At 43.5% G+C, this 72089-nt stretch overlaps 1 protein-coding gene and 1 long non-coding RNA gene across 3 annotated transcripts; both read right to left on the bottom strand.

The window, feature by feature from the left end:
* Positions 1-16507: 16507 nt before the first annotated feature.
* Positions 16508-25440, bottom strand: LOC115636865 (chondroitin proteoglycan 3-like). 2 transcript variants are annotated; one of them, XM_030537524.1, is made up of 6 exons: positions 25074-25440; positions 19401-19488; positions 18843-18866; positions 18094-18213; positions 17440-17487; positions 16508-17157 (listed from the first exon to the last, which is right to left on the bottom strand). In XM_030537524.1, the coding sequence occupies exons 2-6, from the start codon at positions 19465-19467 to the stop codon at positions 17141-17143; spliced, it is 276 nt and encodes a 91-aa protein (XP_030393384.1). In that variant the 5' UTR covers positions 19468-19488; positions 25074-25440; the 3' UTR covers positions 16508-17140. The 2 variants fall into 2 exon arrangements, with proteins under 2 accessions (XP_030393384.1, XP_030393394.1); XM_030537534.1 differs by lacking the exon at positions 25074-25440 and adding an exon at positions 21843-22226.
* Positions 25441-25586: 146 nt separating this feature from the next.
* Positions 25587-44561, bottom strand: LOC115636874. The gene is made up of 3 exons (XR_003997097.1): positions 44485-44561; positions 34859-34930; positions 25587-25744 (listed from the first exon to the last, which is right to left on the bottom strand). It is a non-coding gene; the product is annotated as an uncharacterized LOC115636874 (long non-coding RNA).
* Between the last annotated feature and the right edge of the window lie 27528 nt (positions 44562-72089).

Genomic DNA, 72089 nt, shown 5'->3' with positions numbered 1-72089 from the left:
TTAAAGGAATGGACTCACCCTTTGGCTCTGCCGTTGTCTCCTCAATGTAAGAAGTGGTGAAGTCTACAGAAACCAACAGCAGATGATAAAAATTTTGAGGCACATGTGAGGGAAATGAATCTGTTTTTTTCTGTTTTTTTCTCAATGGACGTAGTTTGGGAGCACAGAAGTGCAAGAAGATTTCAAATGGTCCTTTTCCTCATGGGGGGATTGGGAATATTCACTAGTTAATGTTTGTACAGGACTTGTAGTGCTGAATATCGTTAATAGTGGAGTGGTTTAGGGACCATAAGATACTTCCACAGGACTCAATGACTTTCTGAGGTCTCTAGGAAACTAAATCATCTTGTTTTTCAAAAGGAGACTCACCAACTGTTTCTGCTGTTGCCTCTTCAGTAGAAAATCTGGTGAAATCTAGTGAGATAAAACAAGAGAGATAGAAAAATGTTAGAAGCATGAGGGAAATGACTTGATTACTTTTGATTACACTGCCTTAATCAAACTGTCTTATATCCTAATGGCATATTAGCAGGGATGAAATTGGAAAAAGGGGAAATGCTGTCTTTGAAAATATTTCCAAACACTGAATTTCTATTGGACTATGGATCAGTGTGCTCAAGGAAAGCTGTGGGAGTTCCATTACTTGAGTCACTTGGACATGAAAAATCCATGGATAAGGCTGTGAGTTTGCCACGGAGGTTCATGGAAGTCATGGATTCCATGACTTTCTGGGACCTCCGTGACTCCTGTAGTGGCCGGTGCAGTTGGCCCTGGGAGCCGCCTGATCAGCTTGGGTAGCCCCCAGGCCAGCTGCTGCTGCAGCAGCCTCAGGTCACCGTGCCCCCCTCACCAGCAGGAGTTTGGGTGTGAGAGGGAGCTCAGGGCTGGGATGCGGGAGGGGGTGAGGGCTCTGGGCGGTGCTTACCTAGAGGGGTTCCCCAGAAGCAGCAACATCCCTCTCTCTCAGCTCCTAGGTGGAGGCGTGGCCAGGCAGCTCTGCACGCTGCCTTTGCCTGCAGGCATCGACTCCGTAGCTCCCATTGGCTGCAGTTACCGGCCAATGGGAGCTGCAGAGCTGGCGCTCTGGGAGGAGGCAGTGCAGAGAGCTGCCTGGCTACGCCTCCGCCTAAATGGTGAGGGAGAAGGTTGTTGCCACTTCCGGGGAGGCACAGAGCAAGGTAGGGAGCTTGCCAGCCCCATCCCCCTCCTCCAGTGGCGGTCTCAGGCCATGCGCGGCCACTCCACTTCCCCCAGTGCCAGCAAGGGGTCCGGGGATGCCTACTCCAGCACCTGCAGCACCCCCAGGCAACCTCTTGCCCAAGATTTCATCAGGGATATATAGTACAAGTTACAGACACGTCACGGGCTGTGAATTTTTGTTTACTGCCCCTGACCCATCCATGACTTTTATTAAAAATGCCCATTACTAAAACATAGCCTTAGCCATGGATAATACAGCGTATGGAATAATCCTGCATTAGCCATGCTGGGAATTGAGAAGATGTGATCCAATACAATACATTTTTTCCTTATCTAATTTTTAAGATATTGTATTGCACCTCATGGTTGTTTGTGAAAGGCTTAGGAATAAGATGGAAATCAATCTGAGCAATTTAGAGGATAAATCAAAGAAAAACAAGGCTCACCATTTGTCTGTGATGTTTCCAATATGTAGGAAGTGGTGAAATCTGGGGACATCAATCATAAGACATGAGGAAACTCTCAGACATGAATGAAACTGTAGGTCAGCTTAGAGCTGGGATCCCACTGAATATCACGATGAAGTCAAAAAAGCCTGAGTAATATTTGGATAGGAGACCTCTGAGGGAACTCATGAGCAAAGGTTGTAGAATTGGGCTTTCTGTGTTTCAGCACTTACCCTCCCCAAAGGCAGGTTGCCAGGATTCTTTCATTAATGTTTATACAGTGCTTTGAGGACTTTTAGGTGAACATTTTCCAAAGTGGCTGCTGGTTTTGGATACTGGGTTTTAGAAGCCCTGCAGGAGATACCCAAAAATAGAGGCTCCCAAGACAAGTGGCCACTTTTGAGAATTTGGCTGCAATTGCTGTCTGTTGTTCTGTCCAGTGTCTAAAGCTCTTTGGGAGGAAAAGTGCTATATATAAAATATGTTCTGAAAGTGTGATTTTACTCTGAAAAGTGACTGTGTAAAAATGGCTGTTCCTTATGTATATTCTGAGTTCTACCTGCTGACTTTAGTGACTAACAGCCAGCCAGGTGGTTTTGCTTCTTCTTTTAACTCCTGTTAGCCTTGAAACGTGAACAGGGGTCAGAGAGAGGGAGCTGGATTCCACTCCTTTGTGTGCATCATCAGTAGAATCAATTATCAAGTTTCATTCAGTTGCACCTGGGCAAGCCCACTGAAGATAAAGAAGTTGGCTTACTTGTCATTCAGGACAATAACTGGCCTGCAGAACCTGTATCAACAGGTGATGGTGCATGATCAAGAAAAAGTCCAGCTTGACTGCAAGGCTAGGCTGAGTCTGTGGGACTGGCAGTTAGAGAAAAGGACTTTTTAACCTGTAAATGGAGACCATTTGATCTGGAGTAACTAAGGCCATGGCTACACTGGCGCTTTACAGCGCTGCAACTTTCGCGCTCAGGGGTTTTAAAAAAAAACACCCTGAGCTCTGCAAGATACAGCGCTGTAAAGCCTCAGTGTAAACAGTGCTGCAGCACTGGGAGCACGGCTCCCAGCGCTGCAAGCTACACTCGTAGAGGATGTGGTTTACATGCAGCGCTGGGAGAGCTCTCTCCCAGGCTGGCACTGCAACCACACTCGCACTTCAAGTTTCAAGTGTAGCCATACCCTCAGACACTGACCTTGGGGCTCCATTTATATACAGCCACTTTTCAGAGTAGAAATGCATTTTCAGCATGTTAATTACACAAGATTTAAAAAGAGCTCAGAGCCACATTAGTGGTAGGCATGGGAGGAGGTGCACTGCAAGAGTGAAGGCTGGAGATATTATGCTAACACTGGACAGGAGCAGCCACAATGCCTCCTTGAACACCCTTACCAGTCACACTTCCTAGATCTTGAAAGAGGCTATGGCTAGCCCTTCCTTTAGTGCTATTGTCCCTTTGCACATGAGCACAGAGCTGTGCCTCATCCTACACACTCCTCTGAGTCTATCACGTGTACATAAGGAGTTCTGGGTCTGTGCACCCTCCTTGTCCCATTCCAGATCCACTATACCTTATAATGGATTATTAAGGTATTAGAAGGGAGAATCATCAGTAGGACTTGCTGTTGTGTCATCACTGTAAGAAGTGACCATATCTAGGGACAACAGCCATACATAATAATTAAACATATTTCATTAAACAATTTGAGGTAATGAATTAATTCCTGTCAATTCTAATCCACACAGCAAGTGGCCTGGCTCTGAAAGACCCCAGTGGCCTGGCTCTGAAGGACCCACAGTCTGAGAAGTCCTCTGTCCAGAGAGCCATTGATCACTTGAGGGCTTTTTCCTTGTCCCCACAAACAGCTACATGCCCCCATGTTCAGGAGATGTTGAAATCTGCAGAATATTTCTGTATTTGCACCCTGACAGCCTGTGGATTCCCTGCAACAGTGGGAGAAATAATCAGTTTCTATCCATAGTCTTCCTCACTCAGAAAAGAAAGAAGACTCAGCTACTGATGATGAGTAATTCAAAGAGCTTCCTTCCCCCACTGGCTGGGTTACAGGTGATTTGGATTTGAGACAGTGGCTGGGAAAATGGAGATTGAAACTGTTTTTTTGGTGGGGGTGGGGGGGAGAGGCTGTGCTACTGCCAAGGGCTCTGCCTGCATTGTTTGTTGGATATGTAATCATTAGAGAATATTGGGATGTAAGCCATATCCAGATATCACAAATTCTTAGATATTATTGCCAAGTGGTCCTTTAGTAAGCTTCCTAGGACTTCCTAGCAGAAACAGTCACACAAGAAGAAACAAAAAAAATTTTCATCTGCTAGTAGCTGCTTGGCTATTGGTAGCCTCTCACCAGAAAAAAAATAAGCCAACCATAGAGGAATGGTTCAAAAAAATATGGGAGGATGTGGTAATGGAAACATTAACATACCAATTACATATCAGCAAAATAGAGAGAGGGCAGATAGATATTTAAATATTTGGTTACTTTTTATTCAATACTCAAAGCCCATTCACTTGCAAAAAAAACCCCAGCAGATTCTTTCTTTCTTTTTAATATCTACATGGTTAGGATTTGTAAACTTGTTAAAGCTTCCAAAAAAAATGTGTTGGATTTTTAACCATGGGGCCTCACCTCATTTCTTCAGATATCCCTGATGTCTCTTTGAAGGCCACCCTGCTTCCCTCCTTGCTCTCACTGTGACCCCCACAATAGAGTTGTAGGAGCAGTTCATATGAATAGGGCTGCAGATTCAGGCCAACAAGCTTGATTTCTCTTCTGCCATGGCAGAACTCAGTCTTAGATGGCACCAACTGACAACCTCCCTCAACAAACACACACTCTCAGCAGCAGAGAATCCATCTCACTTTTAGGAAATGTAATACACGTCAGTCAACATAGGTAGGTTGTTATGATTAAACAGTATGCATATTTCTGAAAATGTATGTGATAGAGAATTTAGAGATCATTTTAAAAATGAAGGTAATAAGGGGAAAATTGGAATTAGTTATAGCTAAACTACTGTGTCCCTCCTAGGGAACAGCAAATGGGGCCCTTAAAATAAGAGTTGATGTGGTCTATTGGCTGAGGCACTAGAATAGCAGTCAGAACACCTGGATTCTATTCCTGAGTTGATCACAAATTGACTATGCATTAATCCCATTAAACCTCAGTTTACCTCTCTGTATAATAGGGACAATTACTTCCCTACCTTTGTAAATTGCTTTGAGAGCTAGGTTTATTAAGTGCTAGGTATTGTTGCTAAGTACTAGTGACTGGCACTTTAAATTAGTTGTTTTGTTACTAAATTTCTTAGTCTCCAGAGTATGCATTACAAAGAGGGATCTTTCCCTATATGATCACAGTCTCAGTCAAGGTCATATATCATTTAATTTGGCCAAGCAGGTGTTAACAGATTCCCTAGATATGCAAAAATAATAAAAATGTCCACGGTTCATACCAAATTATGAGTCAGCAGGAAAGATACAGTGAAAAGGAGCCTATTACATTGAGCAATACAGTAGTTGGGAAACAATATACAAACTGTACACCTTTTTCTGATTCTCTCCATGCCTGTTTCTCCCATTCATTTTCTTTTTGTGTCCTTTCTCTTTTTGTCTGTCTTTCATGTGTCTCTCCTCCCATCTCTCTGTGTGTGTGTGTGTCTTTATGCCTTTTATATATTTACACAAACACTTCTTCTCTCTGGATCTCTGTCTTTCCCTATGAATCGTGTGTGTGCGCGTGTGTCTGTGTGTGTGTATACAAGTGCATTTTATATCACTGTCCATTTCTGATTTGGTAGTAGGCTGACGCCTATTGAATAGCCAAACATCTGCCTGGGTGAGTGTCTCTATCTGTCTCTCCCTCTGTGTGTCCATCTCTCTACCCCTCTCTGTTTATAAAGCATAAAAGTTACCTGGTATTTCTCTTGGGAAAGCCAGCACCAAAGCTAAGGTCGAGGTGAACAGGAACGTCTTCAGCATGGTTAGCAACTTGTGGGAAGTAAAAGCAACAGCAATGGATCAGAGCAAAGACTGCAGCCAGTATGCAGTTGAGGAGATGTTCTGTCTCTACTTAAAACCTCTGGCCTTGGCAGGTAGCATCATTCCTGTTGGTCAGGGCCCCTCCCCACCCAATATCAGGAAAAAACCTTATATGGAATTGAGGGTGTGGGGTCAGCAGGGTATGATATTTGCATCTTGATGGCAGTAGCATATGGAAGGGTAACAAAGGATGAGTCAAGGTAGTTCAAGGGAGCCATGCTGTTAAGCACCTTACTCAGTTTGCCTGTGGCAGAAGTGGCTCCCGAAACCACATTCCCACATTTTATGTGCACAGCAGGCAGTGGAAATTCCTGTTTTTCTCCTCAGTCACTGATTTGCAAAGGAAAGTGGATCCAAGTTAAGTTGGGGGGAGGGTCACTCACTGAGCAACTTGCCTACATCTCCTGCATTATTATCCCCCTAAGAATTTGCATTCCACCTCTGGGAAAAGGAATGAGGGCACTTTCTGAAATGGAGGATTCTTTAGCTTACACAGGAAAAAACAGAACTGAAGCCCATTAAGGACAGGAATTGGGATACCCCAGGCTGTAGGCTCTTCTGACACTAAGGTCAAAATTTTCAGAAGTGACCATTCATCTTCTATACTTCAATTTTGGGGCACCCCAAAATGACATGCCTCAAGTGAGATGCCACTTCTGAAAATTTTGACCAAATAATTTTAGGCCTGGAACCTGCACTCATTGAATTCAATAGTAAAACTCCTCTTGATTCCACTGGGAACAGGTCCTTAAAGTAAAATTCTACTCTTTAAAATTGGCCCCATTTTACTCAGCAGACCTACTCCCTTTTCATATTCAGGGCTTGTCTACACTACAGTGCTGCAGTTGCACTGCTGTAGCGCTTAGTGAAGATGCTGCTATGCCGATGCGAAAGCTTCTCCCTCTCGTACTATCATTGGCAGTAGCTAGGTCCACAGGAGAAGCCCCCCATTGACATAGTGCTGTCTACACTGGGAGTTAGGTCAGTATAACTGCGGGCTGGTCTACACTACGGGGAAAATCGATCTTAGATACTCAACTTTAGCTGAAGTCAAAGTATCTAAGATCGAATTACTCACCGTCCTCACGGCACGGGATCGATGTCCGCGGCTCCCCCTGTCAATTCCGCAACTCCATTTGGGTTGATGGAGTTACGGAATCGATATAAGCGCATTCGGGGATCGATATATCGTGTCTAGATGAGATGCGATATATCGATCCCCGAGCAATCGATTGCTACCCGCCGTGAAGACATACCCTGCATCTCTCAATGTTATACCGACATAAGTTTACTGACTTTAGTAAAAAGAATAAGATTTTTCAGTTAATTGCTCCTGTTCACTCTGCAGAACCATTCAACACTCTTACCTGACCAGAAAGTGTTCACCACGCTCCTTGGGAGATTAGAGTACAGTATAAAAGATCCACACTATTTGGAAATGTTTTCTGATTATCTAGACTTACAAGTTCCCCTTTTTTCACATTCAATCCATTCATTCCTATTTATACCCCCTTTCTGGCACCCTAAATAGTTCCACACCCTCCTTCATGTTTAAACCAGTCCAATATTTTGTAAGTGCTTTGGACACAATAAGTATTGACTTATGCCCCCTTCCCTCCTAGTTTTGGCCTGACAACCCCAAACAAACAGAACTTTTTCAAAGTTTGAAGGAGGATTGTGGGACTTTTGTACCTGTGATTAATAAATTCTGTGTTTCCACTCTGCTTCCTGCAAAATAGATACAAACTGCCCTGCAGTGTCTACACATTGGTTACCCACCAGATATGAGATGCATGGTTTATCCCGAGAACAGGCATACAAGAAATACAAGTTTTGTCAAAGCTAGAAACAATATTAGCAAGAATAATAACCATAGTAAAATTCCCTGCGGTAGACACAGCCTATGACTTTGCACAGGAACTTAGCAAACTACAGTGTAGATGATGCACAGGAAGGAATAGGCTCCAGGACTCAGATTCTCAAAGTTATATAGACTCCTAATTCCCATGGAAATCAATGGGATTGAGACACCTAATTACTGGGCATCTGGGCCCAGCTCCCTTCTTTGAGTTGAGTTGACAGGCTGTAATGAATAAAAGTTGCCCATGTGTATTATAAAGATGTTATGTTGCAGTGAATAATTTTGAAGAAACAAAAGCTTAATTAACTAAAGATTTATAGTTATAATGATCCACTTTATAGGTGTGCTCATTTCATTATTAGAATTTCTTTTATTTAAACTGAGAGAGTTACAAAAAAGGCATGTAGAGACACTGACAACAAGAACATCGAGTAGGACCATTCTCATTTAAGTTCACAATATAGAACAAAGTATGATACTGCTATGAAATGATCTGTCCAGTCCAAGCCCAATTCCATGTTTGAAGCTCACCAAAGGTGGATCCCAGCAGTCCTGGATTTACCTCGTTTCAGAAGAGGACAGTAACCAATTCCAGATCTTGGTGACTGTAACCAAGGAGTAACAACCAGTAGCTGCAGGGGAGGGAGACAAAGAGAGAGACACAGCAAGGGGGGAGGGGGGTCCTCATAAAATATTTCCATTTTCACTTTGCTTTCACTCAGCTATGTGTTTTGTTATGGCATCCTAGATGTTCTCTGATCACATGGATGCTATGTCCAGTGCACTCTTGCATATACTTGAAGTTTTGTCATCATATTTGGTTTCAGTGCTCTATGCATGTATAGGGGGTGATATTTTTACTTCTTGCCCTTGGTTATAGTGGACCGAGGAAAATAGTTTTTCCTGTCTAGAACAATATGAAAGATTTGTTCATCATTGCATTGTCACTCCAGTCTCAGTTCCTCTTGGAGAATCTTCTTAAGCAGTGAATTAGTGGCCTGATCCACTAGCCCTTATTAATATGAGTAGCCCTATTGAAATCAATGCAATTACTCATATGGTTAAGAATTGCAGGATTGGGTTCTATGGTTGCAATCATTTTTAGATCCATCTTAAGTATAAACTCAAAAGGTGGCAAATCAGGGTTTCAATACAGATAGGAAGCCACCATCTCCCTGCTCAAATTACACTTAGACACAGGAAATGGTTTGTATCAGTTGTTTATTCCATGAAATGATTGTTGATAATAACACTTTGCATCTCTCTAGTGTCTTTCTTCAGAGGATGCAAGAACATTACAAACATTTATTATGTTTCTCGACACCCTTTATGATGTCACTGTAATATAGTCATTCTGCAGATGGGCTGAACTGAGACATGGTGCAGTATTGCCAACCCCAAATGTTCAACAATCATGAGTCAGACTCACTACAAGCCATGAGATAGGCTTTAAAATCATGGGATTTTGTAAAAATAATAGATGTGGTGTACTTTTTATCTGCCTTCGGCTTTTTGAGTCTGTAGGGTGCACTGGAGTCATACTTTGACGCTTTCTCCACAGCCACTAGAAACTTACTCAACAGCGCTAGAAACTTACTTTTTCTTTAAGAATGAAGGCTGAAATCATCACACATCCACTTGACTCCAGGAACTGGGACTTTAAGGACAGTAAGAATTATCATGAGACTCATGACAAAGCCATGAGAGTTGGCAACACTGATACCCAACAATTCAGAGGCAAAGCTGGGAATAGGAAAATATGTTGGATTTGATTGTGTTTTGCTCTGTGGTGTTTATGGTGTCCTGGGAAGATCCTTTCTGTATTCCTGGGCAGGTCTTTGAGGCAATTGAAAACAAGCCTGCCTCCACATAATTTACACAGGTTTTGCAATGAGCCCAGAGTATACCTGTACAGGACTCTAGGGCCAAGATTTCTGGTCCAGTCCAGTTGTGCTCAGCATAGGGGCAGGACGGCTGGGGAGCAGGAGTTTCAGCAGCAAAGCTGCCTTAATGCCATTTGTTCATTCCTCTGACCCTGGCACCAGCCTCAGCATGAATAAGACTTGATCTACTGGGAAAATTAGTTGTGTTAGAAAAACCTTTAACTGACACATTGTAATTAATAAGCTAGCGTGCTAAGTGGTAATTAAAACTATGCTAATTAAAACATGTAAGAGCTAACAGATATTAAGCAAACATTTTTGTCTTAAACAGTTTAAACAGTGCCATAGTGAGGAAGCAAGCCTGCATCAGGCCTGGTCTACACCTAAAAATTGGAACAACCTAGCTACAGTCACTCTGGGCTGTGAAAAATTTCACTCAAATTCTCAGCCAAGCCAGTTATCTGGGAGGATCTTTCTTTATTCAAACCAATTTGCCCAACCCTTCTGAAAACATGCATATGGATGAACCACAAACAACTAACAAAGAGCTCCAGCAGGATTTGATACTCCTGGAGGGTAACAGATACCATTCTCACAGAGCATAACATCACAGCTGCAGAGGCCTGAGATAAAAGGAGCCACCTGAAGAGTAAACAGTTGAGATGGGGAATTAATGGTTACTTTGTGGGCACTTTACATCAGCTGAAAATAAACCCAACACAAGGGGCCTCCCCCACACATGGATTGCCACTCCCTCATTCCAGTCCTAGACAGTCCCCACCCATCCTCCTGCAAGGGACAGTGCTGGGGCAGGCTACAGGAGAGGCATTTTACAGTCTGGCTAATAATCAGTAATGTATTTATCCTCACAATACCACCCCTGCAAGGTGGGAAAGTGCTATGTTTTTTTACAGATGGGGAACTGAGACCCAGACCCTCAAAGGAATTTAGACTTCCATTTCACTGGCCATTAGGAGCCTAAATACCTTTGGGTGGGTCTGGGCCTCAGTGACTTGCCCAAAGTCACACAGCAAGTTTGTGGCAACCTGGGTCTGCCAAGTCCCAAGCTAACACCCTAACCACTGGGCCATGCTTCCTGTCTTTAGCCTTAGTCCTGCTCTAACCAGTGCCAGGAGGCAATACAACCCCCACAGCAGTCCCAGGACATGAGGGAAGCAAGCTGCCCCTTTAGCTGTCTTGCCAGGCTCATCAGCACAGAGATGAATTGAAAGGAGTGGGGGGGGGGGTTAGGTGAGGAGTGCCTATGTGCCAGGCCTAGTGACAATGTGAGCATTGCAAATAACCCTACTACGTGGTAGTCCAGAATAGGAAGATCCTAGTGGTCTCAGCAGAATTAAGAAGACAGTATAATACATGACAACTGAACTGGGGAGGGGGGAATAGGAGCACAGGAGTAGAGTGAATCTGTGGACAAGAAGTGAAAATGGAGAGTGGAGAAAAAACGGAATCAACCTTCATTGCCTCTTTCTACTAATTTATTCAGAATCAGTATCACTGGAATTCTCTGTAACAACAATGCAGAAGAGTTAAACCCCTGGGATTTATTTTCCCAGCTACAGTTGCACCTATAAATAAGGCTATGCCAACACTACCACTTATGTCAGTATAATTTATGTCATTCAAAGGTGTGACTATTCTACCCCCGAGTGACCTATGTTCCACTGACATAAGCACTAGTGTGCATAGCGCTATATCAGTGCAGCTTATGCCACTCACGGGGGTAGAATTTTAAGCTGACGGGAGAGCTCTCTTCTGTCAGCATAGAGCATCTTCACCAGACTCAAGGCAGCAGCGCAGCTGTATTGGTACAGCTACACCTCTGCAGCGCTGTATGTGTAGACATGCCCAATAGGAAACATCTGGGATATCATGCAAGAGACATGCACAGCGGAGACATTTGTTATACCTAACCACCTAATATCCTGCTTCGCATGTAATCAATGGGAATCTTGCCATTGACTTCAATGAATGCAGAATCAGACCCACATAATATAAATCCATAACAAGGAGTCAGTTAGATTTTCGGGCTGATCACATGCAGTACAGTGAACATTAGGCTATCACTAAATTAAATCTGAAAAGCTTTTCTTGTCCTGTTTGTTCCTGACAGTTGAACTGCTCAAGCTGTGGGAAGCAGGTCTCTTGGAGCACTGTGGAGCATTCCTTGAGGCTAGTCTAGAGACTACTTTATGCATGTCAGGCCTCTGCCTTTGCATGAAAAACTACAAATGTTCTCTCCACAATAATGGAGCTATAGTAAAGTCCAGACATCTGTTTCTGGACGACAATCGCCAATGGCTAAAACCAGAAGCGGAAAAGAGTTTGGGTCCTTCTCATTGATGTATATTGTGCATAGCTATTACAGTGAAGGAAGCAGTAAAAGCATATGCAGTTTGCTGTGTAATCTAATTTAACATTGAACCAGATTTTCACAAGTGGAGACCTTAGTGAAACCAAATTACACTGCACAAGAGTCCTATTTTTGAATTAGAAACCTATCATTTTAGAAGAAACAATGACATCAGCTCCAAAGAAGGGGCACAAAGTGATCCTACCAGTGTCCATCCATTTGCAAGGAACGCGAATCTGAACAGAATCTTCCTTGATCTGTTTTCTGTATCTGACCAAGACAGGCTTGGAGAGAAATGGGCTCTGGGGGGATTTGTTTAGAACTAGAAATTATAGATATAATGTATATGTGCATGCGTGCAGGCATACATCTTTGCCCTCCACTTGATGGAATCAGAACAATACAACTGCATGCCATTGGCCTTATTCTTCAGATAACACAAAACTTGGGGCTGTAGTAAATAATGAAGAGGACAGGTCACTAAGACGGAATTATCTGGATCACTTGATAAGCTGGGCTGAAGCAAACAATATGTGTTTTAACATGGCTAAATGTAAACGTATACACTTATAAAAAGAAGGTAGGCAATATCATCCCCCTTGAGCATTCCTGGAGGCTGGACTACAGACTACTTTATGCATGTCTTTACTTTATCCCTGTCTTTGCATGAATGAATGTCCTGAGCCCTGATTTTCCCCATCCCTTTCTATTTCCAGTTCTTACTGTCCCTTGAGGATTGCCATTTCTACTGGAGGTTAGGTGTTTCAGTGATTTGGAACAATATTCATTAGGGATAAATCCACCCAAAGGGAGAATTGGAACCTAGATCTTCAGAATTATTGTGTGAATCTACTGCTATTAAATCTCATGCTGGGCAGCTGGAAATGTGTCTTTCAGATCAGCATCACCATAGGTAACATCACTGTTATACCCACTATGCTCAAGTGAAAAGGTGAATAAATTCACCTGCAGGATGACACCTAATCTATAGGCGTGATGGCATTGGGCTACCTTCTGTTGGAGCAGCCAGAAGCACAGCCAGCAAAGTGAGAGGATCAGCACCTTCTTTGGCATGGTTGGTAGCGAAAGGTGTCAGGAGAGGAAGAGAAGCAAGGACTGCAGTGTCTGAATGAGTGAAGCTTGAACCATAGTTAAATAAACTCGCATACAGCACAGATGCTCAGCAGAGGGATAAGTATTGTGGCACTTTGAAGTTTTGCATAAGGAGACACACCTGACACTAGGTAGTAACTGCTGTGCCTGATCCATGATGTTACTGATGGTCAAAGTTACCTGAGATTGTTCTGTCTCAACTGCCTCCTGAATCCTTTATGAGACTGAGGCCCCGTCTACTAAACATTTATGTCATCATTGATATAGTGCTGAGGAAAGTGAAAAATCCTCACACCTGAGCACCGTAGTTATGCTGACCTAAACCCTAGCATAGATGCAGCTAGGTCAATGGATGAGTGTTCAAGGAGGTGGTGTTTCTACAGTGGCCATGTCTGCACATACAGCACTGCAGTGGCACTGCTATACCGATACAGATGCACCACTACTGCACGTGTGGTGTAACTTATGTTGCTCACGGGGGTGGAATATTCACACCCCGAGCAACATAAATTTTGCCGACATAAGTGGAGGTGTAGACATAGCCAGTGATGGAAAAATTCCTCTTGTTGCTGTAGGCTGAGGCTATGTCTACACTACCATGTATGGGGATATAACTTACGTCACTCAAGGATATGATTATTCCACCCTCTTGAGTAACATAAATTACACCGACATAAGCACCGGTGTGAAGTTATTCTAGATTTACCTTAGTGTAAATGAGTACAGAATTTGGCCCAAAGTTCTCTTGCTCATGCAGCCCAGATCTTAAACATTAGGACTGGTGATGAGAAGTTATGGGGATGAGGGGCAGTGGTGCCAGTTCAGATATTTCTTGAGGGGTGGGGCAAATTATAGTCCTTGCCCCAAGCAGGGACCCCATTCCTATTCCTCCCACTAAAAAAAAAATAAAAAATTGAATGGCATTGTAACCCTGTGCCATTGGTGAGGGACATTTTTTCAGTCAGTGTGGGACCTTGGAACCATGAATTAAAAAGTGAGCAAACCAGAGTTTCCAGCTGTCATGAGAAACTGACAAGCTGATCTCATCCTGCTTGACTGGTTCTGTTACATAGTTGTTAATGACCCCAGGGATAAGACACTGGGAGAAAGGAGAGGCAATTTTGTTCCTCTTGCAGTGAAAAGGGATGGGAATGGAGAATTGTGCCAGCACTACAGGGTAGATTCTCACTAAACTAGTGTATGTCTGCCCAGTGTGGCTATGGCTGAGTTACCTGAGATAACTTGAATCCAGCTAGTGCAGGTACAAATAGCAGTGAAGATAGTGCAGTGTAGGCTTCAGAGTGGGCTAGCGAGCTCAGTATGTACCCAGGGTGTAGCATGCTTATGCTATCTGTGCTGAAGCCTGCACTGCACTGTCTTCATAGCTATTGGTCCCTGCACTAGCTGGATTCAAGAAGGCTTAGGTAGGCTATCTTATGTGCAGCTTTTGCTGTGTAGATTTTTTTTTTTTTTTTACATTTGTAGTGTTTTAATGAGATCTTCATAACTCACTCAATCTCAAACTTTGAGAGTCTCCAATGAGTTCAAAATAAAAAACAAGTTATGACTTCTGTTCTCTGGATTAGAAGAAAAATACATTGTCTTTAGAAGATATGTCTTTAGAAGATATGTCTTTAGAAGATATGTCCTAATCACTCTCCTGAACTTGCACTCCAGCTGCCCTCTCTGCCTGCTGAATGCCTCGCTTCAATCCTCCCATTGCCCTTGCTGGTGCCCTGGGGTCACCCTCTTTGTATTGCTCTGTCTTCCTGCTAATGGCTCCATATTAACACATGTTGCCGTGTCCCACTGCTGACTGGCGGTGTTATACTCCAGTTGCCCTCTCCCATTTGCTGACTGCCTGGTGTTGTGTGCTTCTCTCATTGTGTAACATTTTCTCATTGGGTATATCCCATTTTTCATGGCTACATCCTCTTTTTGAAGTGAGCAGGAATGCTACAAGGCTGAAATAAAAGGAGGGTAAATAACAGAATCCATGAGCCTTGTGACATACTTCCTTCTCCACAAACCCAGAAAGATCGAGCAAACTGAGGTTGCTTCTCTTAGCCCCACAAACTATTACTTCTATTTATATAGACTTGGTAATTGTAACATATGGATGGATTCCTCACCCAATCCTTTTCTTATCCCCTGTCTGCCTGCAGGTCTGGAGAGAAAAGCACCCCATTGCCTCATTTCTCCCCCAATCACAAGTTCTTGCCCTGCAAATCGTAAGGTTGGTCATGTTTCTGGGGGTATGGCTACACTTGAAATTTCACAGCGCTTTGAAGTGTGAGTGTGGTCGGAGCGCCAGCGCTGGGAGAGAGCTCTCCCAGCGCTGCACGTAAACCACATCCCTTACGGGTGTAGCCTGCAGCGCTGAGAACCGCGCTCCCAGTGCTGCGGCATTGATTACACTGAGGCTTTACAGCGCTGTATCTTGCAGCGCTCAGGGAGGTGTTTTTTCACACCCCTGAGCGCGAAAGTTGCAGCGCTGTAAAGTGCCAGTGTAACCAAGCCCTGGGTTAGAAAGAAGTGCCATCTCTAAGAATGAAAGAACTAAAAGGTACTTCTGTTTGCTGCTGGTGCCACTCTGTGGGCCTTACCTGCATCACATTTCAAGCAGCTTCACAAAACTTGTTCACTTCCTGTGTTGCTGTTTGAATGTCTTATCCTCCAATAATCACGAATTAAAACAGGCAAGGCAATGGTGAGAGGAGTTTGGAAAGGGATCTTACTGACAGAAAATAGCTTCAGTGCTTGAATCCCAGTGCACATGTGGTGCCCAGCACATGGCTTTTCCTTGTGTTATCCTTTGGACATTTTTCCAGTGTTATTTACTGAGGCAAAAGCATTTGCTGAAGAGTGAAACGGTGGCAAAGGAGAGAAAGTTCAAAGGAGAGACTGTGGAGCTAGATATCTGGGGGTTAGATTAGATGACCCCTGTAGTTCCTTCTAATACTTTGATCTTCTGAGTCTGGAGCCGAAATCTACCAGTTATCAGGGGCTGCTCCAGGCCCCAGAATGCCAAGAGTGTGCTTGGGGCAGCATGCCGTGGGGGGTCCACCGGAGCCACGGGACCGGCGACCAGCAGAATGCCCCCCACTGCATGCCCCCGTGCTTGAGGCAGCAAAATGGCTAGAGCCGCCCCTGCCAGTTATTCAGGGTTTGTCTGATCTACAGCTCATCAGAGCAGTGAGAGATGTTGCCTCTTGTTCCCTAACAATCGTGCAGTACATTTATAAGGGACACTGAGTTTTTAATATTCATAGATATACAATTTTGTTAAGATTGCATTAAAATTAATGCATTTTCCCCACAGATATAAACAGATACTGTCCATCACCATGACTTGAAAATGAAAAATGAAAGAACAAAAGTAAAGCCTTCCTGAGAGAACCCTGTGAGTGTGAGAGAGACAGAGACAGAACTGCTGCCTCTCTCTATAGACAGCAGAGTTCTTAGAAATTTAAAGGCACGTTACACAGAAAACAAAGGTATAACAGTCACATAGCCAAATGAACCACAGTTGTAAATACATCTCAATTAATTTAAATCAGTATTATTGGAAAGTTGCCATTATCAAACATTGTAGAAGAAGAGAAAAAGAAATAGATAATTTACATTGAAATTGGACTAATTTGAATTTTAGTATTTTTTCAAGCTGCTGACTCTGCAAACTCAGCCTGAGCTTCAAGAATCAAGCAGGATTCTTTTTTTCCCATACATCTCCATCAATAATAAAAGCACTCCAGGACAAATTCTGCCCTCAGTAACACTTGTGCAGTCCCATTCCCATCAATGGCTTTGCACAGGTGTAACCAGACTTCAGTCAATAATTCTGTGGATGATGCAGAAGAAGGCATAGATTCCAGCTTCTGAAATGTGATGGCTCTTCAGGATGAACACACATGAAAACCATATTTTAATCATTAAAGTCAGTCACTCTGAGTTTGATACATGCACACAGCAGAGCTACTGAATGAAAAGTCACCATTTTACAATCACTTTTTAGAATATAATGCACCCTAAATACTTTATTAAAAGAATAATCACAAATATTAGAAATGTAACAAACTCATCAGCACTCTTTCTCTACACACTCATTTCTCAAGGGTGAAGTTGTGTTTCTCATTTTGAGGCTTGAATTTTCCTTCAATGCAGCTGATGATGTGAAGGGAGTCGGGGGGGACGTTTCATCCACTTCAATCTATTTCATATGCTAAAAGAAGAGAAAGGGTATGATGCATGGGTAAAAATTGAATTGAATTCTTTGGTCTGGAGCCAGCATGCCTTCACCATCCAAAACAGTGATAGATTGGATAGAGACCTACAATATGGAACACCTCAGTGACAATTCATCCTGGATTCTTTAGCCTTCAAGGCCATCTCTGATTAAGACAGACGAGAGGAGTCAAATGGTGCATGCAGAAATGGCAGGACTGTAATCTTTTTGAAGGAGAAGAGGAATGACAACAGAATAGACAGAGCAAAATCCACTTACAGGGGTCAGATCCACTTCCACTGCTTTCTTCAGGGAGGCTAGATTGACCTACAATGAACAAAAATCAGAGGCTTAATCCTGGAAACTCTACATAGTTAGAATAATTAAGTGCATTGAGATCTACTGATGGAAAGTGCCACATCAGAGCTAGGCATTATCATTATTATGTTAGTAAGAACTAAACCTGCAGTGGTGTAACCCACTGGTCAGTGAGTGTTATATGTCTCTTTCTCAGCCCAACCCACAGAGGATGTGAGTCTGCTTGCGCTCTGAGCTAGAGATCCTGTCTTTTTAGTTAAATCTGTAATGACTCATGTTTAGCTGTGGAGATCCCTGGTTCAATCCCTGGTGTTGGCCCAGATGACACTCATTACAGTGGGGAGTCCCTTTAATCCAGGGATATCAAGATAGATCATATATAGCTGAGGAGAGCATTTATATGGCACTGGACCCAGCCTATCCTTTCCTGAGGGCCAAATCAGGGAGCTGCTTAGGTCGTGGGTGAGTAGGAGGCTAAAATTCAGTGCATTGTGGAGGATTCAGGTGCAAGGAGTGGACTAGAGGCCTCTTTCACCTTGTCAGTCTCTCTTGGCAGATAAGTAGAGAAATGTAACAGCAGTAACAAAGTAACAGAAAGAAACAGAATTAACTTACCCATAGGTTGCCCACTGGGCTCCCAGCCTAACTCTCCACTGACTTGTCCACTAGGTTCCCCACTTGCTTCTCCACTAAACTCCTCACTTGCTTGCCCAGATTCAAAGGCACCAGATTCCTCTTAGAGAGACAAAAGAGAATAATATATAAATATGTATCACAATTAGGTAACAACTCTCCCTCAGCAATGTTATCCTTATGCGTTGGTCTCTAGTCCCATGGGATCAGGGAACAAAATGTACACAGTGTATGATGCTCTCATTTGCTTCTATTTTTTGCCTCCCTTCCAACCCCAGCCCATCCTTGGATTCAGAGGGGAGTGATAGTTTTTCTCACTAGGATGTGGAGAAACCCTTCGGAAAACTGAAAGGTAAGGATATTAGGGAGCCATGAGAGTAAGTATTAGTGACATCCATCAGGGGCCAAGCTCTTGTGTGATAAATAGGGATCGTCCCGAACCTGCACTCCAGCTGCTACAGGGCTCGGGAGCTATATTATACACCTCTACCTTGACATAACTCTGTCCTTGAGAGCCAAAAAATCTTACCGCATTATGGGTGAAACCGCTTTATATCGAACTTGCTTTGATCTGACGAAGTGCTCAGCCCCGCCCCCCCAGAGCATTGCTTTACCATGTTATATCAGAATTCGCATTATATCAGGTTGCTTTATATTGGGGTAAAGGTGTATTTTGATTGATTGCTTAGGAGGTAAATCAAATGAATATAGTAAAGGATGGATACACTCACCAGATTTGTCCCCAATTAGATCCTCTGTAAAAATAAAAGAGACGTTCATCAGAATAGACAAGAACTTGTCCAGCTCAGAAACATTCCCACATATTCAGAGCTCATTTCCCATCTTGATCACATGCATCTGAGAGTGTGTACAGGTCAAACACACGGAGAAGGTTACTGAGGTTAACCAGAATATGCAGGAAACAGAACAGACCTAGACATGTTTGGAGACTTGCCAAAGAGGAGGTTTAAATGCCAGTAATTTAAACCAGCAGCTCATTCCAAAAGAAATCAAAACAAAAATTGTCCTACGCCAAAATCTTGATCTGCAAGTAGCCTATATTTAGGGGAACAGGGACTAACTGTGCCTTTTTCTCTGATTCTTGTACAGCAGAGAGCACGTTGTCAGAAGGGTAACAAATAATAAAAATATTGAAATAACTGGATTTATTGGGTAAGAAGCACAGAAGAGAGGAAGGATTGTGAGAGCCTTAAACTGGCAAAAGAAAGAGAATGGATCAAATCCATCCCTGTGTGATGACAGGGATGTTCATAATATGTTCAGGTTACCTTGGGCTTGTCTGAGAGGAGGCATAAGCAAAACAAGCAGCGCTGGGAGGATCAAGATGTTCGGCATAGTGGGTATCTTGTGTGAAGCCTGAGTGGCAGGTGAAGAAATAAAATGAAAGTTTCAGTGTCCAGCTGAAAGGAGCTAGGTGTGTATGTAAAGCAAATCCCCAGTCCTGCCCTCTCCACAATCTACCTAAGAACAAGAGGTTCAGGTTACGCACATGTAGGATAATAAAAATAAGTTTAGTTAAGGAAATATATATGTGTGTTGTAAATAAAGGCCTTGAAAATAATGAGTTATAAGGTCAAAAGGAATGAAGTAGAGAAGATTTCCAGACATGCGAATATCATAGAATCATAGAAGTATAGGACTGGAAGGGACCTCAACAGGTCATCTAGTCCAGTCCCATGCAATCAAGACAGGAGTAATAGACATTTCCCACATTTAACTTCTGTGATCTGGTTCCAGGAATATTATCAGGAACACTGTTCTGTATCTTTCCCAATAAGCAGATTTTGTTACAGTTTATCCCAGGAATTGCCTTCCCAGGAAATGCTGAAGATTGCTAGGGATCTTGAATACTGAGTTTTCTGCTAATTGACAGAATTCATTCTCATAGGGCAAGACGTGAAATGTCACAAACTCCTATCTCTGCAGAATTAACCCTGCCCTATATTAGACAACTTTACCCTGTTCCCTGATAACCTGTCTGTAAAGGAGGCTGTAGGAACAATGCACCCAATTCCCCCAAAAAAGGGTTTAAAATTTTCCATATTAAGAGATTTCAGATACTTGTCTAACATTTTACTAGTTACCTTTCTTAAGTCACTAAAATGTCTGTTTTAGGCTGTGTCTGCTGAACAAGGTCACTCCATCCTGCTTGCAATCTTTTAATTATCTTGTTCAACCCTCACAGAGCTAATACTATGTGGATAATATGTCAAGGGAGGAAGCACTTATCAGGAAAGGCTAAGGGAGTGGGTAAAAGGGCAGAGAGAAACCCTGAGACAGAACCATCAGGAATCAAAGAGCCACTGAACTGAGACCAAGGAAAAAGCAAGGACAATCTAAGCAGTCAGAGGATTCCAGACAAAAGGAGACGTATGAGAAGCAAAAGAGAGAGTTCCTAGAATGCTGCAACACCAGTTTGACCAGCCTATTTAATTTTAATAACTATTTATTTTGATTTCTAATATACAAAGTCTTTTTAGAGAATCTCTCTTCTCTTTGGAGACAATTCCACAGTCTCAACAGATTTGACTCAATACTGTGAATTTCTAAAGCATCTTCCATCCAAAGTTCTGCAGATTTTACAAACATTGATGAAATAATCTTAACACCCAGGTGAGCAATATTATTTGCATTTTACAGATGGGAAAACTGAGACAAACAACATAGGTGAAGTGACTTGCCACATTCAACTAGGAAGCCTATGGCAAAGCCAAGAACAGAGCCCAAGTTTCCTGATGCCGAGGTCTGTGATTTAACCATATGGCCATTTCCCCTTCTCAAATGTTTCTCAAATAGGCAACCTATTTTTCCTTTGCTAAGTTTTTTTCCTATTTTCTTCTTTTTATACCCTCATTGATCACTTACAAAGTTCCTCCCCTCCTTGGCATTTCAACCCTTATTATTCAAACTTTTTCAGAAAGGTGACTTCCAAGTCTTCTCTAAAGTTTTATAATTAAGAAAGCCTGGACAGCCTAGCTTTAACACTTCAGAAAAAGAGATTGCCATATATCTCATCAGAGAGGAAAATATCCTGAGTCAAAGGCTTTATTGTTTGTGTGTATGTGTGCGTGCGTGCATGTATGGGTGAGAGAGAAAGATTTTGTTGCCAACTGCTGAAGGGCCAGAGATTCCATTATCCTGACGTGGAGCCTAAGAAGCCGTGGTCTGCGAAGCAAGCTGTACCTGAGAATCACCAGACTGATGAATTAAAGACCTGATCAGCTGATCTTGCCACAACATCCAAAATGAAACCAGAGCTGAGCAGGTAACTGAAAGAACCCGCTAAACACCTGTCCATCTGTCATCCATTGATTTTTGTCTGCCAGCAACTATCAACATCCAGATATTTCTGGACAGAACCTAAGAAACACTAAGTAGAAACCAAACACTAACAACTGAAAACCACAAACTCAGCTAACAGTCTCACACATACAGCAATATCTTCCCTCTGCTGAGAATGAGGGAGAGATTAAACTTCTCAGCTGAAGAGGTCTAAAACATTGTAATGGGCTGAGTGCCAAAGCCATATGCCAGCAGACAGGATATGGGAGCTCTGTATGCCAGTTTTACAGTAACAAACCAAGATGACACCTTAAATCTTTTTAATTCACAATTCCTTATTTTAGTCAAAAGATTATCCCCCCTTCAGTTTTAGTGAGCTACAGAGAGAGAGAGAGAGAGAGAGAGAGAGAGAGAGAGCTCTCAGTTACCTTTCGGAAGACTGACCTCTCCACTGAAGATCCTTCTGCAGCAACCTGATACCTGGTTATCTGCTTACATGTCTGTCTGGCTTACAGTCAGCAATGATTTCTAATTGGTTTGAAAATTGTTTCTCATCTCCGTATTTGCATATATGCAATTTACTCTAGAGCTGCCCATTTCTGAACTGGTGACTTACTGTAAGGGCTAGGAGTTTATGTGGCTGGTACTGCAGGAGCTAGCAATGAGATTTCCCAGTACATAGTTGTCCTACTGATTTTTACTTCTGGTTTCTGCTGTTTTATTGGACAAATGACATAAAACCCCATATAGTTTTAGAATCGATCGATTCATGGCCTTCTCCTGTTTTTAATGAAAGGACTAATTAATTTAGATTGGAGATTTAATTTGTTAGTGTAAGGTATTTGAGATCCATAGGTTAAAGACAGGTATTACTAAAGAGACAACCTCAATTTGAAATCTAGTCAATTTATTATGTATATTGTCAGTAGTCATTTCAGGTTCTTTAGCTGTCTGTGAGGCCTCCTGCCAATTCTTATGGTTGTACAACTACATTTCCCTAATTAAAAAAAAAGCAACACTTCTCTCCTCTGTTGCTGTGTCAACTTATACCAAGCATGATTTTGGCCCAGTGCATGTATCTGCGGTGTGCAAAATGAAGCAGTGAGCATGCTATGCTCAGTACAAAAAATTAATATCTTTGCCTTATCAGTACTTTTTCCAGTCTCACTTCTATTTCCCTTAAGGGCAGCTACCAGCATGACAACCTCAAGCTGTTTTTTAATAAAACTCTTCATTTTTTACAATAGGCTCATCAGAAATCAATACAGTGCGTTGAAAACAATAACATAAATGCAAATAGAGATAAATGCCCAAATACAGGGGCCCAATCCTGCATGTGCTTTTCTTGCCAAACTTGCACTCTAGGAGTGGGGCCGGTAAATTTTAGCCTACACAGAGGAGGTGGAAGCCCCACACTTCAGAACTGGTAGAACATAGGAAATCTTTTATTGGACCAACTTCTGTTGGTAAGAGAGACAAGCTTTCTTGTAATTTAATTAGGATGTAATTTAAGAACAAACACTAACATAATAATAAGTAAAATTAAATACATCAGAGTCTGAGCCTGATGGAGCTCAGTTCATGCTGAGGACAGTGATTTCATTGAAGCTGCAGAGGTTGGATGATTAACACAAAGTAAAGCGTTGCAGTAACCAGGATGAGAGACTTACCTGGACAAGTAGTAAGGAACAATTCAGGTTGAACTACGGGTAGCCTAAACAATGAGATGAACCTGAATAAGTCCCCACCCCACCCTAACCCCTCCCATCAGAGCCACCTAACCCTTTCCAAAGTTTGGAGAGGGGTGAGAAATTCAGAACCAGATCAGAAGTTGGCAGCTGGTTTTCATCTATAATTGTGGCAACTGGAATAGCTATTGCGGAATAGCTTATTCCACAATAGCTTTTGTGACAAAATCAGGCTGGACAGCTGTAAGAGAGTGGTGGAAGGTGGTATAGCCTTTGGAATAATAAAGGCCTTTTTCCGTATAAGCTGAGAAGGGTCAACTAGGGTCATGTGAGTCCAGTTAGGGGATGCCTGAGACATTTAAAAATCCCTCCTCTGGTGAGAGTGGAGGAGGAGAGAGAAGCTGCTGCAGAGCTAATGGCAGCAGAGCAAGAAAGGCTTCTCCAGGCTGAGTGAGAGGCTGATCTCCTCCCTAAAGGGGAAACAACCACACTCACTGCCTGTTTAGGGGAAGGATTGGCATCGCAGGGCCAATAACAGGACAATACCACTCAGACAGGGGGCATGAATAGGTATCTCCCTTTATTTTGTGTTAGTGAATTTGTTTCTTTCGTTTAGTTAAGGAGCACTCCTTGGGCCTGCCCAGAGGCCTACTTTGAAAATAGTGCTAAATAAACAGAGTGGGAAGATAAATTCTGTCCAGTGTGAGGCTGATTTACCCCAAATCCCACCACTGCCAGAAGGGGAAGCACTAGGCCATGTGAGAGGGAGGCGGTGTCTTTCCGCACTATGTCAGTCCAGTTCTCTGTGTAGACAAGCTCTAACTCCAGGTTTGAATTTTGCATCTTATCATTTGATAATTGCTGGCATTATGGAAATAAGCAATACATTCAAATGGTTCAGTTTTCAAAGAAACTACATGGATGAGACGCAACTGCAGTGTGATTGTAATGTTCCCCTGGTGTTATCTGGACTGTTGATCTGCTAGGTCACTCCAATCTCTGTTCTGCTGTGAGAACCCCCACTCCTGGGCTGTTCACGCACAGCCTCTAGCATGTAAGCTGCCCCTAGCTACTTGAGTGAGCATTTTTGGCCAGCTGCTGCTTGGATTGTGCAACCAAATGACACTAGCCAATATCTGCGGTCCCAGACACAATCCTGGGAACCTCCATCTTGCAGTGTCCAGTTATGCCCTCTGGATGCTGCAAGCTTATATGAGTTTGTCAATTTAACAAAGAAATTGATATGCATCAGGCTTGTTATCCCAAGAGGAGGATGTGACAAAGTGGGAATATTCTTAATATTTTCTCAGAGTGCTGTGTGGGTGCGTCAGTTTCCCCTATGAATTTCTCGAGTGTCTAGGGGTGTGTGATTGTTGCAGAGCCCTAGGGAGGCAGTGTGAACCTGTCTGCACAGAGAATGGCCAACACTCTGTCTCCTGGCAACTGATGGCCTGGGCCCCTCCTCTGTGAAGGGGACAAAGAGATCAGGTGATCTCCTGGCCCGGGAAAGAGACAAAGGTGAGAGTTTTCAGTTTGGAGCTGGCTGGGAAGAGGGAGGGGAGCCCAGGCAGGGCTCTGGCCTCCCTGCCCCCCTCCCCCCACCACAAGATGGACCTAACTGAGGAGGTCCTGTTGTCTGTACCTGCAAGACCTGTCTTGGACTGTGTTTCCGTCGTCTAAATAAACCTTCTGTTTTACTGGCTGGCTGAGAGTCATGGTGAATCCCAGGAAGGTGGGGGTGCAGGGCCTTGTCTCCTCCAACTCCGTGACAGAATCTCTGACAGGCTTCAAACCAAATGCACTGCTTCAGGCAGAATAAATGAACAAATTAATTAACTACAAAAGATAGATTTTAAGTGATTATAAGTCAAAACACAAGAAGTCAGAGTTGGTCAAATTAAATAAAAGCAAAACCCATTCTGAGCAGATCGGAACACTTTCAGTGCCCTTACAAACTTAGATGCTTCTCACCACAGGCTGGCTGGTTGCCCTTCATCAAGGCTCTCTCCTTTGATCAGTGCTCCAGTTGCTTGGTGGTGGTTTCTGTAGCTGGAGTTAGAAGAGAGATCACATTGCAAACTTCTCTCCTTTTTATCATGTTCTTTCTTCCCTCTAGGCTTTGCATCCCACTCCTTGAGAGTCAGGTGAGCATTACCTCATCGTAGTCCCAAACTGACCAAGGAAAGGGGAATGACTCATTCGAGAGTCCAACAGATCCTTTGTTGCTGCCTATGCCAGTGTATTTTGTACCTGTGAGTCTGGGCTGGGTTTGTTCCATACATGCCCTGATGAAGTGTGAACTGCCCCTCTGTTCTTGGAGAGTTTTGCCTGTGCTTGTTTTAAGCCATGAGGACACATTTTCAGGCTCACAACTATATACATGAAATTACAACCTATAATATTACTATAACAACAGTGCTCAGTGCATCATGAGCCTTCTGAAGACACTCAACATGACAAATGTTGCATTGGATACCACACAATCATATTATAAGGATGAACATGGAGGTGCAAGGTGTTCCCCCAAGGTACAGAGTGTCTATCTTTTATCAAAGTCATTTAAAAGAAAGAGCAATTTATGAGCACTTTCAACCGGCATTTGATGATCTTTCATTGAAGAGAGACTTGCTGAGTTGAGTTATCTGGAAAATATTGAGACAAAAGGTATTAATTACAGACTTTTCTTTTCAATGCATAACCAGACTAGAATGAGTGCCCTCTCTTGGGGAGTAGGAGAGGAGTTGTGTCATTTTGGGCTTTGTCATAAATTTAAGCATGGCCAAGAACTGGTGATCGGGAATATGAAGGGGGAGACTATGCCACAACATGCCCTCTTTAGGCTTATTGCTTGTACCAGGTTCCTCCACCTTTCCCCATTCCCATGATAACCACACCACAACTGCCACAGGAGCTGCTGTTTTGTCTTCACTCTAACAATTTCCTGGGAGAACAGTCATGAGAGAGAATAAACACATTCTGTGGGTCTGTGAGAAATTATTCAGTTCCTGTCAGTAGTAGGGCTGCTTTCTATGCTCCATTCTTTGCAACAGCCCAGTGTTTCAATGTCACTCCCATGCCCAGCATGATGTGCCCTCTGTCTGGACAGACACTGATCCCCACAAGACTTTTTTCTTATCTCCACAACTGACTAAATGTCCCCATATGCCTGATATTGACAGCTGCAGTCCTTTCCTGAAATTGCACCCTGCAATCCACTGGGGCCCTGCTGTCATTACTATGAGGATTTTTAATTTGAAGCTCCTGGCAGAGTCTATTGTTCTTTTGGGTACACTAGATCCAAGATTAACACACCTGGTGCTGCCTGCTGGCAGCACACAGGGTCTCCTTTAGTCCTGGCCTTGGCTCAGCAGTTATGGAAGCAACTACAGGTTACACTAACAGTATTATGGTTAAGGTATATGGTGTATTTGTGGGGTTATCTCCCATCCAACTTGCAAAATCTAAAATTAAGTTACCACTTCTAAAAAGTGGCCTCAAATAAAAGGAGCAGAATCCTGGTAGTTAGCCTGATTGGTAATTCCACCAAAACATGGATTGTGTCAGAACTTGCTTAGTAAAGTATAAAATGGTCCATTATATACAAAACCAGGAGGGGCAGCTAGATATTATCTGAGTGCAGCTGTGAAGTGGCTGGACAAGAGAATTGTAATGGGGATGTAGCTGAAGGGGGTCCTTCCACATCCTGGTCTGATGCCTGAGCATATTTTCATTAAAACAAATTCTTGGATAAAAGTGACTTAATCTGTGTCAATTGGTTTGCAGCACTTACCATCACACGTTTACACAGCGCAGAGCTAAGAGGATCACAGTAACTAGCAGAATCAGTGTAACAATCCCAAGGACTGCAATAATATACAACCAGCCCGAGCACTGAGAGGTGGGACCTGCCCATAAGAAAAGGAAGAGGTGGTTTGCAATGGAATGAAGCTGCTGACGTTTAGCACTGTGTTGCTTGTTTTGCCTCCCAGAGAAATACCTTTTCCATCACTGGAGAAAACTCATACCCATAGTCTGACCAGCTCTAATTTCTAGCCTGAAAATGTGAACTTCAAAGGCTGAAAACCCAGACAGCAAATAAAAAGAACCCCAAATGTACTATCTTTAAGGTCTCCAAATTGTTAAGCCAATCTCTAGATTTTAGAGGCCTGACCCATAACGTTGAATGCTTGTGGTTCTACTTTATAGAAGTGGTAAATAACCTGAACCTTATGAAGAGATGGAAAGCAGGTAGGGCTTGAGAGTGAATCTCCAACACAATGGGAGAGAAGCAAAGGGCAGGACAAGGAAATGGTTTGATACAAAGAAGACAAAGAGCTGCTTATTGCTATTCCTTAGTGCTTATGCATAGCTCTGCCAACGCCCCTCAGTCCTGCCCTGCAGCCCCTGCTATTCCAGTCCTGGGCTCCCTCCACAGCTCTGCCAATGCCCCTCAGTCCTGCCCTGCAGCCCCGGCTATTCCAGTCCTGGGCTCCTCACACAGCCCTGCCAATGCCCCTCAGTCCTGCCCTGCAGCCCCCCTGGCTATTCCAGTCCTGGGCTCCCTACACAGCTCTGCCAATGCCCTTTAGTCTTGCCCTGCAGCCCCCCTGCTATTCCTGTGCTGTAGTCTTCCTTGAGGAGAAACCTGCCATTTATGCCAACCTATGCTATTCTGGGTGGACCGTACCAAGATTTACAAGAGGACCACCAAACTCCTCTTAAGTTTTGAAGTAATCGGGATTTTAACACAAGCTTTCAGAGGTAAAAGGCAGTTTCTCTAATCTATTCTTCTGGATAGACCATCTATTGTATTTACATTTATGATGTGGGGGAAAAAAGTTTAATCCATTAATCCCCACCTCCATCATTTCTGCTCCCACTCATAATGTTTGTTTCTTCTTCCCAGACCCATTCCTCCACACTTACCTTGTTTTCTCTAAGTGAAATTCCCTGTCTGTTGCTGGAGCTAGGCTGCTGCCCTCCTGTGGTTTTTTAAAGGTATTTAAATAAGTAGAGGGAACTGGTTGAGATCCTTTATGAGGCATTTCAGCCTGGAGGGTATTAGAACAAAACGTTGAAAACCTGAAACAGCTAGGTGTTTACAATGGAAAAGGCAACAAACACTTAGCAGGGCTAAGAAGGACACAGCCCTAGTAATATGTCAACACACCAGAGTCACAAACAAGATTTGTTAGGCCAGAGGCTAATCCCAGTTACACTGGTGTAAAATTAGGAGGAACTTCACTGAAGTCAACCAAGTTTTTTCTATATTTACACCGTTGTAATTGAGATCAGATTCTGACCCACTCTGTCTTCAGGTTGTCCACTATGCTTTACCAAGAAACACATACTGAGACGTTTGGTCTGTCTTTTATTTGTGGAAGAAAGGCAGATTAACCTAACAATGGAAAAATATCATGTGTGCTCGTTTAGCATTTTTCTGTGGTTAGCATTGCCTCTAAAAATATCTTAAAGGCTCCTGTTGTTTTCCGTTCATTCATGAAGTGTTATTTAGAACATGCTTTATATTATCAGTAATGATGAAAATTAAAAGGCACAGAGTATTTACAGGGTGAATAAATAGCTCAGATTCATCCCTGGTACACTTCCTCTGGCTTCTGTGGAGTAACACAAGGGATTAATTTGCGTTCTGGCTTACTCTCTAGTTGCTCTATAATAACTTTTCTTTCAGTGTCTCAATCTCATCTTTATTAGTCTTATTCTTCCTCTTCCTTGGTTTTCATTTAACATAGGTAAGTAAGATTTAAAATGAACATCTTCACTACAATCATATTCACTTTTAAAAACTGTGTTAACTTTCAGAGCTTTTTTCAAAAATGGAAAAAAAAACATATATTTTAAGATAATTTCCCCTCAAAATAACTTTTAAAAAAATTATTAGAATTTACTAAAAATGTAATCAAATTTTATTACCCTTTTTTGTTTATCATTTATCATTTCCACAATAGGAAATTTTCTAAAATGTTTCTAAATTTTGAAAGTTTTTAAAATCTCACCTTGTGAGTAAGCTGACCAAGACATTTTAAAATCATTTAGAAAATCCCCAATAAATGAAGGATTTTGATAAAAATATCAATTATATTTAAAAATCTATACCCCCCAATGAAATATAATTTATTTGTAAAATGCTTTGCATTTTTAAATTGTTAGACTAGCTATGCTTACTTTCTATTTTCCCCTAAATAACAAAAACAATCTACAACTGTAATGGTGGGATTTTAAAATATGTTCATTGTTGTCCTAACTGCTCCAACTGAAGTCATTGAGTTCAGTACAAATAGGGTTAAGCCAGTGCTGAGCACTCTTGAAAATTCCAGTCAAAATGTTTTTTTCTTAGAGTTTTTTATTTACTGTTTGGTCATAGAGTGAAGTTTCTTTAGCCTTTGTCTAATTTGCACTTTCTGGAAATATGTATGTTATTGTATGTTGTTATATTTATGATAAACTATATACAACTTTTTCAACAGTAATGTGAATATATGTAAATATATCTGTGTACAGATACATAAAGAGAATGCAGTGATAGTTGTGATGGATGTAGCTACAAAACTGGTGAGTTTTCTGTATTCTACCATGACATTTCTATACTCCAATCCTGCAAATACCCACATGCTTAACTATATTATTGGGAACCTTACTATCAGACAGCCGACTCCCATTTCAACCAAATGAGAGTTAGGCTTCTAAGCAGGTTAGGCATCTATCTGCATCTTTAGTTATCTAAATACCTTTGAAAATATGGCCTAAATCACTTAGCCCGGTCTACACTACAGGATTGGGTCGAATTTAGCTGTGTTAGGTCGATTTAAAAATGACTGCGTTCCGTCGACCTAAAAGGCTCTTAAAATCGACTTCTGTACTTCTCCCCGACAAGGGGAGTAGCGCTAAAATTGACCTTGCTGAGTTGAATTTGGGGTAGTGCAGATGCAAATCGACAGTATTGGCCTCCAGGAGCTATCCCAGAGTGCTCCATTGTGACCACTCTGGACAGCACTTTGAACTCCAATGCACTAGTCAGATACACGGGAAAAGCTCCCGGAACTTTTTAATTTCATTTCCTGTTTGGTCAGCATGACAAACTCAGCAGCACTCAGCAGCACAGGTGACCATGCAGTCCCCCCAGAATTGTAGACGAGAGAATGTTTCTATGCTCCCCCATCATCTCCGTCCCTGAGGTTACTGCAGATTAGAAGGTGAAAAAAACTCACTCACGATGACGTTTACCAAGCTCATGCAGTCCTCCCACACTGATAGGGCACAGTTTAATGCATGGAAGCATTCAGTGGCAGAGGCCAGGAAAGAATCAAGTGAGCGCGAAGAGCGGAGGCAGGATGCGATGCTGAGGCTAATGGGGGAGCAAAACGACATGATGAAGCACCTGCTGGAGCTGCAGGAAAGCCAATGAGAGCGCAGACCCCCGCTGCATCCACTGTATAACCACCTACTCTCCTCCCCATGTTCCATAGCCTCCTCACCCAGACTCCCAAGAATGCGGGGGCGGGGGCGGAAGGCTCCGAGCACCCAGTCACTCCACTCCAGAGGATGGCCCAAGCAACAGAAAGCTGTAATTCAAACAGTTAGATTTTTATTGTGGCTACAATAAGCAATGTGGCCTTGTCCTTCCCTCCTCCTCCACTCCACTCTGGCTACCTTGTCCGTTATCTCTTTTTTTTTTTAATTAATAATGAAAGAATGCATGGTTTCAAAACAATAGTTACATTATTTCAAAGGAGGAGGGTGGTTGGTTTACAGGGATTTAAAATCAACAAAGGGGGTAAGCTTGCATTAAGGAGAAACACACACAAATGTCACACCGAAGCCTGACCAGTCATGAAGCTGGTTTTCAAAGCCTCTCTGATGCGCAGTGTGCCTTGCTGTGCTCTGGTGTCTGGTTGCTCAAAATTGGATGCCTATTTGCCTCAACCTTCCATCCCGCCATAAACATCTCCCCCTTACTCTCACAGATATTATGCAGCACACAGCAAGCAGCAATAACCATGAAAGTTGGTTGCAGTGAGGTCTGACCAACAGCATCAGCAAGCTTTTAAACATCCAAAGGCACATTCTACCACCATTCTGCACTTGCTCGGCCTACAGTTGAACAGCTCCTTACTACTGTCCAGGCTTCATGAGCCATGGAAGCAAGGGGTAGGCTGGGGTAGGTGCGACCATGCAGTGCTGCCAGCTGGGAGAGCAGCCTGAGGCAGAAAACTCCAGCTCACATGATAGAATCATAGAATCACAGAATCATAGACTTTAAGGTCAGAGTTTGGCTTCTACCTCGGATATGGTAATATCTACCTCCATATCCTCATTCCTATTTGTCATCCTACCATTATCTCTAAGCTCCTCATTAGCCTCATTAAAGACTGAGGCAAAGTATTTGTTTAGATATTGGGCCATGCCTAGATTATCCTTAACCTCTACTTCATCCTCAGTGTTTAGCGGTCCCACTTCTTTCTTTGTTTTCTTCTTATTTATATGGCTATAGAACCTTTTACCATTGGTTTTAAATCCCTTTGCAAGGTCAGACTCTATATGGCTTTTGGCCTTTCTAACTTTATCCCTACATGCTCTGACCTCAATAAGGTAGCTTTCCTTGCTAATCACTCCCATCTTCCATTCCTTGTAGGCTTTCTACTTTTTCTTAATCACCTCTCTGAGATTCTTGCTCATCCAGTTTGGCCTACAACTCCTGCCTATGAATTTTTTCCCCTTTCTTGGGAGGCAGCCTTCTGATAGTTTCTGCAACTTTGACTTGAAGTAATTCCAGGCTTCATCCACCTTTAGATCCCCAAGTTCTTCAGTCCAATCCACTTCCCTAACTAATTTTCTTAATTCTTTAAAGTTCGCCCTTTTCAAATCAAAAACCCCAGTCCCAGATCTATTTTTGTTTATCCTTCCATTTAGTTTAAACTGAATTAGCTCATGATCGCTCAAACCAAGGTTGTCCTCTATAACCATTTCTTCTGTGAGGTCCTCACTACTCACCAAAACCTAATCTAAAATGCCATTCCCTCTTGTTGGCTCAGCAACTACTTGGTGAAGGAATCCATCAGCTATCGCATCTAGGAAAATCTGAGCCCTATTATTAGTACTAGCACTTGTCCTCCAGTCTATTCCAGGCAGGACTGAATCTCCATGAGTATCACATCTGCCAGCAGCACCCAGCAGGACCTGAGTTCATCTCTGGGGAGCAGGAGAGCAGAGTTGCAGGAGAGCAGACTTGCAGGTGAAGTGGTGGAGCCACACACCATGCCCCGCAGGTTGCTAGGAGCCAGGCAGGGAAGACGTTCCCAGAATCCCTGGCAAAGCTATATGTCCAACGAGGACAGTTAGCAGTCCTACTGCACCATCTGCTAAGAAGGCAAGGAGCTGCTGCTGTGTAGCAATGCCAGCTGCTGCAGATGCTTCTGTGTCAAATGCTTGGAGGTCCTGGTAGGGCAAGGTACCTCAGCCAAGGCAAAAGGGCAAGAACCCTGAAGCTGTTATGTGTGTCAACCACAGAAGTGCTATGGGGTGTTACAGCGCAGACTGGACTGAAATGTACGGCTGCAAGACTTCTTCACCAGTGACAAAAGACAGGAATATGATGCACCTAGAATCTAAAAAGGCCTGCACATTTCCCAGAGTCACTGCCCTTGATAACAGAACGTCAATGATTGCATTGGATGCTTGGATCACAGCAGCCCCCACAGTAGACTTGCCCACAACAGCAGCAGTGACAGTGAGTTGAGCGGGCTCCATGCTTGCTGTGGTATGGCGTCTGCAACGGTAACCCAGGAAAAAAGGCGCGAAACGATTGCCTGCCATTGCTTTCACAGAGGGAGGAGCGACTGACGACATGTACCCAAAATCACCCACGAGAATGTTTTTGCCCCATCAGGCATTGGGAGCTTAACTCTGCTCCATAAGTCAATGCTAGTCACGGTAGTGAGGACACACTCCACCAATTTAATGTGCTTACTGGGGACATACGCAATTGACTGTATAAAATCAATTTCTAAAAATCAACTTCTATGAAATCAATCTAATTTTGTAGTGTAGACATACCCTTAGATGCTTTTGAAAATTTTACTTTCAGTCTATTGGGTCTTCATGTGACCTCTCTCTTTTTTTTTTTTTTTTTTTTGCTTTATACCTAGTGTCTTCTAGTCTTCCAGCCACATTTAGGTTGTTACCAATTCCATAAAATAAAGTGAGGCTGAAGGTAATGAAATGAAGGTAACTATCTACATAAATACTGTGTTGCACCTGACACACTTATGGACAAGTAGGGTTGGACATAAATCAGGAAAAGACAATAAGGTTTTGAGTGGAGCTGGCCAGAAAATTAAGATTCCACCCCTACCCTCCGATGGAAAAGCTATATGAAAACATTTTTTTTACTTAACCTTAATTTGATTTTTTTTTTAAATTTTTATCAAAACCTCAAAAACCTGAAAACTGAAAATTTGGGCTGAGAAGTACCAACCTGCCCTCACCCCCCAAAAAAAAATATTATCAAAAAAACCTAGACACTTCCTTCAAAATATTTCAGTATGTCAAAAACACAGAAGAGAATTTTTGACCAGCCCTAGTTTTGATGTAAGGTTCCCTCAATAAAGACCCAGTCCTACAAGTTCTGATTGGAGTCAGTGGGAGTTTGAGGTGCTCAGAACCTCACAGGATTGGGCACCAAAACAACTAATCGCTGTCACTATATGTAAGCCATTGAAAAACACAATACTGACACTGTGTTTCCTTGCAGGAGCACAACAGTCTGTGTCTGATTCATTGTTTTTACAATTACTTTCAGATACTGCAGATACTGCAACTGGCAAATAAAAAGTCTTCAATATCCCTTCCCCAAGGAATTTTGAATGCCAATCTAATAAATAACCCTGGCTAAATAAAGTAGTTACAACTATTTTCTTCCCTTTGTGTAGAAGATATTTACCACAGAAAACAATCAAAATCTTTCCAAGAATCTGAAGGATTAAGTTTTATTCATAGTTTAAGGCCAGTAGGAACTGTGGTGATCATCTAGTCTTTCTGACCCAGTATGCCAGTTTTACCTAGCTAAAATGCTTATCTGGATCATTAACCAACAGAAATGGGATCTGAGCAGATCATAGAACCACAAAAATGTAGGGCTGGAAGGGACCGTGAGAAATCTTCAAGTCCACCCCTCTGGGCTGAGACAGGACCAAAGTAAACCTAGAATATCCCTGACAGCTGTTTATCCAACCTGTTCTTAAAAACTCCAATGATGGAAATTCCACAGCCTTTCTTGGAAGCCTATTCCAGAGCTTAACTACCCTCATAGTTACAAGATTTTCCTAATATCTAACCTATCTCTCCCTTACTGCAGATTAAACCCATTACAACTCGTCCTACCTTCAGTGGACGTGGAGAATAATTGATCACCATCCTCTTTATAAAAGCATATGTGAAGACTGTTTTTAAGTCCTCCCTCAGTCTTCTTGTCTCAAAACTAAGCACATCTAGTTTAGTTTGAACCTTTCCTAATGGTTCAGGTTTTCTAAACCTTTTATCATTTTTGTTGCTCTCCTCTGGACTCTCTCTCCAATTTTTCCACATCTTTCTTAAAGTGTGGTGCCCAGAATTGGACACAGTACTGCAGCTATTAAATGACTCCTAGACTACATGCAATATGATTATTTTAATGGAGTACAAACATGATAAAACACAAAAGAAGATGGACTTCCATATTTCCCAAGATACTGTAATACCTGAACAGGGAGCCTCTGATGTGCTGTCAGATTTCCAATGTACTTTCACCTCAGCATAGGTGCTCCTCTGTCCTGTAAGGAGACACAAAATGCTGTTAACAGTACACCTTTGGATTATGAAGGCCCAGTCCTGCATGGTGCTGAACTCCTGCATTTCTCATTTACTCCAACACCTTGCAGAGTCAAAGCTTTGTGAGAAAATAAAAAACAAGAATAAGTTTCATTCTTCACTGAAAGGACACATCTGCCTCCTCTCTAATAGACCAGAACAACATCACTACCAGTACTAGAGGATATTATCAGGATATTATAATCCATGCTGTTCCACTATGTAATTTTTCAGACAAATGGAAAGAATTACTGATTTATTTAATAAAAACCCGAAATTGTCTGAATTTCCAGAAGAAAAAAAATATTAACCTGGAGTTAAGCTGAGAATAAATATCTATAGTTTATTAGGAAAAAACATTACAGGAATGTTGTAACTATCCCATAGAAAGCATTATGAACCCAAAAAATTCAGAGTTAAGGTTAAACTTAAAATAAATCTAAACATGATAATGTATGGAAAGGCATCGATAAGGCACACAAGCAATCATAACTCTGCCCTTCAGTGATGCTATGAGAGAAAATAAATAAAAGCTAATCTATATTTAAAAACCAGTTTACTCTAATCTCAGACTACATACACTAAAATGGTTTAGTAATAATTGTCTGGCTATTGCACAGTGCCATATGTAGTTACTTCCAGTGCAACCTTGATTTTATAAAAGTACCTGGAGACACCCAAACCTTTTTTAAAATCAAGGGTTCCTAAAGTCAGGAGAGGTCAAACAATCTGCAAAGAATAATTAGTGCAATATTTTTTGTGTGTGTATGGGTATGTATAATATGGAGCATTTTTATTATGGTTGGGAGTGCAAATGCATATAAAAGGTACTAAGTTGAGGCTTCAAATAAAGCGAAGGAGGTCATGCTGGGATATAAAACTTAAATTTTGTCTGGAAATGTTAAACTAAGAAGGTATCCAAAAATCCTGCAGAGATACTCCTATTTCAGTCTGAGAGTGACATTTTTGTTTTGTTTAGACTGAGAAGGAACTGACTTAAATTGAATCAACATAAGCCACTAGTAAATTGAAATAAGAGTATTTATACAGCGTTTTTCATTGGTTTAGTGAAATTGGTCTAAAAACATACCTTCACTTAAACCAGTGCAAGTTTGTGGGTAGATTTACATGTGAGGCACACCCTGTGTCTTTTTGGTGTATTTAGACAATATTATCTCATTGATTCCTTGTTATCCCTCATCTGTCTGTATCCATCCATTGTTTCTCGTCTTATACTTAGGTTGTAAGCTCTTTGGGGCAGGGACTGTCTTTTTCCCCTGTGTTTGTACAGTGTCTAGCACAATGGGGCCCTGGTCCATTGCTGGGGATCCTAGGCACTACAGTAATACAAATAAAAATGTATTATTAATTATTATTATGTGCTATGTAAATTAGTTAATTCAATTCAATGACAGTTACACATGGCAGATTTCTCTTGCGTCTTTTGTATGTTGTCTTGCAGAGTCAAAGTACAAGAGTTCTGATTTCTTTGGAATATATAAGGTTTATTGATCAAAATAGAGTTTAAATGGGAAATTATATAAAAAAGCAAAGCTGGCTCTGACATGGAGGAGTTGTGTTCTTTGATACACTGGTTCTCTAGTACACTTACCCCCTATTCTAGGCAGGACTGACTCTATTTTTAGAACCATAAAGGAGGGATTGACTCAGTGAGTCATTCTCAGTTTTGCTTTTGCACCCCTGGCCAATCTCAGTCAGGACACCCATAATAGCAGCAGACAGTACAGAAGGACAGCTAACCATCATCTCATTGCCAAATTACACTGGCAGTAGATGGTACAGAACAACTGGTAACCATCTCTGCTATCATGTAAAAGCAAATGAATGCTGCTGTGTAGCGCTGGAGTATCGCCTCTGTCCGCGGCATCCAGTACACATACGGTGACTGTAAAAAAAAAAGCTGAACGGGCTCCATAGTTGCCATGCTATGGCGTCTGCCAGGGCAATCCGGGGAAAAAGGACGTGAAATGATTGTCTGCCATTGCTTTCCCGGAGGAAGGAATGACTGATGACATTGACCCAGAACCACCCGCGACAATGATTTTTGCCACATCAGCCACTGGGCTCTCAACCCAGAATTCTAAGGGGCGGGGGAGACTGCGGGAACTATGGGATAGCTACAGAATAGCTACCCACAGTGCAATGCTCCGGAAATCGACGCTAGCCTCGGACCTTGGACGCACACCGCCGAATTAATGTGCTTAGTGTGGCTGCGTGCACTCGACTTTACACAATCTGTTTTATAAAACCGGTTTATGAAAAATCGGAATTATCCCATAGTGTAAACGTACCCTAACACCAGAGCTCCCAAAACAGTAGCACTAGCAGCATTGACAACTCTGCAGCACTAACAACAGGGAATAGCAAAAGAAATGAGAAATAATTTTAAACTATTACCTGCATAGAGTAAGTTAAATGTGTGATATGAGAGTGTGATATTAGTATATTTAGGATGAAGATTCTGGCTATGACTCATATGACCTAGGAAGGCAATTTGAATTAAACTGTCATTTTTCTGTAATTGTCTAAATTTCCAAATTGTTGATTGTACTAGCATGAACAATCCTTGACTGGTGTATGTATATATTTATTGGTTTTTAACTGAACCTGTGTTTAACTTGACTGTCAATTTAAAAGATCTATGCCAAAGGTCCATAATGTCCTGTTGGTACCAAAATCACATACCAAGAGGATATATACTTAGGATAAGTTACTAACAATATCATTATGCTTTGTGATAAGTTTACCACTATGTGATTATATCTTGGATCTTTACTTCTTGATAAGTTTCAACAGTCTATGTTAAATTCATTCTTTCAAACTTTATAGCTATATTATAGCCATCTTTGATTTTTTATATAATTTCCCATTTAAACTCTATTTTGATCAATAAACCTTATACATTCCAAAGACATCTGAACTCTTGTACTACACATGTTGTTAGTTATCACCCTTATCCTTGTACCTGCTAGTTCAAACAAAACATCCTCATCTATTATCCTGTCATCCCCTCTATCTTTACAAGGGCTCAGTATGTTCCTGTACCATCTCTTAGGAATGCGTTCACATAAGTACTTGAGAGATCTGTATGGTTTGTACCATCTTCTCTCATTGGGAATGTGCTTACGTACCGAGTGTGTTACTGTTCTGCGAAGGCCAGGCCTAATCTGGGTCACAGCCTTTGGTTCACACTGTTAGTTATACCTATGGTCCAGCAAGGCCTACATTCCCCATTTAGATACAAAGGTGTAAGGACATCCTGCAATCTTAATGTTTATTACCTCAATTTTCTTACATTACTCTAAGTAAGGTTAAGCAATAGTAACTCTGTTGCTTTAAAAATCACATACGATCTCTGTATTTTGTTTAAGAAACTTGTATGTTTCTGGTGACTTATTGTGTCTAGGCTCTGATTGCTCCAGGGCAGGGCAGACACAGTCATAGGTTTCACCTCTACTCTGAATCTCTGAGTATAGATGTGGGGACCTGCATGAGAAGCCCTAAGCTTAATTATCAGCTTAGATCAATATGCTGCCACCATACAAATATTTGAGTCATTTGGAAAACTCTGTCTTCCTCCCAAAACCTTCCCCTCCCTGGGTAGCCTTGAGAGATTCCTCCACCAATTCCCTGGTGAACACCGGTCCAAACTCCTTGGATCTTAACACAAGGAAGAATTACTCCTCCCCCGCTCTTTTTCCCCCCACCAATCCCTGGTGAGTCCAGATCCAATCCCCTTGGATCTAAAAACAAGGAAAAATCAATCAGGTTCTTTTAAAAGAAGGCTTTTAATTAAAGAAAAGAAAGGAAAAAGAAAAAAAACCCTCTGGGAGACAGCATACAAGCTGATCTCACAGACAACAGATCAAAACACAGAGGATGTTCCCTTGGACAAAACTTAAAACACAAAAGAATTCCCAATTTGATTATTCCTCTAATGCCAAGACAAGTTACAAAAAGGAAAAAAACATAAACCTATTTAATTCCTTCCTTAATACTCACTACCCTGATAAAAGGCTGATTCCTTGATCTTTTCCACTCCGGCCAAAACTGAAACTGATTCTAAACAAAGGAAACTTCCCTTCTTCCTTTTGAAACATCTTGTTCCCCCACTGGTTCCTCTGATCAGGTATCAGCTAGGCTAGGTGAACTTCTTAATCCTTTACAGGTAAAAGAGGCATTAACCCTTAATTATCTGTTTATGACAGACACAATATAAAGGTAACTGAAAAGATGTAAACACAGTTCCTATTGGAATAACATAATGCTATGCAGGATTTGTGTATTCTCAGAATTCTTTGTTCACTTAGACTCTGATCTTCAAAGGTATTTAGGACCTACCTCCTCTTGAATCAATGGGAGTTAGGTGCCTTATTGACTTAGTCTCTTCTAGACATTCAAGATAAAACATTGCTAGCAAAATACAAACACAGTAGTATATTTTAAGTCATCAACAGACTTTATAACTCAAGTACATACTTTTCAAATATTTCAGTTAATACAGTCCACTGGGACAGAAGGGAAATATATGTATAGCAGATGCCTTTTGTTAATTGATAATGAGAAGGATTAAAGCTTTCTTTTACCAAGTCTTTGAAGGCATTTCTAATGGAATTTTTTCATATTTGCAAAACTGGCCTGATCATTCAAGATGCAGCATTCAGCTCTGATGAGAAATTGTGATTGTCCAACCAGAGTCTCCTTTGACTTGGAGGTCATTATTACACACTCCAAAGAAACAAAATAATGTGTCTTTCTTGTAGTTTTATGTTTTATAATTGTTTACCATTAACACAGGGAACAGAGCTGGAAATAACTGAAGCAACATCTTTACCTGTTACCCGGGGTGGTGATACAGCAAGTTGTTGAGGTTTTCCTCCAGCCCCTCCCCCTTTTTCTGGTCCTTTCAAGGGATTCATTCCATCACTCCTCCCCCATTTTTTTACATATGTGGGATCCTCAAGTATACTAGGGACTCAGGCAATCATCTTCTATGAGGCCTGAAAGGTATTTCCTCACCAAAGGAGAATTGGTGCACCACTTTTAGGATTTTTCACTTTGCTTTTTGCATTCAGGAGATCTGGTTTGGAGATTCCTTGATGAGAAAGCTAAATTGTCACAATTTTGAATGGGTTTCCAGTGTAGAACGCAGGTTAGCAATGGTCAGTCTGAGGCTATTATATCCCCAGTTGGTGCACTGCTTAGGAACCAGAGCTAGGCATTGGCGCAGCATGTAGGAGAAATAAATTTCCATGTCTGGCCCAACTTGAGGCTCCCCTCATCTCAGTTCTCCACCCTTCTGTGTGGAGAGAAGAAGGCTGACATTCAGGGGTCCAGGCTAGCTGAATGTAAGTGATAGAGAGATGATTGATCTCCCCACAGCTTCTGGTGTGATACATCCCAATTATTGTGGGCAGCTCTCAAACCACAGGTAGCTGGCAGATAGCTGAGCGGTGCTGTTAACTTCGGTTAAGTTTTAAGTTAACAAAGTTGTAGCCTGAACATTTAACCACACTCTTGTATGTGTGTCTCACTGTGTCCATGTTCATATCTATGGGCATCTGTTGCTTTTGGAATAATTTTCAGAGCATGAGAGCCCATGCAACTTTTACATGCAAACATGACTTTCCCCAGATATTATTTTCAGAACTTAGTAGTTGAGGCCAGGATGAACACCTGTCAAAAGCATCCGGTTTTTCTGTATGTGTTTTTTGTAAAAAGTCCCTTGAGGGATTCCTTTACCCTGCTCCCCACCCCCCATCAGTCTGTCTTTGGCCAACTATCGTAGTAAAGGCTCTGTTGGTTACTTCTCCCCTTACAGACATGGCCAATCTCCACTCTCTGAACTTCATAGTCTTTCCATATTCCTTGCTAACTTTAAGTCATTGGTATAGTTTATAGGGACTGAGTTTAATAATTTTTTCTTAATTGGGGACACTACCAGCAGGAGACAGCTAATGAAAAGGTAAAACACAATCCCTCTATAACTCTTTACCTTTACTCTTTACCTTTAACGTCTCTGACTTTTTTCTTCTGTAATTCAGTTAAAATCATGAATGGTGCTACATTTTTGAGCTGGACTGCTCTGTGTTACATTTTCAACAATGTAACAGATATGCATGACTACTCAAGCAGTTAGCAGCCTTGTGGGCAAACAGCTAGTCCCTATGACATGCATCAATAGCGTCTGTCTTTGGACTTTCACTTGGCTTTTCAACTTCTCAGTTATATGTCAGGTTTCACCCATTTTAATATCTTTATTCTCTACCGATTTGTAGAGAATAAATCCCATTCTTCTTATTTCATCCAAAGAGACATTTGGCTGTTTAATCACATGAAGCCGGTCTATTTCTTTTTATATCAGTGATCTATTTAAAACATACATCGCATAAAACAGTAACTTCCTCATTTGACCTTTGTCGAGCAGCTATGTTAATAAATGTATTTACTTTTAACTTAAAATGTATTGTAGTGTAACTGTCACCAGCTTTTGCTGAAAGAAAAACAGTTTGTATTAACTACCAGAGAAATCCTATATGATTTCTCAGGCCTGTGCAGAAAGTTATGCCTAAACAACAACATTAGTAAATTAACAGGAGTTAATAAGTTTAGGTATCAGTACTGTTGTCCCTTTTTGATTTGAGTGGCTAGTTAAAGTTTGGGACTGGGAGAATGTTCCAACTGAAAGTATAAATTGATGGAGTCTGGTATTTTCTTTGGTGTTTTCTTTATTTACAAGGAATGTACAAAGTCCTGCTTCTCCAAATGCAGGAGGAACCAAAAACAAAAGGAGTAGTTTCTTAGCTTACATCTTCAAGCCTCTCTAGCCTAAGTCAGACCCAAAAGGTCTCCCTCTATCTCAGTGGTTTTCAAAATGGGGTATGTATACCCTGAGTTGGGATCAGGGAACACATGAGAAAAATCCTGTAATGGTGGACAACATGTTATTTCTTACAGACCTCCCCCTTTCCCCACAGACCCCTGTTTTCAAAGATATATTGTGACCCTATCTCGGGTGGGGGTATGTAGTAACTACATTATTTGGAAAGGGGTAAGCAGCCTAAAAAGTTTGAAAATCACTGCTTTAGCTTCTTATATAGTCACATTATGCTTATAGTCTCCTGCTTGGCTTTCTTGCCTCTGTGTCTGCCTCTGTTCTTGTCTGTTCAGTTTCTGTGTGAACTCTCGTCCCACAAACAAACTCATACCCCTGCCACCAAAACAATACTCATCCATAAGCTACTGGGAGGATTCACATACACTTTTGTCTTAACTGGAGTCTTATGCTTACAGTGAGGTCGCACCCATCAATCTCAATGAGGCTTAACCCAGCCCATAACAAGAATTCACCCAGCTCATAACAATATTAATCAAATCCATATGTTATTGCAAATATCTATATTTTGTACTGTTATCCTCACCCAGAAAACAAGGAGTCAGAATAAAGGGTCAATTTTCATGCTGGCAAAAATATTAACATTGTTATGTCACCAGGTTGTGGAGCAGAGTTACAATTTAGCAAAGCACCTACACTCATGTTTAAAGTTAAGAAACAGGTGAAGAGAATAATTAGAGGGATGGAGAAAATTTCATATGATCACATAGATTAGGAACTTCTTTTCACTCTAAAACTAGAGTCCATTCAATGCAAATTCAAAATAAAGATAATAAGGAAATACTTGTTCATACAATGCACTAGTAGATTGTAGAATTAATTGCTACAAGAGAGTTTAGCAAAATTCAAAAAGGGATTAGACATTTATATGGATGGCAGAACAGCCACAGTTATAGTAATAAATATTTTTAAAAAACCAGTTTTGGAAGGAATATGAACTCTCATGGTTCAGAGCATAAGCCAAACTCTAACTGTTAGGATTTAGGTGGGAATTTTCCCTGGAGGTTGGTTATTCCACAACTGGTTTCTTGCACTTTCATCTAAAATATCTGGTACTGGCAATGGGCAGAGTCAGGGCACTGGATTAGATGGACTATTGATCTAATCCAGAATAGCAATTCCTGAGTTCAGTTCATTCAAATTAAAGAGAATCTTAAAAGCAATTAAACTCTGAAAACTAATATTACCATTATAATATGACAATGTTGGGTTATTCATTGAAGAATAGTCTATCAGACATAACAGGACACAGAGACATTTCAACTAAAAACAGAGTTTCATGCATTCAGATATCACAACACTAGGTTCTACTAATTCACTCATTGTATGCACACGTAGGCTTTGATCCTACCATTGCATCTGCCCAGCTGATCCTGGCATCCCCACTGATTTTAGTGGGGCTACATGGAGACACAAAAGTCCTTCCGTGCTAATCCAATTTCAGTATCAATACCAAACCACACACAATGGATTAAAGAACAAAAACATTTTGTACAGTCATCTTGTTCAGTCTCTGTGTCCCAGTGGTGGTTTGTAGAAGTTGTTTTCATAGAGAAAACACCGTTCTGATGGCACATTCAGAAGGACATATTTTACTTTGATAAATAGCATTATTTTGACATATCTTCCACACAATTGTCCTATAACCAGCAGAAACTATTTTGTGATATGAATGAAAAAAAAACATGCATGGTTACTTGATGCTTTTGTTGACATAATACAGATGTGAGGCATTGTTGTAAGCAATTAATTAAAAACATGAGCTATTTCCTAGTTATACCTTCTAATTTATATCTGATGCACTTTACACAAAAAACCCGTTTTTCAAGAAATAGCTTTATATTGAGGTCTTATCAATAGATCATACACAAATCATACAGTTAAACATTTTTAGAATGATCACAAACATGTCCACTGATTTTGGACTGCTATTTTTCTCTTTTCAACAAGTCAGCCCTATAATCGTTAGTTGAAAAAGGAAAGATTAAAATTAATAAATTTTGCAAAAGATGGTTATTTATAAGTATATTTTGTATTTTTAAAAGTACTGTGATTACTATTCTTAGGAAAGTTTTATCAACATCAGTCACTCTCTGCCAAAGAATGAATGTTGTCTTTAATTTAAAAGGAGAATTAAATGTAGACAGACCTGAAAATATTTTATGGTAACTACAGAAATTCACTGCTTTAAAATGTAAAAGAACTAAAAGTAAAAGGCTTCCAGTTAAGGCTGTCTTTACAATGAAGGTAACCACAGATTTCAAATAGTTCCTTTTAGTGACTTTTTGTTAACTTTTAACCATTTGCAAACATAGCATGTTTCAGATACACTATTGGACCAATGTGTTGGGAATCAGAAGACCATAGTTTACTTTTGCTAGTATTCATAATTCAGAGTGTTCTCATATTAATAAAGGTAGGTAAGTTAGCTATCATTCTAGTCCTAGTGCTCTAAAAGTGATTTTGTTCAGAATTTAACACTTCTTCCTACCAAATTTTTATTTAAAATATTTATTTAAATATTTATTATTTGAAAGTTTTAAGATTGTCATTTAAAATGCAAAAAAAAAAAAATTAATAAAATAAGCTTCTTTTTTTTACCTGGATCCAAAGTTTGTGAAGTAAAACACACTCTTTCTTCTGGTAGTATCTGTATATCTGCATAAGTGACTTCACTCACCATTTTGACAAAGTGTCTTGAGATTTGAAAGTAAACTGGTTACATAGAAGATACACATTCTGCATTACATCCTTTCCACTCCTTACCACACCCATCTTACTGCTTTGGGTCAAGAGAAGGACTAGAGGCATTTAAAAAGGAAAGAAACAAGCTACTGTATTTCTTTCAAATGTAATTTCACAGTTTTTAGCCCTCTTAAAAATTATTCTTCAGTCTCCCAATGGTAACGTGTTTTATCAGTGTTTTGTCTCTGTATACTCTACATACACAATACAACTATTATTTTTACTATTTTGTTTATAACTTGTGGCCCATAGCCTGCTTAACTTACCTTATTGATTAGGGCCTGATTCTGCAAAGTTCTAAGTACTATCACCTTCTACTGAAGCCAATGTTAGTAGAGCTGGTGTCAGCTGACTGGGTTGAGGATGGTGTAGCTTAGTGGTTGGAGCAGGAATCAGGAACCAAGGTCTAGGGTCTAGGATCAGAGCTGTAGTCGGTAGTTAGAAGCCAGAGCCCAGGGTCAAGCCGGAGGGCAGGAATTGGAGCAAGCAGGGTAGCAGGCAAGGCTGGGTGCAAGGTAGTAGCAACAGGAACCAGGTAACACAGAAGCAGGCACAGTGGTGGGTATGAGCACTGAGCAGCCAGCAAGATGGCCTGCAGCCAATCAGGTAGCCTGCTGCTGCAGGCCAGATGTACTGATGAGGCTGCCTGTACACTAGTTCTGCTGCAGGCCCTGGTTCCTGACAGCTGGTCAGAAAAGCTTTGATGCATCAGAAAATGCAATTCTGTCAAAATAGAAATGCTTCATGAAATTGTGTTGACTTCACTGAGAATTTTTGTAGGAAAAAGATTGGGAAAAAACTTTCTGAGAACATCAAATAGTCCCATTTCTCTTCCATGGACAGTCTACAATTCTGGGACTGGCAATGGAGATAAGACAATGGGTAAAATGATCTACCCTAATAGTTCATTCTTCAGTGTCTAGGGGACAAACTGTGAGGTATTTCTTAAGTTAAAATTCCCATTGATTCCAGTACGAGTTTTGTCTGAGAAAGGACTGCATGATTTAGCCTTATGCAAAGTACTCTGGTTTACTGATCACAGCCAAAGGTTCCATTGCCTGCTGTATGACTTGTATTTATTTCTTGTCCAAGAATATTTAAAGGCTAGAATTATGTGGGGATGACCTGTTGGCCTAGTTTAGCATCAGCTAATGTCCACTAGTTTGGAAGGATAGGAGTCAGAAACTTCTTTGCTCATAGCACTGAATTGCTTTTCCTTCTAAGATTCAACAGAGCACGTTCCTGGTATCCTTCAAACAGCAACAAGAATTAAAAAAAATCCCTGTCATGCTGTCTGGAATGTCTAATGACTGTGAGTGACAACCACAGGGCAGACTGTCAAAAAGCAGGGCAGAGACCCAAAACTGGTGGTATGTTTTGTGACTAGATTTCACAAACCTGGTAACAAAGTGAACTCCTGAAGTATTAGCAATCTTACCATGCAGTTACAGACTGTCCCCTTGGGCATTCGTCTTTCTCGCCATCCAGGCAAGCAGCAAAGAATCCTGTGGCACCTTATAGACTAACAGACGTTTTGGAGCATGAGCTTTTGTAGGTGAATACCCACTTCGTCAGATGCATGTAGTGGAAATTTCCAGGGGCAGGTATGTATATGCAAGCAAGCTAGAGATAATGAGGTTAGTTCAATCAGGGAGGATGAGGCCCTCTTCTAGCAGTTGAGGTGTGAAAACCAAGGGAGGAGAAACTGGTTCTGTAGTTGGCAAGCCATTCACAGTCTTTGTTTAATCCTGAGCTGATGGTGTCAAATTTGCAGATGAACTGAAGCTCAGCAGTTTCTCTTTGAAGTCTGGTCCTGAAGTTTTTTTGCTGCAGGATGGCCACCTTAAGGTCTGCTATCGTGTGGCCAGGGAGGTTGAAGTGTTCTCCTACAGGTTTCTGTATTCAATCCTGGAGGGGGACCTCTTAGGGATCTGGGGCAAAATCAGTACTTGGTCCTGCTAGTGAAGGCAGGGGGCTGGACTCAATGACCTTTCAGGGTCTCTTCCAGCTCTGTGAGATAGATATATATCCATATATAATGCCTGAGAGGATTTTTTTTAACCTTAGAAATGTCAAGACTTGTCTTCTGTTTTTGCTGTTTGTGATAGATATGACAGTGTTCTGCAATATCCTTGGCAAACCTTATGGAAGTAAGTTTACTAGCTTTGGGGTCCATTGTATAGAAAATGCAAATGTTTGTGTACTATTGTGTGGAATTTCTTTAGGAGAAGGAAGGATTAATGTAATTTTAGGAATGTCGAAGGACTTTTGGGGAACACTACATGTGAAGTGGATTTCCTAGAAAATACTTGGAGGTGAGTAGAATGCAAGTAACCCACTTTGAATCCATCTTTTTGAAGCTGAACAGTGAGAATATTAAGGCTGGAAGGGACCTCAGAAGGTCATTTAGTCCAACCCCCTGCTCAAAGGAGGACTAATCCCCAGACAGATTTTTGCCCCAGATCCCTCAATGATTGAGCTCACAATCCTGGGTTTAGCAGGTGAATGGTCAAACTACTGAGCGATCTCTGCTTGCCCTGAGGAGAGAAACAGATCGCCTGCCCTCAAAAATGCCAGTTCAAAGATTGCCAAACTGTATAAAGGAGGGACTAAACTTTTCATGAGTGTGTTACTTATGAGCTGAAGCTGATATGAACTTGTGACTATAAAAAAAAAGACCATTTTGGCACTTTGAAGGACTCACCTGCCAGATCCCATATTGGTCACAGTTTGGGGGATTTGTTGTACACTTTAGTATGTGTGTAAGTTCTATTATTGTTTTTAATATATTTTCTCTATAATGCTTAGGCCCTAAGAAAAATAGGCGTGCATAGGAAGTGCTGTGTGGTAACTCATAACTGTGGCGACTGCACTGTTAACTGTCTCTGGGGAGAAAGGCAAAGCAGGCTTGCTTAGGCAGGCTGACTTTACTTGTGAATTCACAGTATAAACAGGGAGCAGTGCAGTTTGGAAGTATCCTAGTCAGCATGGAGTGATATGTATGTCTCCACACAAGAGAGGTGATGGCCAGGGAAGCCCGAAGTCTAAGAGTGGGGTGCCCTTGCTGAAGTATAGAGGGTAAAATACAGCTGCAGTTGTTTTTCTAGAAAGACCAGAAAATTGGAGAGGGTGATTGCTCAGCCCTCAGTTGAAGGGGCAGTGGACGTGTTGAATGTTTAACAAAGATATCTTCCCTCTCAACTGTTTTATAGGAGTTTGAGTTAAATAGAGAACAAACCAATACTCACTGTATATTAAACAGAAATAAACAAAACAGAATTTTCTTCCCCCTCCTGTGTGAGTGACAGGAGAATCAGGCCCCTATTTGTATTAACGTTGGTATCCTCTCACATCAGAGACAACAGTACAATATTTTTTTTAATTGCTTTACTCCTAGTGGCACTACAGAGATAGACCACAATGGGACAACGAGATGGTTCTGTTCCACATTGTGCATCAGCAGCAGAACTGTCATTTTGTTCTCAAAATGGAGTCCTCCACAAAGAATGACCTCACACGCACCAGATGTGCTAGGTCACACTCGTCAGGGTTTTCCAGTAGATGCCCATTCAGGATTACACCACTAAGAAAAATATTTATTTTTAGCTTTTTTTTAAAACTTGAGTCATGGAATGTAAGGCACTGTGTTGCGGTGGCTCTGGTCAGAACCACTGACCAGGCTGTTAAGTCCCATTGGCGGAGTTGCCTGACTAAGGCAGGCTAGTCACTACCTGTTCCAACACGATGCTGTGCCCTGGATGCAGCTAGCAGAAGGTCCGGCTCCTTGGTGGGGAAGTGGCCAGTGGGAAATGGGAGGGTAGTGCCTGCAGGCGAGAGCTATGCAGAGCTGCTTGCACACCTCCGCCCAGGAGCCGGACCTGCTGCTAGGGCACAGCGAGGTCCAGGGCACAGCATGGTCCACAGTGCCAGGACAGGCAGGAAACCTGCCTCTGCATCCCAGCTGCACTGCTGACTGGGAGCTGCCAGAGGTAAGCCCACATCCCAATCCCCTGCCCTGAGACCCCCTCCAACCCGGAACCCTCTTCTGCACCCCAAACCTCTCATCCCTGGCCCCACTCCAGAGCCTATACACCCAACCCAGAGCCCTGACCCCCACCTGCACCACAACCTCCTGCCCCAGCCCAGAGCCCCCTTCCACACCCTGAACCCCTCATTCCCAGCCCCACTCTGCAGCCCTCACCCCTGCACCCCAACCTTCTGCCCCAGGCCTGAGCCCCTCCCAAACCGCTCATCTCCAGCTCCGGTGGGTCACGGGCATCAACAATTTTCTTCAACTGAGTTGCTAGAAAAAAAGTTTAAAAACCACTGTTCTATAGAGTGGCTCTACAGCTTCTCTGACTAGCATCCTGCCCTGCCACTGGCACTTGGATCATGTTACACACTTTTATGGATATACCCTGGCAACTCCATAGTTCAGGTTGCATTGAGCATTGAGTTCAAAGCAACATTAGATCCCACTGTTTCACTCTTAATATTTGATTTTCAGATTTAAACACATTTATCCTTCATAGGCCAGTTGCATTTTCCATATTGTTTATTGATATATTTACTAACTTTGGCAGAGAAAATGGATAAACATTAGCCCTGTTTGATTCCTCCCCCCACGCCCCTCCGAGTCCTGTTTTTCCAGACTCTGCAATCTAAAGAGACATCCTCCTCTCCTTGCTCCCCACTGCCCTACTACATTTATTTTTTCAATACTGAAGTACTAAGGTCAAAGGTGGGCACGGTCAGCAGTGGGAATAGGAGAAGACCATGATGAGAAGCTCTGAAGGCCATCCGGGAGAGCAGGGCTGCATAGGGGGTGTAGCACACCACTCTAGGCAGTGCTCAAAGGACATGGAGGAATGCAGGCTCCACAGTGGCCATGAGGCAGGAGTGAAGCTGTAGAGGGGGTTCAATGGGGGAAGCAGGACTCAGCAGGTGTCATAGGGGACACTGCAGCCCAGTGGGGCCACACAGGGGATATAAGTGGATTGCTGTTCAGTGTTTAGATTTAAGATTGCTCTAGTGCCAGTACACCACCACAATCAGTAAAAATCTACAAAATCACATTACATTCTTCCTCCCATTTCCTATGATCTTATATAGCCCTGTAAGGTAGTGTATTCATCACCCATAGAGCCCCCTGTGTCAGGTGCAATGCTGCAAGGGTTTGTCTCCAGCACCTCTGGTAGGCCATCTGCTTCTCATCAGGTCTTCCATGGTTCAGTCCTCCAGCCAAATCACATAAAGTTCAGTCCTCTTCCAGGATAACAAAAGGTCCAACTGAAAGGCCAAGCTAAGCATCCAAATAACAATTCTTCCCTACCTTTCAGGCACCACTGAATTGTTCTTACTGGCCCTCCCTGAGAACCTCCCTCCCAAGAGCCTAATTGGCTCATACAGTTGGGCTGGTATTCCCTTTCCTTAGAGACTGGTGGGGGAACCCAGGCCCACCCTCAACTCTGGGTTGTAGCCCAGGGGCCCTGTATTAAGCAGCTTAGTCAGCTTCTTCAAACACACTGCTGTTTCCCTGGGCCACTTCCTACCTCTAAGCTCCCTTATGCTGCTTCCCCACAGCCTGTGCTTAACACAGCCTCCCTTTGTTTCTCAGGCACCTGCTGAACTATTAAGTCTGCCATCCCCTTCAGGGGCCACTGAAGTGCCTTTACTGACCCTACCTGAGAGACTCCCCCACAGAAGCCTGACCTGCCTCCTGTGAGTTCACCTGCCTATGGGAGGGTCCTACAATCTCTCCCCAAGACTGAATGCCCAGCTCTAGTTAAATAGTCCTTCCTGATTCCCTGCAGCTGGAGTCACAAGTTATCAGTCAGTTGCTGTATCTTGCTCTGTTTGGGGATGGGGGGTGTCTCCAGCAAGAGGCTCAGGCTAGCTCTGTGCAGTGGGGTAGCTGGGGGCTCAGGCGAGCGGCTCGGGCGAGCAGCTTGGGCGAGCTCCATGTTGGGGAGAGAGTCAGCTTGTGCAAGCAGCTCAGAACAGCTACAAGGGTGTGTGTGTGTCTCATGTAAGCAACTGGGGCCAGCTCTGCACAGCGGGAGGTGGGGGGCTCATGCCAGCTCCGTATGTGAGGGGGAGGGCAGGAGGATCGGGTCAGCTCTGCGCAGGCAAAGAAGGGCAGCTCATGCAAGCAGCTCAGGGCTGCTCAGCATAGTGGGGAGCTCGGGGGCTTGTGTGAGAGGCTTGGGCCAGCTTCATGTGCTGGGCAGCCATGGGAGCTTGGGCCAGCTCTGCGCAGGGGCGGGGGGCTTGGGGAAACCCTGCACAATGTCCTGTTTTCCCTTTGGGAAATATGGTCACCCTAGCTCTCAGCTGCAGCTGATATCAGTGGGAGCTGTGCTTCAAATATATAAAGTGCTATTATAATAGAAAGTATTCTGAAAAATTAGGGTCTAGGGATCTCAAGTTTGGCTCCCATAATTAAATGAACACTTTTGACCTTAACTGCTCTGTGTCTCAAAACCCCATCTGTAACAGCAATGTTGTGAAGGTAAATTTTGTCAAATGTTTGTGAAGCACTCAGATACTATGGTGAGAGCATCATAGGAATCCTCAGGAGGGAACTTATGATTTTGTAGTTATGGCAAAATTTGTATGATGTCTGGTAAATGACATTGTGACACCTTATGCCCCATGTTCACCACTTCTATATGGTTAAGATAGGTTTTGTATGAAGTATGCCTTGTGAGGTATCATTTGAAAACTCATAATCTTCTGAATGTTATTATCCTGTTGAAATGTGTGTATCATCACTGCAAGTGAAATCATGAGATTTTGCTATATGCTTGTTACTGTAGTTCTGTGTGCTGTAGTTCTAGGTAATCAGACCTATTTTCTTAAAGACAAAGGCACACTGGCATGCCATGATTCATCAGCAGGGGAGTTGCAAACAAGAAACTTACTATTCACCTGAAGGACAATTGGCAGCTCACATATGCCACGGAACTGCCTGATCCCATGACCCAGCAAAGACTTTTCCAGTACAAAGGATCAGTGTATAAAAAGGAGATACAGTGACCACCTCATCACCTCTCCTCCCTCATCCCTACTCCCAGCAGCAAAATCACTTGAAAGGCATCATTGAACTCGGGGGAGTGGTCCTGGCCTGGAGGTTTTCCAGCCAGTATAGACTGTAAAGAGTTTTTGGGTGAGAGAAAACTTTTTGCTTATTAGCTTTGGTAAAGTTTAGGAATTAGCTTGCACATTTTATCTTTTTATTTCTTTTGTATCCAACTCTGACTTATATGCCCTGTCACTTATAATCACTTAAAATCTATATTTCTCTACTTAAAACAATAAACAAGTTTATTATCTAAACCAGAGTGTGTGGCTGAACTGTTTGGGAAGCCTTCACTTGAGACAACAAGACTGGTGCATATTCATTATCATTTGTTGGAATGATGAACTAAATTATGAACTTACAGAGACCAGTGGGCTACTGAACAGTACAAGACACACTTTTCTTGGGGGCAAGACTGGGACTGAGCATTATGTGGGTATTGTTCTATATATATTCATGGATGGTGGGCATAGCATTCATGTACTGAGCAGGGAGTAACTTTGCCTGCTAGTGGCTGAGAGTGATCAGATCACAGTGAAGTTTGCTGTTCCCTAGCAAAGCAGTGTAAAAGGCAGGGCCGATCTTAGGGCAAATGGCACCCTGGACAAATTTGCATTTTGGTGCCCTGGCCCCCATGGGCATGGTGCCCCACATTAATAGAATCATAGAATATCAGGGTTGGAAGGGACCTCAGCAGGTCATCTAGTCCAACCCCCTGCTCAAAGCAGGATCAATCCCCAACTAAATAATCCCAGCCAGGGCTTTGTCAAGACTGACCTTAAAAACATCTAAGGAAGGAGATTCCACCACCTCCCTAGGTAACCCATTCCAGTGCTTCACCACCCTCCTAGTGAAAATGTTTTTCCTAAATATCCAACCTAAACCTCCCCCACTGCAACTTGAGACCATTACTCCTTGTTCTGTCATCCGGTACCACTGAGAACAGTCTAGATCCATCCAATTTGGAACCCCCTTTCAGGTAGTTGAAACAGCTATCAAATCCTCCCTCATTCTTCTCATCTGCAAACTTGATGAGGTGCAGTCCACGCCATCCTCCAGATCATTAATGAAGATATTGAACAAAACTGGCCTCAGGACCAACCCTTGGAGTACTTCACTTGATACCGGCTGCTAATTAGACATGGAACCATTGATCACTACCATTGAGTGACATTGCCCCATCCCTCATGGGCTCCAGGCTCTCCACCCTCCCTTTACCTCTAACCCCTGCACTTTGCTCCCTTTGCCCCTAATCCCTACGCCTCTCTTCTGTGCCCCATCCCCTGCACCCCCTCATGCACCCACATGGGGAAATGTACCTGGATGCATGAAGCAGCTGGCATTGCTGTTCACTGCCCCCCTGGATTAGTGCGCCTTTGCCCCACCCACCTCTAGGGGGCTGTGAGCGGGGAGCAAGGAGCAACATCAGCGCTCCCTGCATCCAGGACACTTTCCGAGCCTGGGCTGTGTAAAGGGAGGGCAGAGTGCAGCAGCTCCTGATTCTTGCCTCCCAGCACAGCCCAGATGGGGAAAGTGACCTGGATGCAGGGAGTGCTTGTGTTGTGTGTGTTGAGGAACCATGTGAGTGTGTGAGCGCATGTGTGTGATAGAATGTTTGTGTGAGTCTGTGTGTGTGCCTGAGTAGTGTATGAGGGCACTGTCTCTTTAAGAAAGCACTCAGGATAAGGTGCCTGAAGGCTTGTTCAGACACAAGCAGCTTCAGACCCAGAGAGGCAGCAGCACAGTCAGATTTCCCCCCACCACCCCAGCTCAGCAGACCAGGTACACAGGTTGGGGGAGGGGAACACCCCGACATCAGTCTCTTGCCGCCCCCCCCCCCCCCCCGTACAGCAGACAGGACACTCCAGTCCTGAGCAGGGTGGCCAGGGGTGGCTCTGGGGGAGAAACTGAGGTGGGGGGACAGGAGCAGCAGCTGCTTCACATGGCAGTAGAGCAGGCGGGCGGGGCATCCCCACTCCGGAGGAGTCACCCGGCTGCTCATCAACTGTCCCCCTGCAGCTCGGGTCCCTCCCTCCTCTCCAGACTCTGCGCTCACCTGCCTGGTTGCCACCTCCATCAGCCCAGCTGGCTCTCAGCAGGTCAGATGGGACTCAGGCATGGCAAACCCTGTACATGTCACCCTCTCTGGCTGGCCATCCTGGGCTGCCGCCTGGACCACTCACTCCAAAGGCCAGCCCTGAAAAGGCATCCCAGGCTTGAGGACTAAGGGGACACAGTTCAGTTTTCACCCTGAGGAATGTCACAGTCAGACATAGATATGACAACTTGCTAACGGAATGAGGCAGGGGTCCTGTGTACACACCGGGACAGGAAACAGTCCTGTAATTAAAGATGATCTCATAGTGCATACACAATGGTGAGGAAAGGGGGGGGAATTAAGGTTGAACAGAGAGGAAATGATGGAATTAAGCCTAACTTCTGAGTATTTGACTTAGCAACCTTAATGTGTACATTTTGTACTGATTATTTAGTTTGGTTTGTTCTCTGAAATTCTAATGTGAATCTTGTGTCCACAAGAGCTATACTCTGCACTGCCATGGTCTCTGCAGCCACAGCTAGGCCAACCAACTCACTTGGTAAGTTTAGATCTAGAAACTTGGAGTTTTCCATGGAAGGGCTTCCATGATGTCAGAAAGGTGGGGTGATACTGCACTGGCTCACTTCCCCCTAGCAGAACTTTGGCAGGAAGAATGAGTTTCCTGCTCCTCTCCACGTATCTGTCTTTCTAGTATTTATGCTGTGGGGGTCACTGTGATGTCTGAACATCAGTGGCAGAATGTCTGCTTGGATCAGAGGAGGTGCATAGACTGAGCTGTGGATGGTGTCCAGGGCCAGAACAGCAATAGGTGCTATAGCTGTGGTCTCTAGCCTTTACCACTCTGGTCTCTAAATCCTGTTGAGTTTCTGATTTCCTGATTCCTTCCTTCCCTTGAAGAATGGTTAGAAGTGTGAAATCATTGCATCATTGTAATTGATGTTTCTTGTAGCTTCTCATATCTTGGTTTTCCTTGATGCACACCTGGGCCAAAATGTGTTAAACTTGGGTGGTTAAAGCTTTTGCCCAGGGCTGCCCAAAGCGGGGGTGGGGACAAGTGGGGCAATTTGAAGAGTCCCCCACTGCCGAAATGCTGCCAAAGACCCGCACTGCTGCTGGATGAGTATAAGCACCGCAGCTCCCACGCTTTGCCCCAGACCCCCTGAATCCTCTGAGTGGCCCTGTTTGCGCCTACATAAATATCTAGGCACCTAAGCAAGTGGCAGGATTTCAGAGATGCTCTGCAACCACAGAGGGAGGTTGCTCAGTGGAAGCTGGGGGTGCTCAGCAGCTCTGAAAGTCTGCCCATTTTTATTTAAGTTCCTAAACATGAATTTAAGTGCCAAACTTTAAGCACCCAAACTTGAACATTTTGACCCTCACTCCTATGAGAGATGCATACCTGCAACAAGGTGACAGTAGAACCTTTGTCATTTCATAGTGCTAACCCTTGATATCTGGTTTGGTCTTCCTTATAGTGAACAGGCCTTTAGTGTTTTGACCAATCAGATATCAGTATAATGTACTGCAAAGCTGACATGCAGAAGTCTCAGCAGGGGTGACAGATTCTTCCTAAAAGTGGGGGGGGGGCACAAGGCCCTGCCCCAGTCTCCTCTCTTCCCTCCTGAGGCCCCACCCCTGGCCAGAGTAGATGGTGAGTCTGGGGCACCCCACAGCTGTCTGTGTGGCTCTTACCCTGACCCAGCTCCTGCTTCTGGCCTGGGAAGCCAAAGTGTCACAGCTGGATTGGGGTAAGAGCTGTCTGAGAAGCTTTGAGGTGCTATAGGCCCTCCATATGCCCTATGTGGGAGACTCAGGGGATGAGAACATGGGATGGAGGCTGCTCACAGGTCCCAATACCAGGTAGGTGGAGGGTCATAGACTCATGAAATATCAGGGATGCAAGGGACCTTAGGAGGTCATCTAGTCCGGCCCCCTGCTCAAAGCAGGACCAATCCTCAACTATTTTTTTTGTCCCAGATCCTTAAATGGTCCCCTCAAGGATTGACCTCACAACCCTGAGTTTAGCAGGCTAATGCTTAAACCACCAAGCTATCCCTGTCATAAACAGATAGCTAAGGGTTAATGTTCTTTTACCTGTAAAGGGTTAACACAGGGAACCTGAAACACCTGACCAGAGGACCAATCAGGAAACAAGACTTTTTCAAATCTGAGTGGAGGGAAGTTTTGGGTGTGAGTTCTTTGTTCTTTGTCTTGTGTCTGTGCCCTCTCAGCTCCGAGAGTGATTTTCCTACCTGCAGGCTTTCTAATCTTCTGTTTCCAAGTTGTAAGTACAAAGATAGTAAGACAATAGGTTTATATTGTTTTTTTGTATTTACATGTGTGTAGTTGCTGGAGTGTTTTGAATTGTATTCTTTTTGGATAAGGCTGTTTATTCACTTGTTTTTTCTTAAGCAATTGACCCTGTATATTTTCACCTTATACAGAGACTATTTTTAATGTATTTTTCTTTCTTTTTATAAAGCTTTTTTTTTAAGATCTGTTGGAGTTTTTCTTTAGTGGGGACTCCAGGGAATTGAGTCTGCAGCTCACCAGGGAATTGGTGGGAGGAAGAAGTCAGGGGGAAAATCTCTTTGTGTTAGATTTACTAAGCCTGACTTTGCATACCCTTTGGGTAAGGGGGAAGAGAGATTAGCTCTCTCGGTACTTGTGTTTCCAGGACTGGAAGCAGGGAATCTCCTAGGGTCGTCCAGGGAGGGGAGCCTCGGAGGAAGTAACCAGGAAACAAGGGGAGGGGGTTATTTCCCTTTGTTGTAAGACTCAAGGCATCTGAGTCTGGGGGTCCCCCAGGGAAGGTTTTGGGGAGACCACAGTGAGCTAGGCACTGTATAAATCCCTGGCTGGTGGCAGCGTTATCAGGTCCAAGCTGGTAACTAAGCTTGGAAGTTTTCATACTAACACCCATATTTTGGACGCTAAGGTCCAGATCTGGGAAAAAATGTTATGACAATCCTTCCCACCACCTCTGGCTCCCTGCAGCTGCCTGGGCTCCCCGAGCCAGGCTCTGGTTTCTGGCTTGGCTAGGGGGCAGGGCCTCAGGGGGAAGCAGAGGGGCAGGGGGCTGAGCCCATGGGGAAAAGTGGGAGGGCTATGGCTAGGCTTGCCAGGTGTCTGGTTTTTGACTGTAATGACTGGTTGAAAAGGGACCCTGGCAGCTCCGGTCAGCACCGCCGACCAGGCTGTTAAAAGTCTAATTGGCGGCGCAGCAGGGGGCCAGGGCTAAGGCAGGCTCCCTACCTGCCCTAGGTCTGTGTGGCTCCCGGAAGTGGCTGCCAGGTCCCTGTGGCCCCTAGGCACATCAGCAGTCAGGGACTGGGAGGTTCCACACACTGCCCCTGCCCCAAGTGCTGGCTCCACAGCTCCCATTGGCTGGGAACTGCGACCAATGGGATCTGCGGAGGGGCAGTGCCAAGAGGCCACAGGGACCTGGCAGCCGCTTTCTCGGAGCTGTGGTAAGCAGCACTGGTACCCCACACCCCTTCCCACATCTCAACCCATGCCCCAGCCTGGAGTCCCTTCCCACATCCCAAACCCATCATCCCCAACCCACCCCAGAGCCCACACCCCCAGCCAGAGTGCAGAATGTTGGTCCGGCAAGGATTCAGGTCCAGGGCTTTGGAGCGGGGCCCAGAGCTGGAGTGCGGAGAAGCTCTGGAGCAGTAGAGCTGCAGGTTTTTGCCTGGAGCTGAAGCAGAGCCAAAGCACAGCTCCAAAACCCTGGGTAAAACAGAGCAGGGGATATACAATTCCCCCCCCAAGGAGTTCAGCCACAAATTTAATTAACACATTATTTTTTTAATGAGCGTCATCAGCATGGAAGCTTATCCTCTGGAATGGTGGCTGAAGTATGAAGAAACATACAAATGTTTAGCATGCCTGGCAGATAAATACCTCGCAATGCCAGCTAAAAAAGTGCCCTGCAATACCTATTCTCACCTTCCCCGTGATATTGGCAAGAAGAAGAGGGCAGCATTATCTCCTGTAAATGTAAACAAACTTGTTTGTCTTAGCTATTGGCAGAACAAGAAGCAGGACTGAGAGGACCTGTAGGCTCTGAAGTTTTACATTTTTTTGTTTTGGAGTGGAGTTATGTAAAAAATAAAATCTACATTTGTAAATTGCACTTTCACGACAAAGAGATTGCACTAGAGTACTTGTATGAGGTGAATTGAAAAATCCTATTAATTTGTTTATCATTTTACAGTGCAAATAAATATAAAAATAATATACACTTTGATTTCAATTACAACACAGAATACAATATATATGAAAATGTAGAAAGACATCCAAAATATTTAATTAATTTTAATTGGTATTCTATTGTTTAACAGTGTGGTTAAAATTGCAATTAATTTTTTTGAGTTAATCATGTCAGTTAACTGGAATTAATCGACAGCCCTACTAACTGTCTCCTGTGATCATTTAAGCTGGTAGTGTGAATTGTTGGTATTTGTTATGTGACATTTTCCATTTACAGATTAAACCCTCTGCCCTGTGTTGACCTTGTCACTGCACTGCACTGCACCATGCTACCATGTGTTAAGCAAGAAGTAAAACGTACAGTTAGATTAACTGTCAGCAAAGCATTTAGAAAAATTTAGCCTGTGTAATAGAAAGAAGAGCTGAAGTCAACAGATGTGTCTCACAACTTCACACTATGCCTGACTGATGCAGAGTCATTAATAACAAGTCCACACTTTAGCCCCTCTGTGTCCTGTTTCTTCTCTCTACCTTTAGAGACAATGAGGGACATTTTCACATGCAGTGTGTGCAACAGGAAGCTGCTCTCACTTCTGCTATAGAAGAGTCTAAGCACTAACAATGCAAGAGGTGGCCCTTTCATCAGGGCCGGCTTGGCTCCAGGCACCATCACAGGAAGCAGGTGCTTGGGGCGGCCAACGGTAAGGGGCGGCACATCCGGGTATTCAGTGGCAATTCAGTGGCAGGTTCCTCAGTCCCTCTTGGAGCAAAGGACCCGCCGACAAATTGCTGCCGAAGAATGAAGCGGCACAGTAGAGCTGCTGCTGAAGTGCCACTGATTGCGGCTTTATTTATTTTATTTTTTTCCCACTTCGCCGCTTGGGGTGGCAAAAAAGCTGGAGCCAGCCCTGCCTTTCATACACATGCTCTCTACAGTCTCTTTGGTGCACGGGCATTCTGTGTAAGGCAGTGCTGCCATCTCTTGAAAGAGGATAGCGCCACCTCCACAGTCTGATATTAGCCCCAGCCGCTCATATTGTCAATGGGAAATACATTTAAATGGAAAAAGAAGCTGAGGAATTCAGTGTAATCATGGCTATTACAATCACTACAGCAGTCCCCTCTGCTCTCTGTTATGTTATTAAATTCTCCTGAGGGGGGCAGTTTGGGATTGTGGGAAAGGCCGATTTGCTGAAGATTTCTGCTGAACTGATCAGCAGTGAAAGAGTTAGGAATGTTGAGGAATTGTAATTAGGCTTCAGAGACAACCCTCAATGAAGGTGTTAATGGCTACCATTGATCACAGATCTGTCTAAAGCTGATGCATGTACTAATCACTCCATATTCAGACTAAGGGCATGGCTACACTGGAAACTTCAAAGCGTTGTCACGGGAGCCCGCAGCAGCGCTTTGAAATGTGAGTGGATTAGCTCCGAGCACTGGGGCTCCCAGTGCTTGGAGCCTGTTTACACTAGTGCTTTAAAGCACTCAGACTTATTGCGCTCAGGGGGGTGATTTTTCACCCCCCTGAGCCAGCAAATTAGAGAGCTATAAAATGTAAGTGTAAACAAACTCTAAATAAAAGCACAACCACAGGCCTTTGTGTAGCGATAGAGGAAACGAAAAAGCTACTGTCCGAGGCAATAGCCATCATGGCAAGACCTGAGCAGAAGATAAATCCATGTGACCCAAGGGATTTCCTTGAGAACTGATTGCAAACATAGGCTGCAAATATTGATCGGTTGCAGCTGTTTTTGTGTGGTGTGTTTCAGTGAGAGAAAACCAAGAGAAAGCTAGCAGACAAAGCATGTCTGCACAACAGCAAAGAAAAACCTGCAGCTGGCCTGTGCCAGCCAGCTGAGACTTACAGGGCTCTGGTAGTTTCATTGCTGTGTAGACTTCTGGGCTTGGTCTGGAGCCCGATCTCTGGTACCCTTCCACCACACAGGGTCTAGAGTCCAGGCTCAACTGTATTTGCATATCCATACCTGCTAAGCTCCCACACTAAGTGCCTTGATGCAATAACCAATGAAGTCAATTGCAATGTTTACATTGGAATGGGCCATATGTTTGTAACAGGGCATTTCAGGAAAATCCAGTCAGTGTCCCATGCCGAGGCAGTATATAATAGAGAAGAGATTCTCAAACTGTGGTCTGTGGTCCATCAGTGGTCCATGAGCTGAATTCAGGTGGTCCGTGGATAGTTCCCTCTAAAGTGTGCACCTGGGCAGCCGCACAAGAGAGAATGAAGTGGAGAGACACTGGCATGGGTCCACTTATTAGGTGCCTGGACCCTAGAGAAGATGTACATGCAAGGTGAGGTGGTGGCCGTGTGGGGAATAGGGGATAGATAGGAGGGGGAAGTGAAGTGAGAAGGGGGGGCAGAATTTAAGATGTGCAGGGCTGTAGCAGCCAGAGAAAGAAGTGACTTTCCCCAGATCCAGGGCTGCAGCTGGTGGGGAGAAACGGTCCTCCTTCCCAGCCTCAGCTCTGTGGCTGCTGTTGGCAGGGGAGAGACCCCCCCACTCCCTTCCCAGCCCTGTTTGGGGGTTGCTGCGGTGGTGGAGAGAGTGAAATGCCTCCCTCCTTCCCAGCTCGGGGGCTGCTGTGGCAGGGGAGAGAGGGCACATCCATCGCATTAGAAAGGTAAGACTACTGATATTAAAATATGAGTTGTGTGCTTTTATTTGTAGAACAAAAAAAATTCATTATTATTAAGGGTTTTTTTATATAATGAATACAAAGCACTTTACTATAGTTAGCTAGTGGTACAAACAACATTTGGAAAGATCATTAAGTGGTCCTCCAAGACCCTTAGCAATTTTCAAGTGGTCCATGAAAAAAAGTTTGAGAACCACTGGAAGTGAGTAGCTGGAGCATAATGCTCTCTAGAATGTTCTGTTGCACAGAGAACTGGGAGGAAGAAGGAGCAGCCAAGCTGGATTAAACAGGAACAATTAGGGTCCCATCTGCACTGAATAAAACTGTGGTAAGTGGGTTACAGATATGTGCCAGCTTAGGCCACTGGCAAGGGTGGCACACAGCTGCAATGGTTACTAACCATGTGGTATGTGGACACCAAGGAACCAGTTCATTAACTCATTACTGACTCAGCATTCAGTGGTCCAGCCTACAAAGAGAGAGAGCCAAGACAGTGCAACATTCAGGCTTTATTCCTTCCTCTCTCATCAAGCACTTCCTGAAAGAAAAGTTCTCTACATTCTTAGATGTTACCCTGGACATAAGTATACTATAGCGTTGTGACATACTTCCCTGGGATGCAAGCTGGAACTGGAGTACCACTGAGCCCTCTGTCTCACCACCCTATGCTAACTTTCACAATGTGATGCTGTGACAAGCTGCAGACCTCTCCAGGACATGTACTCACACAAACATTCACAGACAGGGACACACCCACTTGTATTACATGAGTGCTTTCATCAGCTACCCATGAACCAACAATGGAGGCTCCAGCCAACTCCCCCAGCTCCCGGGGACCCCAGAGCTATACCATCTTGCCCTGTTCAGAAGCCTAACCAGTGTAAGTTATTAACCAGTCCACCCCTCCCTCAATATGGAGAGGAGAATGCACTAGCCCCTGTTGGTGAGCAGATTTCCCTTTGCATTTCAAGCAACACACTGGTGTAAGTAAAAATATAAAACAGATTTATTAACTACAGAAAGATAGATGTTAAGTGATTATAAGTAACTGCATATAGCTCAAAGTTGGTTACCTAAGAAATAAAACCAAATCACAATCTAAGTTCTATACACTAGACAGGATTTGAATCAAGCAGTGTCTCACCCTAGTGATACAAACAGTCCACCAATCTTCCATACACAGGCTAGAAATCCCTTCGGCCTACGACCACATTCCCAGTTGAGTCTTTGTACCTAAGTTGTTTTCAGGTGTTGAGTTGCAGGGGGAGTGAGGCAAAGTGGTGATGTCACTTCCCCCTTTTACAGCTTCTTCCATGTGAAGGGAATTGCATAGTCCCCAAAAAAGCCCCCAGCACAGTTAGTGGAAAAGCACAGGCACAAGATGGAGTCCAGTGTCACATGAGCCAGTCACCTGCCCTTGCATACTTTGATGAGTCATAGCAGCCATTATTCATATACTGGCTAGAATGTTCACAGAAGAGTCCATCAGGTGGGGATAAGCTGCTTCCATGGCCTCTTGTGTTTCTTAATGGGCTTGTTACCTTGAATGGTTCATTCACAGTGTGCTGTCTAGACTGGATGTAAACTACTTTGTGGGTGTTACCCAGGAGCAAACACATTTGAAATACTGGTACATATTCAATATTAATAACTTTAGATACAATCACAGCACATACAACCCAGCAGAATATAAATGTTCAACACGTCAAGACTTTTAAAATGACACCTTACAAGGCATACTTTGTGCAAAACATATAATTATAACACCATGGTGAATATGGGGTGCTAGGATGTTGTTTTGGAGTACAGAATGTCACAAGTGCCCTCTATTGGGAAGCAATCCATTTTAATATATAGTGTGACAAGGCTTGCGTATGCAGCCAGTCCTCCTGCGGTGTTTCAGAAATCCAGCAGAGTTGCCTTTTTTTTACAGATCCACTTGTATGATGAATGACAGCTATCCGCATGAATCTCCTGCTTCTTGAAAGCAGCACAGCCTCCTCTACCTTTTCTGTCTTTCATGGTAAAACTGGGGGAAAAAATCTCAAAGGTGAGCTAATAACTTCCAAAATGGGGACAAGAAGGCCCCATTATGCTTTTGGATTTACAAGACCAAACCCTAAATCAGGAATTTTCAGATATCGGTTCCATTTTCTCCAAACCGTCAAAGCTCAGGTTTGTTTGGATACAGTTCCGATTTTGGACCATCTCTACCTAACTTTTAAGCTGGTTGAAGGAAGTAGTAAGTTTTTGAGACAGGTTTTGATTTAGTGTTTTGATACAGTTAGAGCACATCTCCTGATATTTAAATGGATACCAGGGATGCAAATAGTAACCAACAACCCCAAATGCCCTGCAGAAAATATGCAGGAGTCCTACTTTCTACAGATAACATTAGAAATAGGAGAATTAGCAAGAACTATGTCAAACCACTAATTCCAAACCCATTAGGTAAGACACACCCCAGAAACTGGAAATACTGAACTTTCATTGTGGGGAAGGTGGGGCCAATCCTTCTGCTGTAGGGATTTCAAGGTCTATATGTTTGTAACATTTCCATGAGATAGACATGAAGGAGTGAGCCCAATCTCCATTCACCCAAAATACACAAGTATAAGAAACAATCAAGGAGCCTGAGCCACGGTATGGGCTCAAATTTCAAGACTCTCCACTAATTTTGGGTATGGGCCTGATTTTCCTTTCACATTGATTTTATACTACACTGACTTCAGTGTAGTGATTTACATCAGTGTGAGAGGAGAATCAGGAATCTATTGTCTGATGGCCCCCCTCCAATAAAATAATACACTGGTGTCTCTCTGAGGGTCAGATTCCGAATAGTACCCTGCTCCCCAGGTATCCGGATTGATTTCAATGGGGCTGCTTGTGGAGTAAGGTGCTATGTAATATTATACAAGAAAGGGAATCAGAGTCTGGCCCTAAAGTAGTAGCACCAAAGGCTTGATGGATGCCTACTGACAGAATCCCTCTTACCTCCCCCTACCCCCCGTACCCACCCCCTCAACCAGCATATTTTGACCAAACATTGACATTTTCAGTCCTTCAGGCTGGAATGAAGCTGCTGCCAGATTGCAGAGAAAACATGGAAGTTTCAGCCAGAGTGAGCAAATCACGGAGACACTGCTTGGAGCAAGTTAAGTTCTTAGGATTCCTTTAGCAAAGGTGAGTCAACAGTCCCCCTTGAAAATCTCCATTTGCTCTCAGCAAGACCAGGAATATTTCCCACCACCAGTATTAAGGCTTCTTCTGCTTTCCTGTCACACACACATGTGATATCTCTGCCCACAAACCAACCCTTGCTCCTACTAGAGCACCAGAAGTTTGTCTGAGCTGCTGTAACCCAGGATGCAGCTTGTACAATTTCCTATAATCTTGTCATGCCTGCTCACCATTTTGTTACGTTAGCTGCAGTTCAATACATACACGGTTATACCATATCCTTCAAATAAAGCATGAACAGATTTTACAGAAAAGAGGAAGAGTGAGAGAGAGATTTAATGTTTTACTGAGAAATGTTTTTCAGAGAAGAGAACAGAGACAGTGGGTGAGTGTGATTGTAATTCAGTATGTGAACTGTGAAGCTGAGTACAGGAAAGACACAGAAAATGGTAGGGGTAATGGTAAAGGAGGGCTGTGAAGAAAGCTTCAAAATGTGACTCCAGTGCACCCTGCAGGCTCAAAAAGCAGAAAGCAAATAAAAAGTACACCGCATCTATTATTTTTACATAATCTCATGATTTTAAAGCCAATCTCATGATATTTGGTGAGCCTGACTCATGATTTTTGAACATTTGGGGTTGGCAATACCGTGAGTGGGGGCAAGTGTTGCAGTCATGAGGAAAGAGTCAGAAGGATGCTGGTCAGTGGCAGACAGTAAATGGGGTAAGTGTAAGTGTCTGGAGGCATTAGTGGGGGGATGGGAAAGTGAGTGTTAGAGTGAGAGGAAATCTGAGGGAGGCAGCTATGTGGAGTGGGAAAAATCGGTAGGGTTTAATTTGAATCAGAGGTTAATACTGACCAAAAAGGATATATCAAAATGGTAATAGAGGGCATGTAGTGCTCTTTCTACCTGGGATACACAACGTGACCAGGGAAAAGTGAGTATCCACTCTGTAGGATTTTGGTACTTTTCAAGCAAACATATATGAAGTTCAGCCTGCCTCAGCACTGAAGAGCCTTCTCAGGTAGCTGGGTAAAGGGAATGATGCAATGAGAGCAGCAAATTGTGCACTAGGACTGGGCAAACTAATTGCTTCATAACTAATTTAACTTCAAGAAGAAAAACAACACTGACCTGTATCCTTGTAATTTGGTGTCATCAAGCCACATCCATCCTCCTTCTTTGAAATTTAATCCAATCCAGCGAAAACTAGCATCTTCATATTGAGTACTGAAAAATCCCTGTGGGTGAGATGATGACCTGGATGTGCAAGTCTCTTGCTGAAATCCAGGAGTGTGGTGTCTGTTTTGCTCCTCTTTGAAGAATAGGGCAATGCTTCAGTACTCACCATTTCTGCCTCACTTTCAAAAATCAGGAGGCTGGATTTCCTGGCTGCACAATAATCTTTGCTGGCCTGCCAGATTTTCTTCTCCTCTGAGAAGTAGTAACACTTTCCTCTGTGCAGCAACCACTTAGGGGGGCAGAGCTCACACTCTGTTCCTGCAAGGGGATTAACGTATTTTTGGTCCTTTTACTATTCTTTACATCAATACATTTTTTAAAGTTTATATCTGTGAAAATTCTCAATATTATGGGCTTTTCGCACAAATGCAATAGAAAGCTTTGCTGTTCTGTAATTAAGAAAGGAAACTGATCATCAGGATAGCTAGATGCCGATCTGAACTCTGCTAGTAACTTGCTATAACCTGGGGGAAGTCACATAGGCCCACCGTTTCAAAAATTTGAATGCCCAGCTGTTATAACCTTATTCCCAGATTTGGACCTTAGCGTCCAAAATATGGGGGTTAGCATGAAAACCTCCAAGCTTAGTTACCAGCTTGGCCCTGGTACTGCTGCCACCACCCAAAAAATTAGAGTGTTTTGGGGCACTCTGGTCCCACTGAAAAACCTTCCCTGGGGACCCAAGACCCAAATCCCTTGAGTCTCACAACAAAGGGAAATAATCCTTTTTCCCTTCCCCCCTCCAGATGCTCCTGGAGAGATACCCAGACACAAGCTCTGTGAAACTACACAGAGTGATTCCCCCTCTCCGTTCCCAATCCTGGAACAAAAGCACTTTCCTCTTCACCCAGAGGAAATGCCAAATCAGGCTAGCAATCCAACACACAGCTCTCCCCTTGATTTCTTCCTCCCACCAATTCCCTGGTGAGTACAGACTTAATTTCCCTGAAGTAAAGAAAAACTCCAACAGGTCTTAAAAGAAAACTTTATATAAAAAAGAAAGAAAAAATACAAATGTTCTCTCTGTATTAAGATGATACAACACAGGGTCAATTGCTTAAAAGAATATTGAATAAACAGCCTTATTCAAAAAGAATACAAATTAAAGCATTCCAGCACTTATATTCATGCAAATACCAAAGAAAAGAAACCATAGAACTTACTATCTGATCTCTTTGTCCTTACACTTAGAAACAGAAGACTAGAAAGTAGAGAGTACTTCTCCAAAGCTCAGAGGAGCAGGCAGACAGACAAAAGACTCAGACACCCACTTCCCTCCACCCAAAGTTGAAAAAATCCGGTTTCCTGATTGGTTTTCTGGTCAGGTGTTTCAGGTGAAAGAGACATTAACCCTTAGCTATCTGTTTATGACACGCCCCCCAAATTGCAGACAGTGGGGAAGCTCACTGGCGGCAATTTCCTTCTAGAACTTGAAAATAAACAGATTAATACAACACATGCACCTTTACATATACTACTAAGTATATAACTAACAGACTTTTACATTTTAAGAACACTTTTTAACTACTGGATTCTGGGAAACTCTCACGGGAGAGTGCATCAGCAACTTTGTTAGAAGCTTCTGTGATGTGTTGAATTTTAAAATCAAAATCTTGGAGAGCTAAACTCCAACGAAGAAGTTTCTTGTTGTTCCCCTTGGCAGTATGAAGCCACTTTAGTGCAGCATGGTCAGTTTGTAGTTGGAACCGCCGTCCCCAAACATATGGGCGTAGCTTTTCCAGGGCGTACACAATGGCATAGCATTCCTTTTCACTGACTGACCAGTGACTTTTCCTCTCAGACAGTTTCTTGCTGAGAAACACGACAGGATGGAAGTTGTGATCTGTTGCTTCCTGCATGAGCACTGCTCCTATACCACGCTCAGATGCATCTGTGGTTACTAGGAATGGCTTGTTAAAGTCCGGGGCCCTGAGCACAGGGTCAGACATGAGCATCGCCTTAAGCTGGGTAAAGGCCTCTTGACACTCATTAGTCCACTTAACGGCATTTGGCTGGGTCTTTTTGGTTAGGTCGGTTAATGGGGCAGCGATTTGGCTGTAGTGTGGTACAAATCGCCTGTAGTATCCGGCCAAGCCTAAGAAGGATTGGACCTGTTTCTTTGACCTTGGGACAGGCCACTTTTGGATAGCATCCACCTTGGCCTGTAGGGGGTTTATGGTTCCTCGACCCACCTGGTGCCCCAGGTAAGTTACTCTGTTTTGGCCTATTTGACACTTTTTGGCCTTAACAGTTAGTCCTGCCTGCCTGATGCGCTTAAAGACCTTTTCCAGGTGGAGTAGGTGTTCGGGCCAGGAGTTTGAAAAAATGGCCACATCATCGAGGTAGGCAACTGCAAATTCTCCCAGTCCAGCTAGTAGACCATCTACCAGCCTCTGGAAGGTGGCGGGTGCATTTCGAAGGCCGAAAGGAAGGACATTGAATTCATACACCCCCGCATGGGTGACGAATGCTGACCTCTCCTTGGCAGGTTCATCTAGCGGTACTTGCCAGTACCCCTTGGTTAAGTCTATTGTAGAGATGAACTGGGCACGTCCCAACTTTTTCAATAGCTCATCAGTACGTGGCATCGGATAGTTGTCCGGACGAGTTACAGCATTTAGCTTACGGTAGTCCACGCAAAAGCGTATTTCCCCATCTGGTTTGGGTACCAGAACCACTGGAGATGCCCATGCACTGGTAGATGGGCGGATTATACCCATCTGTAGCATGTTCTGGATCTCCCGTTCTATAGCAGCTTGGGCATGAGGAGACACCCGGTAGGGTGGGGTTCTGATTGGGTGAGCATTACCTGTATCAATGGAGTGGTATGCCCGTTCAGTCCGTCCTGGGGTGGCTGAGAACAATGGGGCGAAGCTAGTGCACAGCTTCTTGATTTGTTGCCGCTGCAGACGTTCCAGGGTGGTTGAGAGGTTTACCTCTTCCACGCCACCGTCTTTTTTTCCGTCGTAGTAGACACCGTCAGGCCACTTAGCATCATCTCCCTGGACTGTAAACTGACAAACCTGTAAGTCTCTGGAATAGAAAGGCTTGAGAGAATTAACATGGTACACTTTAGGCTTTAGTGAGGAATTGGGAAATGCTATGAGGTAGTTTACAGCTCCCAGGCGCTTTTGGACCGTGAATGGCCCTTTCCATGATGCTTCCATCTTATGGGCCTGTTGCGCCTTCAAGACCATAACCTGGTCTCCTACCTTGAAGGAACGTTCTCTGGCATGTCTGTCATACCAGGCCTTTTGCTCTTTTTGAGCATCCTTTAGGTTCTTTCTAGCAAGGGCTAAAGAGTGTCGGAGGGTGCTTTGTAGGTTGCTTACAAAGTCCAGAATGTTAGTTTCTGGAGAAGGCGTAAACCCCTCCCATTGCTGCTTCACCAACTGTAATGGCCCCTTAACCTCGTGACCATACACAAGTTCAAATGGTGAAAACCCTAAACTGGGATGTGGTACAGCCCTGTAGGCAAACAGCAACTGCTGCAACACTAGGTCCCAATTATTGGAGAATTCGTTGATGAATTTTCTTATCATGGCCCCCAAAGTTCCATTGAACCTTTCCACCAGGCCATTGGTTTGATGGTGGTACGGGGTGGCAACCAAGTGATTCACCCCATGAGTTTCCCACAGTTTTTCCATGGTCCCTGCCAGGAAATTAGACCCTGAATCTGTAAGGATGTCAGAGGGCCAACCTACCCTGGCAAAGATGTCTGTTAGGGCCAGGCATACAGTGTTAGCCCTGGTGTTGCCTAGAGCTACTGCTTCTGGCCATCGGGTAGCAAAGTCCACTAAAGTCAGTACATACTGCTTTCCTCTGGGCGTCTTTTTTGGGAAAGGGCCCAGAATATCCACAGCTACTCGCTGAAATGGGACCTCAATTATGGGGAGTGGCTGGAGAGGGGCCTTGACCTGGTCTTGAGGCTTACCTACTCTTTGGCATACCTCACAAGACCGGACATACTTGGCAACATCCTTGCCCATCCCCTCCCAGTGGAAGGACTTCCCCAACCGGTCCTTGGTTCTGTTCACCCCAGCATGGCCACTGGGATGATCATGGGCTAAGCTTAAGAGCTTCTCCCGGTACTTAGTTGGGACCACCAACTGTTTTTGCGGCTGCCATTCTTCCCGGTGTCCACCAGAAAGAATTTCCTTGTATAAAAGTCCTTGGTCTATAACAAACCGGGATCGATTAGAAGAGCTGAGAGGCGGTGGGGTGCTCCGTGCCGCCGCCCACGCTTTCTGAAGGCTGTCATCTGCTTCCTGCTCAGCCTGGAACTGTTCCCTTGAGGCTGGGGTCACCAGTTCCTCCTCAGACTGTGGACTTGGGCTTGGTCCCTCTGGAAGCGATGTAGGTGATGGGGTTGTTTCCGTTGCTGGTGAACCGCTCTCCGCTGGTGCACCTGAGGGTATTTCAGGCTCTGGCTGAGCCTTTTGGGTATGGCTGTCTTTTGCTTCTGCCAGTTCTGGCTCGCTGGCGCCCTCTGGCGTTGAGTTTGAAGATGTGGTTGCACTTGCTGGTGCTGGTTGCTGTTCCAGTTCCGGGCCTGGTACTGGAGATGCTGTGGCTGTTTCAGTGGTAGGCATGGAATCCGGGTCCACTACCTCTGTCTGGGTCTCTGGTAACACAGACGGGGCGTCTGTGGACGGCTCAGGAACAGGAATGGGTCTGGAAGCTTGCCTGGTTTGGCTACGGGTAACCATTCCCACTCTCTTGGCCCGCTTCACTTGGTTGGCCAAGTCTTCCCCCAGTAGCATGGGGATAGGATAATTGTCATAGACTGCAAAAGTCCACATTCCTGACCAGCCTTTGTACTGGACAGGCAGTTCAGCTGTAGGCAAGTCTACAGCTTGTGACATGAAGGGGTAAATGGTAACTTTGGCCTTTGGGTTGATGAATTTGGGGTCAACGAAGGATTGGTGGATAGCTGACACTTGTGCCCCCGTGTCTCTCCACGCAGTAACCTTCTTTCCGCCCACTCTCAAATTTTCCCTTCGCTCCAAGGGTATTTGAGAGGCATCTGGGCCTGGGGATCTTTGGGGTGATGGTGGTGTAATGAATTGCACTCGCATGGTGTTCTTGGGACAGTTGGCCTTGATATGTCCCAGTTCATTACACTTAAAGCATCTTCCATCTGATGGGTCACTGGGCCGAGGTGAGTTACTGGAGACTGGTGAGGTTGAAGAGTAGGGTATCTGTGGCTTTACTTGGGTGGTATGGAGGGTCTTTGGCTGTCCTCGGTTGTAGGGTTTATGGTCTGTGTGCCCCCTGGGGTAATCGTTCCCCTTGACAGTAGCTTTTTTGCTTTCTGCCAGTTCCATCCATTTGGCTCCAATCTCCCCCGCCTCAGCGATAGTTTTGGGATTTCTATCTTGTATGTACCGTGTGATGTCTTCAGGAACACCATCCAAGAACTGCTCCATTTGTATGAGGAGGTTCACTTCTTCCAAGGTTTGAATGTTGTTTCCTGTTAACCAGGCCTCATAGTTTTTTGCAATGTAGTAGGCGTGTTTGGGAAATGACACCTCTGGTTTCCATTTTTGGGTTCTGAAGCGCCGACGGGCATGATCTGGGGTTATCCCCATCCGGTATCTGGCCTTGGTTTGAAAAAGTTTATAGTCATTCATTTGCGGCTTGGGCATTTCAGCTGCCACCTCTGCTAAAGGTCCACTGAGGTGTGGCCTTAATTCTACCATGTACTGGTCTTCGGGGATGCTGTACCCAAGACAGGCTCTTTCAAAATTTTCCAAGAAGGCCTCGGTGTCATCACCTGCCTTGTAGGTGGGAAATTTCCTGTGCTGGGGAGCAATAATTGGCGCCGGGTTGTTAGGGTTGGCTGGCACATGCAGCCCAGCTTTTGCCATCTCCAGTTCATGTTTTCTCTGTTTTTCCTTCTCTTCATTCTCTTTTTGTTGTTTTTCCATTTCTTTTTGTTGTTTTTCCATTTCTTTTTGGTGCTTTTCCATTTCTTTTTGGTGCTTTTCCATTTCTCGGCGGTGGGCTGCCTCATCTTCTGCTTGTTTCCTTCGGTAGGCCACCTCTTCTTCTTCTAGTTTTCTTTTGTGTGCTGCCTCTTGGGCTGCCTGTTCTCTTTGGAAGGCTGCCAGTTTGAGGCTTTCTTCCTTTTCTTTCATCTCCATCTGTCGCCTGTGTTCAGCGTCTTTGATTTGTTCTTCGGCGTCAATCCTTGCCTTAGAAGTCATGGTTCCTGTTTTCTTGTGTTGGAGTGCCCTCCGATGTTTATCTTCTGAACTGCAGGCTCTCTGTTGCCTCCTGAAGTCTGCCTAGCAACAGTGCTTTTTTCCTTTTCTCTCTCTAGCTAATGTTCAATTAAGGGAAACCAGAAAAACCACTTTATCTGCATGCATATAAGTGCTGGTACTTGCCTCCTAATGGGAGGGCTATTGCATGACAAAAGACCCTTAACAGTCTTCTCGCTTAATATGCAAACCACAAACTGCTAGAGAGCAGAAAAAAAAAATTCTCTCTGGTTCCCTTTTAAAACCAAACTGTTTCTCTCTGCTAAAAAGCCCTTAGCAGAGAAAAGAAAAATATAATATTCCTACTGGCTTCTGGATTCTGTCTATATCCCGCCGCTGCTACACCATGTTATAACCTTATTCCCAGATTTGGACCTTAGCGTCCAAAATATGGGGGTTAGCATGAAAACCTCCAAGCTTAGTTACCAGCTTGGCCCTGGTACTGCTGCCACCACCCAAAAAATTAGAGTGTTTTGGGGCACTCTGGTCCCACTGAAAAACCTTCCCTGGGGACCCAAGACCCAAATCCCTTGAGTCTCACAACAAAGGGAAATAATCCTTTTTCCCTTCCCCCCTCCAGATGCTCCTGGAGAGATACCCAGACACAAGCTCTGTGAAACTACACAGAGTGATTCCCCCTCTCCGTTCCCAATCCTGGAACAAAAGCACTTTCCTCTTCACCCAGAGGAAATGCCAAATCAGGCTAGCAATCCAACACACAGCTCTCCCCTTGATTTCTTCCTCCCACCAATT

The sequence above is a fragment of the Gopherus evgoodei genome, chromosome 1 (genome assembly GCF_007399415.2).
Source record: "Gopherus evgoodei ecotype Sinaloan lineage chromosome 1, rGopEvg1_v1.p, whole genome shotgun sequence".
Taxonomy (NCBI): Eukaryota; Metazoa; Chordata; order Testudines; family Testudinidae; genus Gopherus; species Gopherus evgoodei.
This window is presented reverse-complemented; position numbering and strand designations above follow the sequence as displayed.

Coding starts and splice junctions, on each gene's coding strand:
- LOC115636865 (XM_030537524.1), bottom strand. CDS start 19,467: ATGCCGAACATCTTGATCCTCCCAGCGCTGCTTGTTTTGCTTATGCCT. Junction 18,867..19,400: donor TCCTCTCAGACAAGCCCAAG/GTAACCTGAACA, acceptor TTATTTTTACAG/AGGATCTAATTGGGGACAAA. Junction 18,214..18,842: donor TCTAATTGGGGACAAATCTG/GTGAGTGTATCC, acceptor TGTCTCTCTAAG/AGGAATCTGGTGCCTTTGAA.